At 40.4% G+C, this 72,089-nt stretch overlaps 2 protein-coding genes across 4 annotated transcripts in view; one reads left to right on the top strand and one right to left on the bottom strand.

Annotated features, from left to right (window-relative positions):
• The first annotated feature begins 14,109 nt into the window (after nucleotides 1-14,109).
• ndfip2 (Nedd4 family interacting protein 2) lies at nucleotides 14,110-29,363 on the top strand. Its single transcript, XM_084921130.1, has 8 exons — nucleotides 14,110-14,370; nucleotides 18,902-19,136; nucleotides 19,331-19,461; nucleotides 20,913-21,000; nucleotides 21,315-21,439; nucleotides 23,441-23,507; nucleotides 23,591-23,696; nucleotides 26,064-29,363. The coding sequence occupies exons 1-7, from the start codon at nucleotides 14,344-14,346 to the stop codon at nucleotides 23,692-23,694; spliced, it is 777 nt and encodes a 258-aa protein (XP_084777256.1). The 5' UTR covers nucleotides 14,110-14,343; the 3' UTR covers nucleotides 23,695-23,696; nucleotides 26,064-29,363.
• Nucleotides 29,364-72,041: 42,678 nt separating this feature from the next.
• The window catches only part of spry2 (sprouty RTK signaling antagonist 2), a 5,987-nt gene continuing 5,939 nt past the window's right edge, over nucleotides 72,042-72,089 (bottom strand). For all 3 annotated transcript variants that reach the window (XM_084922225.1, XM_084922226.1, XM_084922228.1), the window contains exon 2: nucleotides 72,042-72,089. This exon is cut by the window's right edge and continues 2,351 nt beyond it. The gene's annotated coding sequence lies outside the window, so the exon portion shown is untranslated.

The raw sequence follows: 72,089 nt of genomic DNA, 5'->3' as shown, positions 1-72,089 counted from the left end.
AAAACAACGGAATTAGAATGAACAGAACAGAATTTGAATCAAAACCAGGAGCGGAGCGTGGGGGTGGCTTACTGGGCTTAAGCCCGGGTTGTTTTGTCAGAAGCCCGGGGTCTTTTGGAGTGTAATTTTTTCATAGTTAGATGCCTGGCTGACAACTGTATAAAACAAAAAGTACACACAATATTCGAAGCACATAGTGCACACTGTGGGAATTTACGACTGTGCGTGAATCCCCCCTGATATTGGTATGATCTGAGCTCAGGCACTAAGCGACTGAGCGAGAGGGCAGGGGCAGCTGCTGCCTGTGAGTGCGCTGTTGGAGAAACGGAGCCAGCCATACTAAGGAGAGCTTAAAACATGTAGAAGTTATTTTATTCAGACTTTGAGCACGCTGTTTGGGAAGCTACCATTACCTAATTTTCACTATTCAAAAATGTAATGAATTATGTTACACCCCAGCCCAGGGAAAACCGGCGTGCAACATAAGGAAAATAAAAATAAGGAGAAATGCCCCCACACAGTTCGTTGGGAACAGGAAGTAGGCGGGAGGCGGGGGGGGGGGGGTGTTGGTTGAGAAGGGTCCTCATTTATAGCCGGCCTCTCCCAGTCCTCCACCAATGGTCAGCCTCCACCTGGAACTCACATAGCAGCAATAACACAGGACACAAACTATGGCACCCTCTGGTGTGGCAGACAAAAAACACAGTACAAAAAAAATATCCATGACACTGAATCATAACATACCCCCCAAACCAAGAACAAACTTTTCGTCCTGAACAGAAAGTTTGATTCATGATCTAGACAGCGCGTCAGCCATGACATTATCTAAGCCCTTCTTGTAACGGATTTCAACGTTAAAGTCTTGGAGGAGTAAAGACCAGCGCATGAGGCGTTGGTTGCTGTTCTGCATCCGAGATAAGAACACAAGGGGGTTGTGGTCAGAAAACACCATTGTGGGAAGAGGATTGGACCCAAGGTACACTTCGAAATGCTGCAAGGCGAGCAGCAAGGCTAAAGCCTCCTTTTCAATCATGCTGTAATGTAGCTGGTGTTTTATGAATTTTTTTCAAAAGAAACAGACGGGATGGTCAAGGCCATGTTCATCCTCCTGCAGGAGCACTGCACCAGCCCCCATATTAACACACACCCTCCCACACAAGAAAAAACTGCCAACCAGAAAAGTAGAGCCAACCAAGAACACAGGTAACCTACCTGCGACAACAGCAATGAACAAAGAACAAAAGAGCCCACTCACCAAAAGAACCAAAGAAAGGACGAGCCCCCAATTATGTTACACCCCAGCCCAGGGAAAACCGGCGTGCAACATAAGGAAAATAAAAATAAGGAGAAATGCCCCCACATTCCCTGCTCTCAAGGAAGACGAACCAACAAAAAACAGCTACCACGGATTTCACAACAGCCAGTCAGTTTATTAAGTCCCAAAAGGTAGCAGGCGTCAGGGTGAGCATGGCCAAAACAACAAACCAAAAACTCTAGAAATGAAATGCAGCTGGCTTACTTTCACAGAAAACCCCAAAAGAAAATTACAGGTGTTTTACCTGCCTCCCTAACCAAAAACAGGAGAAAAGGTTCCCAAAGAAAAATGGCTTCTCACCCCTACAGCTACCGAGTAAAAAAAAGTATCGACAACTATTTACATCTATATGCAACAAACTATTTACAACACGGCAAAAGCTCCCAGAATACAAATTCACACGCAGCCACATGCACAGTTCGTTGGGAACAGGAAGTAGGCGGGGGGGGGGGGGGGGGGGGGGGGGGTCGGTTGAGAAGGGTCCTCATTTATAGCCGGCCTTTCCCAGTCCTCCACCAATGGTCAGCTTCCACCTGGAACTCACATAGCAGCAATAACACAGGACACAAACTATGGCACCCTCTGGTGTGGCAGACAAAAAACACAGTACAAAAAAAGTATCCATGACACTGAATCATAACAATTCTTTAAACCTGGTATTTTAATAAGAGCTTGCTGTGCTGTTGCACTCACAAAGACATTTCAACGTTTAGGTTAGCAATGCTGCATTGTACTCTTGTACAGGCCTCCAGCAGTCACATAGCAACAGCTAGACCTTTCCGCTTCCAGTAGATGCGTTTTGAGCTGCTTGCTAAAAACGAGCCAGCCCATGAACAGAGGCCAAGTTGTTCCGATGTAAAAATGAAATATCCTGATACATTTGTGTCAGCCCAAACGGAAAGTGTACAGATTCAGGTGAGTTCTAAGCCCTGACAGCTGACCCAAATAACTCCCTTCAGACCTTAAAAACTTGTGAGGCACTGAGCAGTCAGACCCTGTGTTTATGTTGGAAAAACTCAATGAATGAATTCTTTCTGATGTCTTCTTTCTCGTCTCCCCTCCCTGCCTGCCAACTGACATACTTTCTTTTAATTCATCAGCAGCATGGTGAGCGATGGAGGGAGCGTGGGAGAGAGTAGGAGGGAGAAAGGATGGATGGAGAGAGAAAGAAAGTCTGTTTTAGCATCAAAAGACTTTCTTGGAGACTAGGGGGAATACATTGACTCTTCTATGTGCTTTTTGATGATGCCTTTCTGTTTTATGAGCTCAATGATACACAACAGCAGCAGAAACGTATTAGCCTACTTCTCTGTCTCCCGTTCTTGCCCTCTGTCTCGCTCGCTTCTTTCAGTCGTCTTAATTCTCTTCTGTTGCTCATTATATCTTCTCTTCCATGCATCTTACCTTCTCTTTTATGTCTCGTCAGGACAAACCGGCAAGGATGTACTATGCAATACAGTATTTTAATGGCTCATCCTTCCTATGTTCTATTTGATAAAAAAAAAAAAAAAAAACCTTTTCTTAAAGCGCGTAATACATATCTCCAGATCATTAAACATTTAAAGGGTTGTTCCCTAAACATTCAATACTACAAAGAAGAACATCCTAATATATATGACCCAGAAAAAACCTCAGTCATATCTCCAATCACATCTGCTCACTGCAAAAAAATATTACGAAAAAAAAAAAGTCTCTTTAGAGACAGATTAAAGAGAATACTGACTTGTTATGATTATGACGATCATAATGCTGGTTTGGCTTTGTGAAAAAAGAGAGAGCAGGGTTTTGCACAGCATAGCTTTGCATCAGTGAAAATGATATAATTCTGATTAATGCTAGATTTAATTCAACATGACTGCAGCTGTGCATCAGAACTTGTTCTGCTAATTAAATCAAACATAATATGTTAGAAAATAAGACATACAAGCACTGCAGCAGCTGTCTTTGAGGAATGATTTACATAAATGTGATGTAACTGGGAAAGAGCTATTGTCACAAAGCTAAATGTTTATCATGTTATCTGTCTTTTTTAAACTGTATGAGCACAGACTGATCATGTTTGTAATTTGATTTGAAGTCATTCGATTGTTTCCAGTTGTTAAACTGCTACAATCAACATTTTTATATCATCCATCGAATAACTACTTCATGTATAATGTGAAAAGGAAATAAATTTTAACCTGACTTTACCAAAATTATCAAAAGAATTGGAGGAATTAACCTCTTAACATCCACCAAGTCACAGGCTCAGGGGGTTGGGAAGCGTATCTGTAACCGGAAGGTCGCCGGTTCGATCCCCGGGCTCTCTGTCCTGGTCGTTGTGTCCTTGGGCAAGACACTTCACCTACCGCCTACTGGTGTTGGCCAGAGGGGTCGATGGCGCGATATGGCAGCCTCGCTTCTGTCAGTCTGCCCCAGGGCAGCTGTGGCTACAACCGTAGCTTGCCTCCGCCAGTGTGTGAATGCGAGAGTGAATGAATAGTGGCATTGTAAAGCGCTTTGGGTGCCTTGAAAAGCGCTATATAAATCCAATCCATTATTATTATTATTAAATCACTTAGGCTACATCTACACTAATCCGGATACATTTGAAAATGGCGTTTTCGTCTAAAAACGCTCCGCGTCCACACTATCGTTTTCAAGCATTTCCGAACAGTTTTTCATCCACACTGAAATGATCAAAACGCTTACGTTCCTGTATTTCACATGGGTGAAACGTAAGACGATTTGACCTGCCTCATTATTTACTTTCCGGCTCTTTGGAACGTCGCGGAAAAATGTCGAGGAAAAGCACCGAGTTTTTCAAATGGACTAACAATGAGGTGGAGTTGTTGCTGCGAGTAACACAAAAGTACAAAATTGCAAAAGCAAGTGAGAGTTAAAGAATTTGAAGAAAAGCTATCTGGAGCATGTACAAACTGATATTAATCTTCAATAGGGCTGCTAAAATTGAGAGGAAAAAAAACAACAGCTGTATAATGCCCTCCTCTATCTTAGTTTAATTGGTCACATGACTGCAACACATGACTAAAATATGTCATCGTTTTCGAAAAGGCTCCGGGTTCGCTGTCCACACTGCGACGTGAAAACGCCGTTTTCAAATGTATCTGCTTTGGAGAGCGTTTTCAAAAAGCTCAGTTTTCCTTGACCAAAAACACCGTCTGAGTGTGGACGGAAGGCCAAAACGGAGAAAAAAAATATGCGTTTTCAAACGAAAACGTATTAGTGTGGACATGGCCTTAGGGGCAGGGTTAGATTGCATTTTAGCAATATGCTAAGCAAGCATGGTTTCATGAACTACAATTTATCTTTCAAAATGTGTATATGTATTTTGTAGTTACTTAATCTGAGATTTCCTTTTAGATATGCCAAGTAGATGAAAACTGCATCGCTGTGTGAACTCATAAAGGTTGCTGGTACTAACTTCTAAGCTAACAGCTAAGACGTTTTACCAAAGTCATCTTCTCTTGTGTGTTGAGGTGAAAATATCTGCTGAAGTTACAGGGAGTCCAGTTACCTGACATTCACTCAGGCTGGCACTGAGGTGAGGGTAGAACGGAGAGCAGACGAAGCTTTGGGTCAAGTGCAGTCCCAGCATTGTTGCAAAGCTCTAATGAGGTCCATGATAGCTTTTCCAGCTCAGCTCTGAATTCCCTATGGACCAGGTGTGTTGTAAGGGGTTGCTGGATTGCTATGTGCAAACTGAACAGTTGGCAACGTGGTAATCAGAGATGGATATTAAAGTAACAAAAAAGCTGTATCCATCTACACTAAGTTGATCATCCACTCTGTACATAATGTTCCTCCTAGTCTACGTACTCTAATCTCTTCTATTGAGACAAGACCAAGCAAAATGCCATTTCTGCTAAGAAAGAGGAAAACTGGAGCACATCCTAGCAGCTATTCAAAAGCAGTGAGGGAAGGCTATTTTTGTTGCTGCAGCAGCCATGTGCTAAAGGTAATATCCATCAAGAGTCCACCAGCCACACCATTGTCAAGTACCTTCAACCACCAAAACAGACAATTAGATTTGTCAGAACACCCAAATCCTCAAGAAAAGGCCCAAGCCTTAGAATATGTGTGTGGACCTGATTCCTTGAAGACTCATTATTATCGCTTAAATGTCTAAGCAAGTAGTTGTGATGGAGCTGACAGTGCCCTGAGAGAAGCAGATGGAGGAAGCCAGAAAAAGGAAAAAAGGGTGATGGAGGAGTGCTGCTGATGGAGGTGGCAGTGCAAACCTATAGCCTGTTACTGGGGCATGTGAAAGAACAGGCCTCCTCAGCTGGTCAAAGGCTGCTAAACAGAGCACTTGCAGTTGAAAGACCTAAAACACCTAATGACTCCAGGTACTGAATTTGTGTCCACGTTCATCACTACATATATATATAATAGCCAAGTTAGCACACTACCCAGGTAGGTCATTGTCTCACCATACAATATATGTTCAAGGTGGGGTGATGGGTCAGTGTAGTATTAAGTTTGTTGAAGACCAATAAGTCAGCAGAGCTCTCCTTCCAAACGTATATTTTCTTGCAAATGGCTTAAAATGTCCACCAGCATTTTGTAAAAAGACAAAAGTAGTTTCAGTAGTTTCTCCAGTGGTTGGCTGGTGGATCATTTCTAGGACAGTCTCAATAGAAATGCTCCATCACTCAATCAGTTAGCCATGCTACAGTAACTGAATCTAAGGACTTTTAAGTAAAGTTTAGCAAAGGCCAACAAACCTCTGCCAATTACTCCAGTTCTACCAGCAATAGCAAGAAATACGCTACTCACTTCTACTACACTTTCAGAAAGAGGGCTTGTGAGTTAACCCTATCAGCAGAGAGCATTAAAGATGATACCTTGTATAGTTTAGTTTCATGAGGATTTGAACACAGACATAAAATATGGTTTGGGCAATAATTTATTCAAAAACAACCCAGAGGCAGATAGACAAAACCAGAAGCGGCCAAAGTAACCTCTAGATAAGCCTGAAAGAGAACATGTAAATGGCTATTCCAAAGAGTTTGTGCTACACAGCATATAAAAATAGGACTGTCTAGTCTTTCTGGATACAGCCTGATGCTAAGACCCATTCATGTAAAATAGTCTGTGAAGACAGAGTTTTTTCTTACTGAGAGGCTAACTTGTCATTAACAGATTTGACCTTTTAGTATAAAACATATGTAAATAAATCTGAATTTAATTTAATTACTGTGGTAAGGATGACTTCACAACGACTAGGTCTATACATTATATTCATTTTAATGTGTTTAAGAGATTTCAATTTAAACACGCTGCAGCAGAACTGTGACGTTAAAGCCCTGCAGTTTGGATACTTTCTGCTTAGCTATAAAAAAAACTTGATCTATTGGTTCAGACAGCTTCATTTATTCAAAATATTCAAGTCTAAGTGAAGTTTTCTCACAGCAAGCCTAATTAGTGCAGTCAGTTTCAACCATTATAGGAAGTTCTCACACTGCCAAAAATGACCAGCCCACATTCATCTCTGCCAGATGCAGTGGAATAATTTAAATCTTCCTACAGCACTCTCTCTCTCTTTCAATTCATCCCCCCAGTGATAAGAGTACTTCTATTCCTCGGAGTCATTATGATCAGGACAAAGTGAGCGGTGGCTGCCAGGGAGAAGATGAGCGTAGACTGAAAAGTATCTTTTAAATGTCACCATACATCTCTGAAAGGTTAAAAAAGTCCTTGTTATCGTCCTGGTTTGGTTGCAGTCTCTCTGCATGAGGAAACGACAACCGACTGAATTTATTAAAGTTTGTTCCACTCAGTGATTCACTCAGCACGCTCTTTTCTGTGAACAATTTCCAAAGACAAAGCAAAACTCTGCAAAAACGCTGCAGTGTATACATTTCTGGACAAAGCCTTGTATTTTGAGACAACTATAATGCTATTTTTGACTCTTTCTAAACCGTCAAAACATGTTTTTATTCATCTTAACAAAAACCACATTTGGATTACAAAATAAAGTCGACTTATATTAACAAAAGACTGAGACATGGCATGTTTTAAAATAATGGTGACGTTGAACCTGGCGCCTCGAACGATAACTTTGTCTCTTCTGCACTCTGCTGGCCACTTTAAGTACCTGCAGTGCACACACTGTATTTACTCCACCACCCCTCTCTTTGTCAAACACACATTTATACGCCCACACGCTCATCTGCAGACACAGGGAGAGGCGTGCACATGTGATTAATGCTCTCTCTTTTCACATTTTGCACTAATTAGCTGCTTGTAGCTCCCAGTTACTATTATTGAAAATACATTTTATTCTGCCTGTGTTGACTGTGGCATACATACTAAAATTACTGTTGGTTTATATTTAAAGATATGTCTTTTTAGCATTTAATTTTTTCATGTTCAATAAATCTACATAGTGTGTATCAGATAAATACATGCCTTGTGAACTCTTTTTCTGAACATTATACATCACTAATTCATTATACAATGAGAAAAACATTTTCTATTTATTGTGTTTACTAAACACTTAATATCCTGTTGTTGTTGTTGTTGTGGTAGTCAGAATCATTTTCCTAATCGTTTCCTGCAAGCTTCCCAGAGAGAACTGTGTAATTTTGGTACTATTTATGGAGAAAAATGAGATGCGTTCAATAGCACGTCAAGTAAATGGCTAGCATTTCCATGAGGGTCTTTCAGTCAGTGCACAGCAGGTGAGCTGAACATGCGAAAAAGCAACAATGTAGCTACAGGCACACTGGAAGAAATGTGTCTGTTGCAGTAGAAACACAAACAACCTCCATCCATCCATTTTTCTAAATGCTTTCCAGTTCAGGGTTGCAGGGCCTATCTCAGCTGGAAGGGTACACCCTGTACAAGGTTTCCTGTCAATTACGGTGTCCTTACCTAAATGATGCTAGTGTTTTTGTCTGAATTTACAGTAGTGTAAGTTTACTTAATTACATGGATATTTGTTGCAATCAATAGTGTCTCAAGAACTCTTCTGCCATGTCAAGTGCAAATGCTGTTAGTGTTTACCTTCATATCCTCCTTTATTATTGTTTTGTCCATTGTCTCGGCTGTTTTGTATTTAGATTTTGAATTTAGTTGAAATGTAAATCAGTCATGATGATTTGTGACGGAAATGGAAGGTTTACAAGATGTTAGTTGGACCTGCTATGGTTTAGACATGGTGGCGCTAATAAAAGAGACCTGTCCAGTCAGCTTATTCATAGTGACATTGCCTAAATTTAATATAAAATTTGCAAAACTAACATACTGTAAGGTTCACATTCTTTGTATGTACCGCACACTCAAAATAAAAAAACTTAGCATAACTTTTCCATTGAGGTTGCAGTGACTTTAGTTGAGTTTACAGTTTTTTAAGTGAAGCTACATTATAACATTTTACAGTGTTTATTAGCCACCATTAAATAGCTATTTTGCAGAGTTGAAGTATATTTTACAGTATAATACTGTTAAAGTTTTGATTACATTTCTACTAAAATTAAAATATTATCATTCTAATATTATAATATTACTCTGATCTCTAAATGAATAAACAAATAAACAAATACCTACAGTAAATAGCTTATTACTGTGTAAATGCTGCTTAAATGTATCTATATATAAACATATATATATATATATATATATATATATATGTTTAGCTAATAAAAGGTCACCGTCTTTCAGACTCCATACAACAATCAATCTACTTTGTTCTAAATTCCCTGGTCATACATAAGTTTGCTGCTGTATTCAACAACTAAAGCGCCCTGTTGATAAATGATTATCACTACAGGAGCTTCAGTCACTGCGGTCCACCCTTATCAAAGCCTCGACAATGTTCTTGGCCATTATGAAACTTCTAAATAAATGATTTTAAATAAAATATTTACATTCCTTCGGATCTTGAAAGAAACAAAGATATAGTGTATTAGACCAAAAATAATAATAATACATTGTTCCCAAAAGGAAGATTTTGTATTTTTAAAACCTGAGCTCCAGCCTGAAGCGGCATCAAGCTGTGTCCAAGTTTTTGCAGGGCCAGTTGGCAAAGTCCAACTAGACAGCACCCAGGGCACCGGCAGCTAGAGGGGTGCCAAGAAGTGTGTGTGTGTGTGTGTGGGGGGGGCATGGGGCTCTCTCTCATATAACCTGAGTATGCTTTTAAAGCTCTGATCATGTAATTCACTTTCCCACACTGCTGAGTAAGAATCACATTTCAGTAACCAGGTTACTGATGCAAACATTATAAATGTGATACATTATGTAAGTAAGGTATGAAGTTGGATTACATGGAAGTCAGAGAATCAGTGGTTCAATAGGAAAAAACTGTAATGCGTGTACATAATACAGGCTAGTTTGTACTTTGCGCGCGCACACACACACACACAGAGCTGTATTCAAATGTTATTAAAAGAGACACATGTGGGTGTGCAATGTGGTTTTGACAAAAGAAGAGGAGCTGATGAGCTGTTTGCTTACAGCTGTTTGTAGGAGTCTTTCCTCTAAGGATCTCCCACAGCAAAAGAGTTGTGCGCGTTTATACATGTGGCACAACAGCAGGAAGCGTATGAATTATTGTTAATTACGATTCATTGTCTGAAGTAAGGAGACAATAATAAACAATGTTGGTCATTGCCACAGTCAGCACCAAAGAAATGCATGTTTCTTTTAGACTGGTGAGTTCATGCAAATACCAGGTAGGAGCAATGGCTTCTCAGCTGTCATCAAGCTTAGGGGGACAGGTCGCCAGTCCTTCCCTGTTATCCTCAATTAACTTACTCATGTCTCTGCAGGAAGCATGTAAAAGAAAAATTAGGGCCACTAAAAGAAAATAACAGGGTGACTGGAACTGTTTTTTTTTTTTTTTTCATAGTTCTTAGATCGAACCATTTTCTTCTGCTTCTTACAGTCAAAATTCTCTACAAACTCAGGTGCCAGCCCACTAGGAGGTTGAAATTCAGTACTTTCAGTCAGTGAAGCAACACTGAGCCAAGAGCACTAACCACTGCACCGTCATCCCCCTTACTCTCACGCCAAACACTGCCTTTTGTGTCTTACAACCAGAATGGGCAAAAAATACTAGAAATTTCTGGTCAAACACTGCCCCCAGGTGGTGAAATTTTAAAACAGCATTACCTACAATACCTTTAAAGTAAGTCAAATAAGTCAAACACCAGCCTGGGCTCACTTTCTAGAGCCGATCATCCACTAATCCGAAGGTTGGTGGTTCAACCCCTGCCTGGGCCAGTCTGGATACCAAGATACTGAATCCCAAGTTGCTCCTAGTAAGCATCAGAGTGTGATTATTAGACAGATGGAACTTAGGTGCAGAAAATGGTGCTTGGGTGAATGAGGGAAGTTGTATACAGCTCTCTGAGTATTCAGGTAAAAAAGCTTTATATCAAAACCAAAACTGTACTGTCATTATTCTCAGTACTTTTACCAAAGTTAGCGCCACATGTCAGAGTAGTGAATTGCCAAAGTGTGGAGCGGTGCAAAGGTACTGCACACAATACTAGAAGAGCTACAGTATTAACAGAAGTTCACACTGAAATTACTTACAAGTGTCTGCAGTTACATATTTATATAAATGTATTTATTTCTATAAAAATGAATTCAGTCTAGTAATAAGAGGTGGTTAGTTTGTGATATTACTCATTACTGTGACCCAAATTTACTCCTATTGTATTGAACTTTATTTACAAGTGCAGGTGGGTCACACATCAGTCTTTACAATTTAAGGTCTATAATTTGGCCTTAGCAAGTTACAGTCAACAGCCTGTGTTATTCATATTTTTTGAATCACATTTTCAAGGAAATACATCACTCTCTCTTGTTTGTTGGTTAAATTGAAGATTTATGATTGGGTGGGCCCTAAAGATGGGCAAATCAATCCAAATGGTATCAATACCAACATTGGTATTGGTATCGGAATGATAGTAGCACGATAGGACTGATACTTTGTTTCTATCCTCTGAGTTTAGTAAGTAGCCCACCAAAATGTCTGAATCTCTTTGTGTTCACTGTCATGTCTATTTTATTAATAACCTATTGCACATTTTAAAACAGAAGTTTAATGGAGAGTCCTTGCTTAAATGCACCTCGGGAGTTTTAGCTATGGCTTTAACAGTGGTTTTACACCTACAGGAACTTCTCTCCTACTTGGCAAGTTTAGATAACACAATTTTAAATTGTTGTTTGAGTCGCCTTTTAGATTCCCTCCCACACAAACACACCCCACAACCCTGTAAATAACTTTCATTGCGTTCCTCAGATGAAATATGCTCAAGAATTATGAACAATTCTTCTCACAGTGCATACATCGTATTTGGAAGTATATTAAAACCTTCCTGTATTGCCACTTCTCCGCACATAAAATGCAAATTCAGCCCCAAATGCACGGCAGCTTGGCAATTAAATTGCTGCTTGTATCCTCGCGAAACTAAACAGATGTCTTCCCCTTGTGATGCACGATTCCATCAGCATCTAACAAAGTGCTCACCTCCAGTGAAACAGCAAAGCTTTCAGGGGCATGAGAGGGACTCTGCCACGCTGAAAAGCTGCAGTATCTGACAGAGATGCCCACCGTTTCTTTATATAACACCTTTTTATAGCACCTATTTACCTTGAAATGATGTTGCCAAGTAACAACATCCCAACTGTGCAGCGGCGGTGGGGATGGTGGTGTGTGTGTGTGTGTGGGTAGGTGTGGGTGTGTGTCAGTGATGGATGTCCTGAAGGGCTGTTATTGACTCTAAAAGTGGGGTTCTAACAGCGAGCTGGGCAAATGAATTCCAGTGTTTTTCACTCTCATGCAGGTCTGCTGCTGCAGTAAAGGTGTAGACAAGAACTCATCCATCACTGCTGCAAGTTCAATCCTTAACGCTGCTAATCGCCTTGCACAGGGCCCAAACCTCTATGATGCTTCTACACCCCCCCCCCTTTTTTTCCTTTTTCACAAGTTTCTCCAACCTCTCCCACTCCCTCCATCCCCTTTCTCTCTCAGCATGAGTCGCTTAACTGATACATGTACTACAATAATCCCTCTTCTTAGTGAATGGGATTAATATTTAATTCAAGAAGAGCCTTTCATCAATACCCCTCCGTGCCTTCTTTGCTCGCTCTGTTTAACCTTTTTTTGCTTTTTTTTTTGGCAAATCCAGCAATGATGTAATAATGCAACAGATCAGGGCAGATGTAGTGATGTGGAGTTAAGTGCAGCAGAGCCAGTCACTTTGGTTAAAAATGATACGTGTGGAGGGAAAATGCACGTATAGCAGTTTGGAGAGGGGAAAAAAATCTATCAACAATGTATCAAAAGAGGATTTGGACTCAAATTGTCCTCAGTGCTCTGTTTTAATGATGCCTTCTGGTCTGCTAGGCTTCTACGAGAGACCAAGCTACTGCTTTTAAGTCACCCTGCAACAGTATCTGAAGCTGTTTGTGCTTTATCCTTGAAACTCCAGCACTTGCATTGATAGAGGTATCAACCAGAGCCTGTTATGCACTGATCCAATCCAATGCTGATCCAGGATTATCTGGGGAGGCGAGACCACATGACGGAGTAAACTTGAGAATGGAGGTAAAGAGTTTACCCCGCCTCCCCTCTGCTCATATCCACACACATATATTTTAACATGATTTTTGATGGTGGGGATAGTGGAATGTTTCTGTTAAACAGTGAGCTGTCTAAAATGCACTCCCAGCCTGGAGCAAAGAGGGTGAAATCTATCTAAGGTTGCTCTCTGCATGTGTTTGATAGTGTTTTGCAGTACTGCAAATTTTGGTATCGATCCAATACCAAGTAAGTACAGAGTCAGTAATGCCAATACCAATACCGATATTTATGTAGTCTATGTAAGGAAGACCAGTGTGTCATGATTGATGAGATGACTCACCAACAATTTATTTAACACAATTCAGTGTATTAAACGTAGAGGATTGAAACAAAGTATCGCTCCTATTGCTCCAGTATCGATGCAATACCAATACCAGAGATGATATCTATATTATTGATAGGGGTGTTTGATAGCTCAGGGCCTGCTTATTTGTGTTAAACAAGGAGGGATCTCACTTCTTAAACTGCAGCAATAACGTTTCCAGGGTTTTTGGTGAAAATGAATAACGATCTTATTTTATGTTCACCTTGTTTTTAGTCATGCAACAGGATGGTGTTAAAATTTTGGTGTTTTTTATGGATGGAAATGGGTCGTTGTGGTTCAGAGATAAAAGAGGAATTTGGCTCCACCTAGTGGTTTCTCTCGTCAAATTTATTTATTTATTTTTGTATTTGCGTCATCACCCTTTCTCAATCCTTGGAAATCTGAGATCAACCCACCGAGGAAGGAGTCAATTGGTCGAAGGACAATTGGAACAAGAGGAAGTCGCCTTCAAAATAAAGCGTCTAGCGAGCGTTGACGGTCATCTGAAATGGTACAGAAAAAGTAAAACAGACAGTAGAACAGCCATATTAAAACGTTATGAACTGAATAATATTAAAAGACAGTAACACATCACATTCCCAAGAATTTCTAACAGATTAACTGCCTAACAATTCAGCTAAAAGCAAGCGCGGATAGAAACCAAGTGCATTAGATATTAATATTATATTAATTGTACCTTTTTTATACTTACACTGAAAATATAATGCTAATATATGGTTGTTAGCTTAGGTGTAAACGTAAGGTAAATTAGATAAATAGAAGATCATATATGCATTGATGAATACAACAACGATAATAGTAATAATAACATTAATGCGCAATACCGATTATATACATTTTAGTTTGAAATATTTAACCGGAAGTGTGACATCTTTAGACTAGCTTGAAAGTGGGTGAAGGTTTTTACACAGAACGGTATTTTTCTGTGAATACATTGTAGGTTGTAGCCATTTCTTTCGTCGCTCAGAATCCGGTTCTTCAGCGTTGTTTCTGGAATCAACATTTCTTGCCCGTGACTCACACATCGGAGTAAACCCAAGTCTTATTTTTTTTGATAGTTCTCATCGCCTGGCTCGTTTAGCCAGCTGAACCTTGTCGAAGATGGACCCAGCGAGCCGATACCAAGTGGTGAGTGGAAGCTGATCAAAACACCGTTTGATAGCTCGGCCTGCCACCCGTCACAGGCACCAGGCCCTTGCCAAAAAAATGAATGCTTATTGTTTGTATTGACTATTTAAAATGCGTTATGTGGGACAGACAAAAAGCCGTAAAAAAAAGAAGCAAACTTTCACAAGTGTTGTGTTTTTCCCCTAAATTGGTTTTGCTATGGTACCCAGCCTTTGATTAGCCACTTCCGCTGGCTGGCCAGCCAAGAGTAGTCACGAAGGCCGTTTAAGTGAAAATGCTTTTAACAGCGTTACACACATAAAATACACTCTCTAACTTGTAGTTACATGTGTACATTAAAACAGAGGTGTAGTTACACGGTTTTTGGCAGCGTAAATTCTGAGAAGCTTAGCTGTAAGTTAAGTGGTTAGCATAGGGATTTAGTAGCTGGCTCATATTAAATGTGGTAAGAGGGCCTTTTTTTCCCTCTGGTTGTATTTTTTTTAAGCTGAATTTCCGGCTTAAACCGCAGCTTAAAGGGCTGGTACGAATCAAGAGAAAGGAATGACGGTGACAAATAAGTGTTAACGAACTAATTTTTTAGAAATATGACTTATATTATGTCTTCGCAGAATCATAAAATTCTATAGTAATGCAGGGAAAAACTAATGCTACTACTGTTAGTCAAAGACATTAATGGATGCCAGCCTCAGAGTATGGCTTCTTTGGTTGAACTGGCCTAAGCATGTGGAGTTTGTTCCTTAATGTATTGTTCCTGTTAATGTATTGTAACAGCAGTGTTGGTAAAACTTTGGAGTCAGCTATGAACCTTGGGAGATAAAGTATGCTTTGTGCCTTGTATTCTGGTATTATGGTTGATAATCCCACAGCATTCGGTATGAGCCAAGGCAAATCAGCAATGTCCTTTTTAACTTTTCAGCCCTGAACAAAGCAGCGATTCACACCAAGTTCCTTTTTTTTTTTTTTTTTGAAACTCTAGCACAATACAGTGGATTCTCAAGGATGGCTTGGATGTGGCCAAACGGATAAGTTATCTGATATTGTGGTTTGTGAAAACAAACAAAAAATATACTAATAGAAAACCCAGTGTTCATCACAGTATGCCTACACTGTCATCTCTTGCTCTGTTTCCTTTCTAAATAATACTACAGGTATGGGGCACTGCTGCTGTGATGTTCGGGTGTATTTGGACACATGAGGAGGCTTGTGGCTATGTTGTTAAGATCTTATGTAATCCCCTGTGCTTGCGTGGGGGTGCAGTTATGCTTTGTCCTTGATTCTGAGCCAGTCGTCAGCCGCTCATTCACTTCCCTGCCTTGTTTGCTGACCCAGCGCTGGTGGAGGTTCAAAAGTCGGTTGGGACGGCCAAGATCTTAGTTTTTCAGAAGTCTATCGGTGTGGTAAACCAACAGATTTCACTGTGACTGTGCTTATTAAAGAAGCTATTTAGGTTTGTTAGTCACCTCTGGCTTTTCAACTTGCGTGATATCATTACTTATCACAAAGGGTGTTTCCCCTGTTTGTCGCGGTGTTTTACCACTGTTCGAAAACCACCATTACTTCATGGAAAAGGTTTCAAATGGTAGAATCACCTTTCAAAAACATCATTTTAAGCAGATTATCAGAATTGTGGAATTCAGTCCTGCTGACGCAGAGTCAAAATGAGTTTCAAATGAAAACTTGCATAGCTTCAAGCGTCACAAGGCAACTAAAGTTTGCCGCCTTTTTTTTCTTTTTACATATAAAGCAATCATTTTGTTAATCAGGATTTTTTTTCAGTACAATAATCATGAAGTGAAAATCATGACATGCTGCGTTTGTAATTTTTTTTTTTTTTTTTTAAACCTTTACAATCCTAAAGTAAAAATCTGATATCGGCACATGCTTAGTCAATATTTCTAATTGATAAATCTGACATGTAATGAAGCTGAATGTCAAACCCAAACTGCCTCAAGCTTTGCAGTGACATCAAATCAATCTGCTCTTGCTAACTGTAAACTTGGTGACTGTATCTGGCTCAGACATTAGAGGCAAGCATGTTGTATTGCCTATTAGATCAACACAAGTCAGCAGAACAGCATACCAGTTCACCCAACTAAAGGTATCACTGTAACTGTTTACTGACGATTGTGATCATTTAAAATTAAATTCAAGATTGTGTCAATCACACAGATCATAATCTCATCAATAATTGTACTTTTTGTAAGCTTAGTCTTCAACATCATACTTTTGTATGTTGAGTTCAATTTAAGTTGCTGAAAAGACAGCACGCAGTATACTAGGTTTGTGTTTGGGGTTTTTTTTTTCTTTGTTTTTTGCATGGCTGTCCCACCTAATATGCATATGTGACAAATGAGGTTCCAACTGACTTTTGGCAAATTGCAGTTCCATTTACACCTTATGAAGGTTCAACAAGGGGATTGGACCTAAACATTCGTGGGCCATGGGAGTTTTGGGCTCTCACCTTAGTGAATGGCACCATGCAACAAAACTATCATTAAATCTGCTGGTGCAAGGTGTCGTTTCAGGCGGGTGATGTGCTTCTTGAGTTTGTTTGCAGGTTGAAGACACGAGTTGACCATTGTGGTGATTTTTACCACCATTTCAATGATCTATCAGTACAGAAGCATATACGGAGAAATGTTGCAAGTTTGTCTTTCTGAGGAAAATCTTTTAAAAAAAAGCCTGCAATTTCTTCACTTCTTGGTTTTCACTTCTCTTATATTATCGCTGGTATAAAAGATACAGAACTGTGGTGACGTCACCACTGACGTGCAAAGTGACCAGTGGAAATATATAGGACCTTTCGATTGCTCTGCTGTTTTTAATATAAACACGGTCCTGTAGAACAGCGGTATAGTGATCCACCCAAACTATTGCTATTACAATAATTATATTGATGATGAAAATCAAGAACTGAGGATTATTGTGAAAGTTGTCAGCTCAACTTAGATCAGTGTTTTTCCTGTGGTTCTGCCTCTTTGATTACAGGCACTTTACTGTGCTCTTAGGGAATTTGTTCTTAGACTTTAAACAAGCTAAACTTGCTTAACCACCTTGAGACAGCTTTTGTTATTCTTTGGGTTATCAGCATTCTGACGCACAATGAGTCTGTCAGGTTATCCTGCCAATCCTGGGTCACGTAGCACTGTCCTTAAAGTTACATGTAGTTTAGTTAATTCTAAAACTACAATCTTATGCCTTTGGCCAGGAGCTGACTAGATTGAACTTTCTCATGGATGCCCTTTTGGAACAGAGGGGCGGAGGTGATTCCCTCTCGGTTATACTGTAACCATCATCTGTAATTTCAGAAGGTGTTTGGCTCTAAGACCTGACAAAAAAAATCTGCTTAGGCTTGTAGATGACCCTCTCAGATGTCGCATGGTCTGTCATTAACTTATTACATGTAGATCACTTTTCCAGAGACCTTCCTCTGTTGACATATTGATGTGGCTTTATGTATCTGTGCTTGCTGTGTCAAACATTCTGCTTAGGGCAAATCGTGCTGCTCTTACTGATTTTACTCCTCCTTACATGCAGGCTAAGGATATCACTGTAATTGAACATTTCTTAAGCCTCTACATACTGTAGCAGTTCTTTCTTTAGGGTTCAGATTGTGTTAGCTTTCATTGAGTACAGCTCTGACAGATGCCAAAGGGTAAAGACCAAGGATTAATCTGTAATGCTTAGCTAAGGAATTAGAACTAAGCAAGAATAATGGAACCTGCCACCACTAAGAAAGTCTCCTATATAGTGGTAATCACATTTCACTGGGGTAATACAGTATTTAACTTTATCTGTGTTTTTGAAAGGGCTAAAGGCATAACTAATTATTAATGTCAGCACCCATCATGTTCCGAAGCAGTGGTGTGGGTGCCCTGGCAATGCTTCCCAGTGCTAACAGACATAAATGTGAAGTGGTAAGCAAGATGGAACATACAGTTAGCATAGTGTAGCTGTTTTTGGATTGTTTGTATGTATGCAGTGTCAGAACTAACTCACATGTGCCCAATATTAAATTTGTAGTGCTATCAGAGCTAATGTTAGCCACACACTCTGGGTGTTATCTTACTTTTACACTAGTTGATTACTCTAAATTTTCATTTTAGTTAGAAAACTAGTAGCTATGCACGGATTTAACATCCTGACTCCATACATTTTCTCTGGAGGACTGGCATTTGCTGCTTTTTTGAGGTCACCAAAAAGTAAAAAAAATCCACTTTGAAGTGTTGCCCCCTTTAGCCACAACTTTCCAGCAAATAGTCCATACCACAGCAAGCACTACAAATGTCCGACTCTTTAATATTGAAAATATTGAAATCTTTTGCTTTCTGGTTTGTTATTTCAGTTGACTGGCAGCTGTTTTCATGCAGTCAGAAGAATTGGAGTTTTCAGACTTTGAAACTGCCAACACTCTGGTGCTTTCTTCTCAAGTCTTTCAGAGATGTAGGACGAGAGTGTGTGCATGTGTGCATTCCCCTCGAGCAGCAGCATTGGTTTTGGCTGATGATCTGCTTCTTGTTATATTCAGTTGCACAATGAGGACGACTCTTCGGAGGCCGGCGCCAGCGAGCCACAGCCGTGCACTTCTGCCACAGCCCAGCCCGGCACATCCGGCCAGGACCAGAGTCAGACTCAGGTGAGCCCGACCCCAGTCCCCGCGGCAGGGGAAGCGTCGGGCGTGAGGACTCAGGGGGAGGCAGTGGACACGGCACCACCTCCATACGCTTCCATCGACTTGGGAGCAAATGCTGCAGCACCACCTGGTACTAATTTGACTTTAATTGCACACAGAGTTTGGTCTGATTGCAGCTCTGTGGTGACTGTTTGGAGTGTTTGTAGCTTTGAGTCACTTTAGTTTCCAGGACGGTCTCAGAGCGTTATAGGAAGTGCACAGCTTCGCTTTGATCCTGCGTGCTTTCTGTCTTTTTCTTACTCTTTTCCTCCTCTCTCTCAACAGAGACGAGTTTCCGAGGTGACTTCCCTGTGCCTCCACCCTACAGCGTTGCCACCTCATTGCCCACATACGATGAAGCAGAGAAGGCCAAAGCAGCTGCCATGGCTGCCTCAGCAGTGGAGGTGATGCCACGGGTAAGGAGCCCTGCTCACACACGGTCGCCCCTCTCAGATCCCCTCTTATTATTCTTGGGTTAAAGTCCTTCCACTGAAACATTCTTGTGGTTACTGGTCTTTGGTCTGGGTGTGGTTCACCTCAAAGTAGGGCTGGGCGATATAGCCTAAAATTCATATCGCGATATAATCTGAAGCACGTGCAGTAACGATATATATCGCGATATATATTCTTTTCTTCTGTATAACGTATTTTCCACACTATAAGCCACACTTAAAATCCTTTAATTTTCTCAAAAATCGAGAGTGTGCCTTATGTATGAATTCTGGTTGTGCTTACTGACCTCGAACCGATTTTGGCGAGCAGAAATCTGTTAAAAAATGTTTTAGTACAACTTTGGTAAGCCGCACTGCTTGATGGATTGTCAGAGCATTACAGCTGCCGTAGTGAGGAGCTTCGCGGAGTAATCTGGGTCCAAAACTCAGTCTCCTTCAGGTCCCAAAGTCAAACGAACACTGAGAGTTAAAGAGTTAAAAACATGACATACCATGTTCTGACTGAGAGATTTTTGAAACTAATTAAAACGTACAGCTCTGCTACCACTTCCGACATAAATGAAGACAGAAAACTAAACAGCAGTGGCGTTTGCAGGGTTACTGAAGTTGGACTACCTGGTATATAATGTTGTACCATGTATGTTAGCATAACATTAGCACAGTGAAGCTGGAGGATGAACCCCAACTTTTCTTCCACTCAATAAAAGTTAACGTGAGGGATTCTGGTGGTCAGGGACAAATGCAATCGTATAGCAGGATGCTATACACGGGCCAAACTTCAGTCAGGAGAACAACTGAGATTATTCATCAACAATACAATGTTAGTTATTAATATACTGCAACAACATGGGAATAGAGCAGCTGCGAGAGAATTCAACATTAATGTATCAATGTTACGGAAGTGGAGGAAGCGCAGTTTTTGGCTTTCCCCATATTTCACAAGTGCTTCATCTCTTTGCTATGACTGTCGGCATAATTTGCAGATGATAATGGTTGTAGCCACTGCGATGCTTTCGACCAAAACAGGCGCAGCTTGATGACATCATTAACATGCGCTATCGCGATAGAGCGGTATAGTCAAAATCTCTATCGTTGGCCAAATTTATATCGTTTCTATCGTATATCGTTTATATCGCCCACCCCTACCTCAAAGCATACCAGAAAATGTTTGTCTTGACTACCCCACGCTTGTGACACTCGGGACCAAAATAAATGCTGAAAGGCTTTATTTCTACCAGCTCTGAGTCTTCCCATTCAGAACAAGTAAAACTGCATTTCAGTTAACTTGAATTTATGCTCTGGGCACGTTATATCAGCACTTTAAAGGTTATTGTTAAGGTGACTTACTAATTCCAAAATACATTATGACTTTTAAAATAATATAACATTTGTACGTCTGTGTGTGTCCGTGTAAGGATGATGACTTCCCTCCCAGAGACGACTTCAGTGACGCCGATCAGCTCCGAGTGGGTAACGACGGGATCTTCATGTTGGCCTTTTTTAGTGAGTCTCGTGTTTTCTTTTGTTTACTTATTTATGTGCAAAGTAAAGAGACCTGGTAGCAGCGCTGTTTGCTTTGCCCAGATTGCAACACACTCGTAAAACAGCACGTGACTCGCTGATAACAGATGAATTAACCCTCGAGTCTCACTCATAATTCAGTGGATAAACATTTAGAGAGACGCTCAAATCCACTGAGACTGTTGTTACTTTTAGATTTTTAACATATAATTAAAAAAAAAAAATCCACTGCTGATTTCAAAATAAAAGTCACTTAGATGCCCAAATAAAAACAAGTCTTCCTGATGTTCCTTCAGTGGCCTTCCTGTTCAACTGGATCGGGTTCTGCCTGTCGTTCTGTCTGACCAACACCATTGCGGGGCGCTATGGGGCCATCTGCGGCTTCGGCCTTTCCCTCATCAAGTGGATTCTCATTGTGAGGGTATGTTTTTCCACTGTTTGTTTGTTGTGTTTGAACGATGGAGGTCAGTGTTACACACGAGGATCAGGGTTTAACGAAAAGTTGGGCAACTCAGCAGCAATCTTGGAAAGAATCTGTGCAGTTTGTTTGTTTTTTTTAAACTTATATCTAAGTGAATGAGAATGGAGCCATTACTGAACATTTGAATATTATTCTCCTACAGCTACACCATGTTGTGGATGTTTTCCATTAAATAAAGCCTGCAGACAAGCGGTGAGCGGTAGCTAACATTCTTTAATCACAAACAAAGAACAGAAAACCAAGCTTGGTGGAGAGCCTGCATGATCGTGGGGCAGACGGTCAGCAGAGTCTCACTGAGTCTAACATGGCTCTCAGTTAAATACCTTCTCCAGGAACAAAAGGCAGTACACAGCTGTTTCACACCTTAAGGTTCACACTCCCTTGCTACCTCCCAGAGTCCTCAAAGAGAGAAAAGATTCTTCCTGTGGAGTTGTCTGCTTCATCCAACTTCCTTACCAGACCCCCACCATCTGTCTAACTGTATGAGTGTGAGACATGTTAAAATCTAGTGGCACTAAGGCATTATACAATAAAATAATGTGATCAATACATAAATAAAAGAAATTCCTATACAACCACGTGAACCTCTGAGCAGTGCTACAGGATTAGCTTTTTGGGGACGAGTCTCAGTGTCGTAGACCCAAAGACTTTGACCTTGAGGGCTTTGGACCGTACTGCTGCCAAGCCGTGAACTAAATGAGGTTTCTCTGTCAGACACTCTGAGTCCTTTACGCACTCTCTCCAAATCACCATTCCTGCATAGTTTGTCTAAGGGTGTTCATAGCCCTTTGATGTTAAACACAGGGTTAGTAGGTAATGGGGGGAAAATGGCAATGTCATACGCTCTGCTCCTCTGTGCACAACTACTACTACTACTACTACTGCAGAGGCACATACAGTGTTCATACCATTACCAGCCTCTGGCAAACAATCAGCTCGTGCTACTGAGCAGACGACCTGCTGATCTGCATCCTCAGTCATTCTGATGTACTGGCTTTGAAACGCGAAAGTTTGACATAAATCTGTAATAGTCTTTGTTGTTTGGAAGTTTCATCAGTTGGGTTGACAAAGACTAAGTCTAATGTGGTCTACAGGCGAGAGTTTAATTGTGCTCGCAGTAGAAGGAGCATTATTATATCAGTTGGGAGCTGCAGCTGAAAAGCTCTTAAGTTGGTGGCGGTATTTGTGATGTTTCATTTCCTTTGCACATGTCTTTGAAGTTTGCAGAGTGTTGTTGTTATTATCATATCTTTTCATTTGTGAAGGTCAAAAGTCTCACTGGGATTAAAAAACCTCCCCCAGGAATGACGTGGCCAAGAGGCCAGCAGAGCCCTGAGAGCTGTTCAGAGTAAGCTCAGGACCTGTGACGCCCGTGCTTCCTGTCTCATTGTTGTAGGTTGAGATGTCGAGAGCAAGTCTGATTTGGGCGTCTGATAGAACTGCAGCTGCTGCTGCGGAAGAACTCACAGGGGGACATTAAACACACTTAAAAACAATGCTAACTGCATCCTGTGTTAATGTCTGCACACTCATGCTGTTACCTGTGTGTGTGTGTGTGTGTGTGTGTGTGTGTGTGTGTGTGTGTGTGTGTGTGTGTCTTTTTTTTTTTTTTTTTTTTTTTTTTAATGTCATATTTCTGTTTTCAGAGATTGCCCTGTTTATACACAGCTGTCATTTTCCACACAACACATTTAGCAATATTTTCATTTAAACTAGTCAAAGTAAGCCGATTTCATACCATCCCCAGTCCTCATATAACTGTTTTTTTTATCTATAGTGTGAGAGCACATGACTGCTGGTCAGGCTTCATCGATGTGGGATTCGTATTTTTTAATGGACTTTATGAGAGAGCGTCACTTTGTATAAAGAGCAAATTAGACACAGCAATTGTTTCCTTCTGATAACACTAAAGCCAAACTCTCTCTTCCTGTGTGTGTCCAGTTCTCAGACTACTTCACTGGCTACTTCAACGGTCAGTACTGGCTGTGGTGGATCTTCCTGCTGCTCGGTGAGTGCGCTGCAGTCAGTAATCGTCCCTAAAAGCCAAAAAGCCTCCGTGTCAGAGTGACTTCATGCTTTTCTCTCCCACAGGTCTCCTGCTGTTCTTCAGAGGTTTTGTGAACTATCTAAAAGTTCGCAATATGTCAGAGAACATGGCCACATCTCATAGAACACGCCTCTTCTTCCTCTACTAAAGGTATCAAAATCTTTGTATTGAGCTGGCTCTGTTCAACTGGATCAGAGTTTTTCAGTATGTGAAGTATTCAGATCTGCATTTGTTTTCTAGGTGTTTGGTTTACAGCTCCAGCTTAAACTGGGGAGGTTTGATGAGATGAAGTCAGGACTAGAGTCTTTCAGGGTCTCGTTCGTGAATGTGGTAGGCGCAGAGCTGACAGGTGGCTGTGGTAAAGACATGGCATGTCAGCGGAACTGTTGGTCGACCTACATGCAGAGTTTTTTTCCCCTGTGGCTGTGAGCTGTGGGAACTGAGTGAACGAATAACCCAGCCAAGACTCGTGACATGTGTCTCAGCACCTCGCTGCTACTGATAGACCCTGTGCATGAGAAAATGCTAATTTCCTGGTTTGAGACCGGATGTAGGGTTGTACATTTCCGGTAGCTTTACTTTGCGGTCAATCGCTACTGCGAAGATATACTCCAAAATCATGTCCAAAACTCGAAAACGGAAAGATCGCGTTAAGTTACAAAGAGCAGAAGGTGGGAACACTCACCACTGTTGTGTCATAAAAAATCTAATGATCAATTTTGACGTTTAAAGAGTTTAGATCGATCAGTTGTTTACATCACTCAACACAAGCAGAACTGCATTACTGCAGCAGAAGACACATCGTCCACATTCAGAAGCACATCTCTGTATAGTGACAGTTATTATGATTTAAACAGGCAAATGTTCAACATTCAAACTACAGGTGAAGAATAGTCAAACCAGATGTTTCCCCGTTATGTCGATATCAGCTAGTCAAGTACACACCTACACAGCATGTTAACAAACCGTGAAAAAAGCCACACAAAAAATGAATGATTGCTGGTAACGGTTTCTATACATTAGTATTTACGAAGGGTATGTTGTGACTTACCTTCAAAATTACAGTGGTCCCTCGCTATAACGCGGTTCACCTTTCACCTCGCTGTTTCGCAGATTTTTTTAGTGCAAGTTTGCATGCTTTTTTTTTTTTTTACATCACATTGTGTCCTGCATCCTGATCGCTGCAGACGATCTCCTCCGTGATGTCTCTCCTGTACAGTACAGAATCGCTGCATCGATCGCTAGCAGTGTGACTCTGAAGTGCAGTACTGTATGTCAACGATGTCCACGAAACGTTTTGCACCGTCAAAAAATAAAATTGGCTACTTGATTTCACCTATCGCAGGTTATTTTTTAGAACATAACACCCGCGATAAACGAGGGACAGCTGAGAAATATAACATTTGAATCCATTTTCTCTTTTGCTCTGAGGCGCGGGGGAAAAATATCGACAAGTCGATGAACATCATTTACAGATATATTGGGTAAATGCCCAAGACATCTATAGAAATGTAAATCGCCGCTTGATTCATTCATTTGCGTAACTTGTTTTGGACCGTAAACAAGGCGCGAATAGGACACCGGAAACAAAGCTCCCCACAGGAGTTTCCGCACCGGAAGTAGCATATGCTAACGTGCACATAGTCTATTGGCCACTTTGCAGAATTAAAGCCTGGTGAGCAGCTGCACCCGTACAGAGGATCTGTACCTGGAAGAGAACGAGACAGGAGAGTTGCTTTCCAAGTTAAACGCAGCTTAAAGCAGCACATAGCTATTATCTTCAGCTCAGGTGATCTTTGTCAGTTCTAAAATTAGACACAGCCCCATTCATGGTAATCCTTTCGTGATGTAATTACAGATGATCGTCATTTAAAAACAGAAAAACGCACCATTCTCCAAAAACCCAGCAGCACGCAGCTACTGCTGATAGATTGAAAAGTGTGCTGAACAGTGGACACTTCTGTGTGTTCCTGGGTTCACTTCAGCCGGTTATGTTAGAACCTCTGTCTGCTCTGTGGCTGGTTCAAGGGCCAACAACAACACAAGTAAGAGTAGCCCACAAACTGGTTGGTCCATATATTTTTGGCACCGCCTAAACAGTAAACAGCTGCAGCGTGTAGGCAACTCGGAGTAAAGCACAGGCTCTACACGGGACCAGTACAGAGTTACTGCACCACGCCACAGTGAGTTTCAGTGATCATTTTACACCATGTGCTGAAATCTAGAGCCAACGTCACAACATCTCTTATCTTTGGAAGTGTCACAATTTAGTCAGCGGAAGTCATAGTCACACGAGCCCTGAGGTTCTTTGTTCAAGGTCGTGAATGCTGAAGCTTCACAGTGCCAGTTTGTACAGTGTGGGAGAAACATGGTGTCCAGATAAAGGTCATCAGGACAGATGTGCAGTTTAAAGGTGGTACTGATGCACTTATCTGATCTGCAACTTCCTGTCTATATGTTCTCATGTTAAATAACTGTCACTGTTCGCCCCTAATGACTGGAATTCATTCCCTCCAGGTTCTCCGTGCCATCACCGCTCCATTCCAATGTGAACGTCCTTCCCTCCCCCTTGAATGACCTGACTAAAGAGCCTTGCAGTGAAGAGAGGAGATGGGGAAGGAATGGAGGAAAAGATGTAGGGAGAAAGAGTTACCAGTTTCATTAAAAGTAAAACACGACTCACTCTGAAGCAGCTGCTTCAGAGCTGAGCTGAAAAATCCGACTTTGATGATCACGTCTCATCCCTGGCCCAACTTCATTTTCCTTTGATTCAAAGCTTTTCACACTGTGTTCTCTTGGATCATGTGACGGAAACACCAGACCAGCTCATGTGTCACACAAACCTGGCCTGAGGCGAATTTAAGAGTTAACATTTATTCACAAAGCACAACAAAACAGTGTAGGATGTACATAAAAATAGCTTTGGCAGTTCTAAGCTAGCTTATGTCATGCCATGCGGTGACAGCAGTGTTAACAGCTTAAAGCTGAATCACAAAACCTTCATGACTATAAAGTAACATTTGGAATTTTAAAATAGAAAACGTGTAGGAGGTGAAAACCCATTATGAGACTTTGATATTCAGATTTCCCCTCCAACAGCCTTGTTTGTCTCACTTGAAACAAACAGGAATTAAGGATTCAAACTGACAGACTTTTTAGTTACTCATGGAATTTTAAAACACACCACTGTTTACTTTATATGGTTTTATTATAAAATGAATAGAATTCATGGCACATTAATGTTAAAATAATGTAGTTAAAAGTAGCATGAAATACATTAATTATTTAACAAAAACATTAAAATAATACTAGCGGTGTGTTTAAAAATTCCCTGATTGTTTCATGAACTTCTCTTGAGCTTGAACTAAGCACTAGTTTTGCCATTCCATATTATTTAAGCTTAGGGTGTTATAATGAAGTCTTAATTTAACGCTGATATAGCAGTTTGACAGTGCCAGTCCTTTTTCGTCATCTCAGATTTTCTTTAAATCAAATTTATGCAACAGTTTCCATTATAAGGGCACTCAGAACCGAACACCGAAGCTCTGCTTAGCTAGAATTGGCTCAAAATATAATAAATAATATAACTTTTTTTTCCTTTTTTTCAGTCAGTTAAGTTGGGGCTCTGAGCCAATGGAAGGTGTTTGAAATTGCAAACTGGAATCTTCTATTGTAATAATTTAAGATAATACAGGTGCCAAAAATTAGCATCAGCAATAACGGCACTCTGGACTGATATCAGTCACTGGCAAATATTTACTGATGATGTCACATTGCATGTGTGATGAAGAGCTTGAAACCTTTAATGACAAACCAGAAGCTTTTATTAAAACGATATCAGATAACAGATGTGCTGGCAGAAACTTAGCATTGGCTAATATTGGCTCTATTGACTGATATCGGGAATGACAGCCACCGATATTTATGCATTATCCACCAATTAATTACAGTATGAAAACCTAAATAAATTGATGAGTCATACTGATGCTGTTTTTACTTTTACTGTGTTCTGTGTCATAAACAGAGCTTCCCTGTTTAAAAAAACAAAAACAGAAAAACTTTGAAGTTTTCCATGGTTGAGTCATGTGACCGACTAAATATCTGCTGATATTCCTGGTATCAGTCAGTAAAGCCAATATCAGCGGATACGGGTTACCTGCTGATATCGGTGCATCTGATATTACTCGAATAAAAGCTTCTTGTTTGTCTTGTTTTTCATTGCAGCGACTTTCCCTTAGAAACGATGGAAACATTTGCACCAGCAGATTTCCTGAATTGATTTTTTTTTTTTTTTAAATCTCCTTTCCCTTCAATAACAATCATTACTCGGCCTTTTTTTTTTTTTGTAACATTTTTGAATCAAAGAAAAATGAAAAGCTTTCATTAATTAATTAATTAATTAATTAATTTTTTCTGGGTTAAACAAAAAAAATAACAAAAAAACCCAACCCTCACTATTTCACAGCACAAGTTCACCTCGTCTCGGTCGGCAGTGAAACGGCTGCCTTTTCATCTTCAAAACAGTGTCTGTTTCCTACAGAGGCACTAACCAGCGAGAGCTCGGTGGGAAAAGTTTGTTTTCAGGCTGCTACGGTCAGATCAGTAGAAAGTGACCCTAAAGCGGGCCTCGTATGCATCTCCTGCTTCGGTGCTGTTGAAGTTTAAAACGATAATAAGCATTTTTACATAGAGGGCAGCGACATGCCAGGCTCGAGGAGAAACTCCTTGAAATACACGAGTCTTATGCAATTTACTCAATTGTAACGACCTACGATTATTGTGGCTGTAAGGTCCTGTGATAATGAAGTAGACATAGTTGAGTAGTTTAATCATCAGAGACTGAGATCCAGTTGTGACATCAGGGAGTGAAATGGCTGTTATTGGACAAGCTGGTTCTGCATGACCTGCATGACTCGGACAAAAGCCAACACACGGATCTCTCTGAGGTTTCAGCTTTTCTGATTACATTTAGGATTTCTTCCTCTTTCTTTTCATGGCGTGAGAAGCTTTCAGTCTTGACTCTTTTCTTTTTCTTTTTTTTTTTCTTTTTTTAATAAATCAATGTTAGCTGACGTTGTGACTTCCAGTGAGTGCGATGACAGCGATGAAGTCTGGGGACACGCTGTTGCGTCTTGAATATGGAGCCTGACTGGACAAAGAAAAATAAACTTTTTTTTTTGTTTAATTATTATTTTTGTCATTAAGAAAAAAGAAGTGTATATACCAGATTATGCCAATTCAGAATATTTGCACTTTGAATAACTTCTGTACAGTATGATTTATGAATCTGCAAAACTGGATCTGGGTTTAGAAAAAGGTTTTCTTCAGCCATCATTGAATTCTTAAATCATCCCAAGTGGAGAATTTGCCTTTTGCACTTTTTATTTTTGAAAATAATGTGTGTGTGCGTGTGTGTGTGTGTGTGTGTGTGTGTCATCGCTTTTAGCCTAAACTGTGACAGCTTGAGAATTGCCAAACTTTTTTTTTATTATCTTTTCGACTCTCATCATATCCCACTAAAGCCTCTTTCAGCAATATTCTGATCTTTTGGTGAATTGATGCTCTGCTGCATGATTTTCCCTCCCAAATGAGTGGGTAATGTTAGGATTAATCTAGTGCAAAATATTTCTCTTTGTATATAAATGAGGAGGGGAAAAACGAGGCGGCAGCCACACTGTTTCTCTTGTCCAAAATATGTCCAAGTAACATGTTCTGAAGCGGTTGTTATGCATTTATTATAACTGGAATAATGATGACAAATAAATAATGTGTTGCAAAAATGAGAATAAAGTTCAAAAGTCTGCCACTTACATTTTATGTTGGCGTCTGCTTGAACTCATTTGGCAGTATTACTTACACTGTTCCACTTACAGGTTACGGGGTTAACATGCTACTGTCCTGTCAGATACTTGAGTTTCTGTGATCTCGACATCATCAGTGTCATTTTGTTTTTCTCCCTCTGACTTTTTTGGTATAATTTCCTGGTTCTGGCTTCACAGGGATAAAGCTTTCCCAAGCAAGTTATAAAAATCTGAGCGCTAATCTGCCAGGTAAAGCCTGTGTATCATCTTTATTGCTTATCACCACACAAAGCTTTACCCAGAATGAAAGCTGACACAGGATATCTGCTCAAGATGAGTCGCACACAGAAAGTGAGAACACCCACAGGTGCTGATTCAGCTTTCAAAATCAAAAAGGCCGCTTGAAGATCATTTGAGGTCACCAGTCCAAAGGTGAAGCACGATTCGCACCTTTCATCAGGATAATGATTGCAAGCTACCGAGCAACGTCTCACAATAAAGGGCGATGCAAATCTAAAGTTAAAGCCAATGAAGGGATCATGAATAGATGCCTAAAGTTGTAACACAATCTAAAATATATTTAAAAGCAATCCTGAAATGACACAAATTAATATTAGGAAGTAAAAAGTGCCAGAAAAACTGAGGTATTAAACCTGGAGGGGATTTTAATCCTCTCTAACGCTGAATGGGATTGCAGGTTGCAGTCTTTCTTCAAATAATGACATTCAAACAGTTGTTATATAATACACCTACATATATCTATTAATACATGTCATTATATCAATAAAATATTAAGTAGAAGATTAAAAAGTAGGTTTACTTTTTAAGTAATATCAATATGGAGTCCCCGCTCTTCTAAATGGTAAGTCTTTAATCTTATGACAAATGGTATTTCAATAAGTTTGTTCATTTTCATGTAGCTTGGAATACCAATTTTAAGTTACAGATGTATTCAATTTTTCATTATCTCTAAAGCTGAAAGCAAAGGCTAAAAATGAATGAATGTTTTCACCAACTCCACTAGATGGAGCCAAAGATTTATAGTTTATGTAGGTCAACATGTCCCATCAGGAGAGAACCTCAAACTGCCTTTTTTATGTCTGCAGCTAAGTTCCTATTAACATAATTTAAACCTAATGCCCATAAAAATGAAAAATAAAAAAACCCTTCATATATCACTGCCTCTGAATTTTTTATTTTTTTAGCTCTTGTCATCAAAATGCAACAAGTTAGAAATTGAATTTTACAATGATGTTTCTTAGAAGGAAACATGGGTTTTTCCCCCCCTATTTTTATTTTAGTTGTGAATCTAGTCAGATTTAAATTTGTTTTATAGTCAGACATGGGCTTCGACCTTTATTTCCTGTGGTTGAATAAAAACGCTGAAGTGGTGACAGCAGCTGTGGATGAGCGGAGGATCATTTCCACAGTGAAGGAAAAACTCATTCATCCATCCAAGTGCAGAACACTCCAGGTGTAGTGGGAGTTTTTGAAGGTAAAGAAGTGAAATTTTCTGCAATTTGGTGGACATCAGTGCAACTGAGGATGTATTTTGCTTAAGGCATAAAGATCCACGGCAGGATCACAATAAATCCATAATATAATGTGTCGGTGGCCATAATGATATGAGCCTAACTGGAGCGGGTTGTTTGCTAATCGGAAGGTCAGTGGCTTGTCGAAGTATCCTTGGGTAAGATACTGAAATCTCAATTTCCCCTGATTAGTCCACTGGAGTTTGAATGCTGTACTACATATTGACCCTTTCATGCATTGAATTATGACAACATGCATGAAAGGCATGAATGACAACCTCAATCACGATTTTTTCTCAAGTATTTTATTCATCTTTAGGCATGAAAAAAAGATTTGAGAATTTCATTTTTTTAAACATGTACTTTTCAAATAGTTTTTACATGTCCACTTAGGTGGACAGCATCACCTTTGGAGTGGGTGGATGGTATGGAGTGACACATCAGTGTCCAATGTAGTGGTTTATATGCAAGTATACCATCAACACTGACACAAATACAAGAAAATAGCCTGTAGTGACCACCATGTGTGAAAGGGTTAAACAGAGCAGAAAAGTACTACGTAAGTACCATGCTGTATCTTATCTGGCTTCGTAATGCAGTATTGCTGTTCTTTTCATCTGAGAACCTCCTTAAACTCAGTTTTGGTCGACTTCCATGACATCCTGGATAAATGTTGTCAAATGCTAAATACTCAAACCTTTCAAAGAATTTGGGACTTGCTGTCTGTATGTCTTCTTCTGGGTAAACTTCCCCATTTTAACCTTCAGCCAAAACTTCAGCCATCTCATCTAGCAGCGCACACCGATGCCAAAAAAAGAAAGACCAATTGAAGTTGACATGAAATGTAAATATATCCCTTTTACCACACAAAATGTAATCAGTTCAGCTGCATGGGGGAAAAGGGATGCTGTATAGGTGTGCAGTACCAGAGTGTGACCAATAAAGATGAAGAGCTTGTGTGTTTTTATTAGCCCTCAAATCATGAAGCTGATCTAAAACAATGATTTCCTTGTTTATGAGATGCTCACTGATGTTCTGATCTCTTGTTTTTATGTTCTACATTCTGTGAAAGTCAGCTATGCTACAGCGGGGATCTGGAACCCATTTTAGTCTCGCAGCTTTATTGAAGTTTTAATGGTGGTGTAACTTAACCACTGATCCGAGTTCAGCGGTCCCTGTCGAAGGGACTTGATAAATATAAGCCAGAGGCTCTTTAGGACTGCTCTGGGGGTACGTTGTGCTCTGTGCTAGATCAATGTGTTCTCACACACCAGCGCCTCAGGCTATTAACTACGCTCTCTGTCCTTACACAGCTGTCTGCGTTATCATCTAAAAGCCTAGTTTCATGTGAGAAGGCACCACGAGTCTGAAGCAGAAAAATGTGTTGGTCATTAATTATCATCGTGATAATAAAGATAAGTGGCTCGCTGTCAGTTCACAGAAGAAGGGACAAACTGTATTAACACACAGTTTAAGTTAAAGCCACAAAAAAAGTCCCAAGGCTTGAATAAGGTTTCAGTCTAAGAAGCAGGAGGTTGTGGTACGGTGATTATTTTCCAATTGCTTGATATTTGTGATGCTAGCAGTTTTGTACTGTATTATATATACTGAACGCTAAAGTCAGGACATTACCAAATTTGCAATGTGAATGCTAATATGTCAGACAGATATGTTGATCAGGTGCATCTTTTTTCTTCTGCTTAAGCTTGACAACAGTTGCTATTAGCAGCAATCTCAGGGAAAGTTTGACTGCTGTTTACAACTGGCTAATAGTTTAGCATTCTTGATGACTCATAGCTCCGAAACAAATTAAAATGGTGCGAGCAAATGCAAATGTTGAGGCTTCAAAATGCGAGTCCAAAAAAGGAAGAAAGAAAAAAGTGACATCACAGTGGCTACTTCCATCTTTTGGATACAGTCCATGCCATGAACACATTTTTTTTATAACATATATAAATTGCAGTAAAACTTTTGCTTTTTGTTGAAATACCATTTAGAAAATGACAAAAAAGTTATTAAAAATAATTGGGCAACATGAATACCTGCACTAAATTTCAAGGCAATCCGTCATAAATACTTATATAGACGTGAAACTACCTAGGATTGTTCCTCTGGGGAATACATGTACATACAATGGAAACAGATCAATTTAGTATTTATTAATATATTTCAGTATGGATTTACAGGATAGCCAAATCTTGAGATCCCAAGAGCCACAGCACTATGATCATTTCTGTCACCACACAGATCCATTGGGATTTTTTATACAGGGAGTGCAGAATTATTAGGCAAATGAGTATTTTGTCCACATCATCCTCTTCATGCATGTTGTCTTACTCCAAGCTGTATAGGCTCGAAAGCCTACTACCAATTAAGCATATTAGGTGATGTGCATCTCTGTAATGAGAAGGGGTGTGGTCTAATGACATCAACACCCTATATCAGGTGTGCATAATTATTAGGCAACGTCCTTTCCTTTGGCAAAATGAGTCAAAAGAAGGACTTGACAGGCTCAGAAAAGTCAAAAATAGTGAGATATCTTTCAGAGGGATGCAGCAGTCTCAAAATTGCAAAGCTTCTGAAGCGTGATCATCGAACAATCAAGCGTTTCATTCAAAATAGTCAACAGGGTTGCAAGAAGCGTGTGGAAAAACCAAGGCGCAAAATAACTGCCCATGAACTGAGAAAAGTCAAGCGTGCAGTTGCCAAGATGCCACTTGCCACCAGTTTGGCCATATTTCAGAGCTGCAACATCACTGGAGTGCCCAAAAGCACAAGGTGTGCAATACTCAGAGACATGGCCAAGGTAAGAAAGGCTGAAAGACGACCACCACTGAACAAGACACACAAGCTGAAACATCAAGACTGGGCCAAGAAATATCTCAAGACTGATTTTTCTAAGGTTTTATGGACTGATGAAATGAGAGTGAGTCTTGATGGGCCAGATGGATGGGCCCGTGGCTGGATTGGTAAAGGGCAGAGAGCTCCAGTCCGACTCAGACGCCAGCAAGGTGGAGGTGGAGTACTGGTTTGGGCTGGTATCATCAAAGATGAGCTTGTGGGACCTTTTCGGGTTGAGGATGGAGACAAGCTCAACTCCCAGTCCTACTGCCAGTTTCTGGAAGACACCTTCTTCAAGCAGTGGTACAGGAAGAAGTCTGCATCCTTCAAGAAAAACATGATTTTCATGCAGGACAATGCTCCATCACACGCGTCCAAGTACTCCACAGCGTGGCTGGCAAGAAAGGGTATAAAAGAAGAAAAACTAATGACATGGTCTCCTTGTTCACCTGATCTGAACCCCATTGAGAACCTGTGGTCCATCATCAAATGTGAGATTTACAAGGAGGGAAAACAGTACACCTCTCTGAACAGTGTCTGGGAGGCTGTGGTTGCTGCTGCACGCAATGTTGATGGTGAACAGATCAAAACACTGACAGAATCCATGGATGGCAGGCTTTTGAGTGTCCTTGCAAAGAAAGGTGGCTATATTGGTCGCTGATTTGTTTTTGTTTTGTTTTTGAATGTCAGAAATGTATAGGCCTATTTGTGAATGTGGAAATGTTATATTTGTTTCATAGGTAAAAATAAATGATTGAAATGGGTATATATTTGTTTTTTGTTAAGTTGCCTAATAATTATGCACAGTAATAGTCACCTGCACACACAGATATCCCCCTAAAATAGCTAAAACTAAAAACAAACTAAAAACTACTTCCAAAAACATTCAGCTTTGATATTAATGAGTTTTGTGGGTTCATTGAGAACATGGTTGTTGTTCAATAATAAAATTATTCCTCAAAAATACAACTTGCCTAATAATTCTGCACTCCCTGTATATGTGACGTGTCAGCTTAAATACACATTAAATAAACAAACTAACACACAGATCTCATCATCACACAACCCTCATTCTCAGAATGCTCCAAATTGACTCGTGGATCATAGTGGGTGGTTATGTTCACAGCATTCATGGTGGGAATAATTTCATATGTTTTTTTTACCACAAGGAGGCGCTGTCTACATATGTTCTCATCGCCTGTGGAAACTAGGAAGTAAAAGCACTTCATGGTGAGGTTTGACTTCAGTAAAGCAGTTACAGGTCCTTGTGAACTACTGCTTCTGCATACTTTATGTATGAAAAATAAATCCTGGGTACAATTGGTGTTCGCTGTCACTTGGTGTTCGCTCGCTCTGCGGTAGAGTATCACTTCCTGTTCCTGCTCAAACACAGTGGTGTTTCTGAGTAGCTTATTTGCTTAGCAATTTAATTAACAACTTTTAAATACATTCTTCTTTCATAGTATAATCTTCACGTGCTTCATCCGAAGCACACTCTCTGTGTACTCACTACCTAATTTATAGCCAAAGTATTCACTCACTGTCTCTGTACTGTTTCGCTAGCTTAGCTTAGCTCGTAGCCGACTCGTTAGCACCATGGCTACTTCACCTGTCCCTCCTGCACTTTCTTGCTCATTGTGTCAGATGTTTAGTTACTCCTCGGCCTCCTTTAGCAGTAATGATATCTGTAACAAATGTAGCATATTTGCAGCTCTGGAGGCCAGGATTACTGAATTGGAGACTCGGCTTCGCACCCTTCATTCACCCGTAGCTAGCCAGGCCCCTGTAGCTGGTGCAGCCGAAGATAGCGTAGGCCCCGCTAGCTGTTCCCCGGCAGACCCCAAGCAGCTGGGGAAAGAGGGCGGCTGGGTCACGGTGAGGAGGAAGCATAGTCCTAAACAGAAGCCCCAGGTACACCACCAACCCGTTCATGTGTCTAACCGTTTTTTCCCACTCGGTGACACACCCGCCGGGGGTCAAACTCTGGTAATTGGTGATTCTGTTCTCAGACATGTGAAGCTAGAGACACCGGCAACCATAGTCAATTGTCTTCCAGGGGCCAGAGCAGGCGACATTGAAGGAAATTTAAAACTGCTGGCTAAGGGTAAACGTAAATTCAGTAAAATCATAATTCACGTCGGCAGTAATGACACCCGGTTACGCCAATCGGAGGTCACTAAAATCAATATTGAATCGATGTGCAACTTTGCTAAAACAATGTCGGACTCTAGTTTTCTCTGGTCCCCTCCCCAATCAGACCAGGAGTGACATGTTTAGCCGCATGTTCTCCTTAAATTGCTGGCTGTCTGAGTGGTGTCCCAGAAACGATGTGGGCTTCATAGATAATTGGCAAACCTTCTGGAGGAAACCTGGTCTTGTTAGGAGAGACGGCATCCATCCCACTTTGGATGGAGCAGCTCTCATTTCTAGAAATATGGACAAATTTATTAAACCCCCCAAAATATGACTATCCAGAGTTGGGACCAGGAAGCAGAGTTGCAGTATTACACGCCTCTCTGCAGCTTCTCTCCTCCTGCTACCCCCCCAAAAACCCATCTCCATAGAGACTGTGTCAGCTTCCAAAAAGACAAAAAACAAACTAAAAACCAGCAACAAACAACTTAAACATAAACAATTACAAAGAAAGAACAGTACAGTATCCACATCTGAACCAAAGAGTAAAACAGTGAAATGTGGATTATTAAATATTAGGTCTCTCTCCTCCAAGTCTCTGTTAGTACATGACTTAATAATTGATCAACAAATTGATTTACTCTGCCTTACAGAAACCTGGTTGCAGCAGGATGATTATGTTAGTTTAAATGAATCAACACCCCCGAGTCATTCTAACTACCAGAAACCTCGAAGCACAGGCCGAGGGGGCGGTGTGGCAGCAATTTTTCACACCAGCCTATTAATTAATGAAAGACCAAGACAGACTTTTAATTCATTTGAAAGCCTGATGCTTAACATTGTCCACCCCAGCTGTGAAACTCAGAAACCAGTCTTACTTGTTATCATCTATCGTCCACCTGGGCCTTACACAGAGTTTCTGTCTGATTTCTCAGACTTTATATCTAATTTAGTTCTGAGCTCAAATAAAATAATTATTGTGGGTGATTTTAACATCCATGTAGATGCTAAAAATGACAGCCTCAACATGGCATTTAGTCTGTTATTAGACTCAATTGGCTTCTCTCAAAATGTAAAAGAACCCACCCACCACTTTAATCACACTCTAGATCTTGTTTTAACATATGGCATAGAAACTGAACATTTAACAGTGTTTCCTGAAAACCCTCTCCTGTCTGATCATTTCCTGATAACATTTACATTTACAATAATTGATTACACAGCGGTGGAGAGTAGATTTTATCAAAGTAGATGTCTTTCTGAAAGCGCTGTAACTAAGTTTAAGAATATAATCCACCCACTGTTATCATCTTCAATGCCCTGTACCAACACAGAGCAGAGCAGCTATCTGAATGCTACCCCAACAGAGGTCGATTATCTTGTTAATAATTTCACCTCCTCACTACGTACGACTCTGGATACTGTAGCTCCAGTGAAAACTAAGGTCTCTAATCAGAAGTACCTGACTCCGTGGTATAATTCTCAAATACGTACCCTAAAGCAGATGACTCGTAATCTGGAGAGGAAATGGCGTGTCACAAATTTAGAGGATCATCATTTAGCCTGGAGAAATAGTTTGCTGCTTTATAAGAAAGCCCTCCGCAAAGCCAGAACATCTTACTATTCATCACTGATTGAAGAAAATAAGAACAACCCCAGGTTTCTCTTCAGCACTGTAGCCAGGCTGACAAAAAGTCAGAGCTCTGTTGAGCCAACCATCCCTTTAACGTTAACTAGTAATGACTTCATGAACTTCTTCACAAATAAAATTTTTATCATTAGAGAAAAAATTACCAGTAATCATCCCACAGATGTAATATTATCTACAGCTACTCTTAGTACCATTGATGTTAAGTTAGACTCTTTTTTTCCAATTGATCTTTCTGAGTTAACTTCAATAATTACTTCCTCCAAACCATCAACGTGTCTTTTAGACCCCATTCCTACAAAACTGCTCAAAGAAGTCCTGCCATTGATTAATTCTTCGATCTTAAATATGATCAACCTATCTCTAATGGTCGGCTATGTACCACAGGCCTTCAAGCTGGCTGTAGTTAAACCTTTACTCAAAAAGCCATCTCTAGACCCAGCAGTCTTAGCTAATTATAGGCCAATCTCCAACCTTCCTTTCATATCAAAAATCCTTGAAAGAGTAGTTGTCAAACAGCTAACAGATCATCTGCAGAGGAATGGTTTATTTGAAGAGTTTCAGTCAGGTTTCAGAGCTCATCACAGCACAGAAACAGCTTTAGTGAAGGTTACAAATGATCTTCTTATGGCCTCTGACAGTGGACTCATCTCTGTGCTTGTCCTGCTAGACCTCAGTGCAGCGTTCGATACTGTTGACCATAATATCCTATTAGAGCGATTAGAACATGCTGTAGGTATTACAGGTACTGCACTGCAGTGGTTTGTATCATATCTATCTAATAGACTCCAATTTGTGCATGTAAATGGAGAGTCCTCTTCACACACTGAGGTTAATTATGGAGTTCCACAGGGTTCAGTGCTAGGACCAATTCTGTTTACATTATACATGCTTCCCTTAGGCAGCATCATTAGAAGACATAGCATACATTTTCACTGCTATGCCGATGACACCCAGCTCTATCTGTCCATGAAGCCAGATAACACACACCAATTAGTTAAACTGCAGGAATGTCTTAAAGACATAAAGACCTGGATGGCCGCTAACTTTCTGCTTCTTAATTCAGATAAAACTGAGGTTATTGTACTCGGCCCTGAAAATCTTAGAAATATGGTATCTAACCAGATTCATACTCTGGATGGCATTACCTTGGCCTCCAGTAACGCTGTGAGGAACCTTGGAGTCATTTTTGACCAGGACATGTCCTTCAACGCACATATTAAACAAATATGTAAGACTGCTTTCTTCCATTTGCGCAACATCTCTAAAATTAGAAATATCCTGTCTCAGAGTGACGCTGAAAAACTAGTTCATGCATTTATTACTTCCAGGCTGGACTACTGTAATTCATTATTATCAGGATGTCCAAAAAACTCACTGAAAAGCCTTCAGCTAATCCAAAATGCTGCAGCAAGAGTACTGACAGGGACTAGAAGGAGAGAGCATATTTCTCCTGTTTTGGCTTCCCTTCATTGGCTTCCTGTTAAGTCCAGAATTGAATTCAAAATCCTGCTCCTCACATACAAGGTCTTAAATAATCAGGCCCCATCTTATCTTAATGACCTTGTAGTACCATATCACCCTATTAGAGCACTTCGCTCTCGCTCTGCAGGCCTACTTGTTGTTCCTAGAGTATTTAAAAGTAGAATGGGAGGCAGAGCCTTCAGTTTTCAGGCCCCTCTTCTGTGGAACCAGCTTCCAGTTTGGATTCGGGAGACAGAAACTATCTCTACTTTTAAGATTAGGCTTAAAACTTTCCTTTTTGCTAAAGCATATAGTTAGGGCTGGACCAGGTGACCCTGAATCCTCCCTTAGTTATGCTGCAATAGACGTAGGCTGCCGGGGGATTCCCATGATGCATTGAGTTTTTCCTTTCCAGTCACCTTTCTCACTCACTATGTATTAATAGACCTCTCTGCATTGAATCATATCTGTTATTAACCTCTGTCTCTCTTCCACAGCATGTCTTTTATCCTGTCTTCCTTCTCTCACCCCAACCGGTCGCAGCAGATGGCCGCCCCTCCCTGAGCCTGGTTCTGCCGGAGGTTTCTTCCTGTTAAAAGGGAGTTTTTCCTTCCCACTGTCGCCAAAGTGCTTGCTCATAGGGGGTCATATGATTGTTGGGTTTTTCTCTGTATCTATGAAGCGCCTTGAGGAGACTTTTGTTGTGATTTGGCGCTATATAAATAAAATTGAATTGAATTGAATTGAATTAATATTATTTGGCTCTGAGTCTGACCATGTTGGACTACAGTGACATATTGTGGAAATTTAATTACAGTGGAAACTAGTACTGTAGTATTAATCATACTTCATCACTTTTCTTGTATCATTCAGGGGAGAAAAAGGTATTTTAAAAAATGACCTCATAGTGGGCGATGACTAAGACGTTGGTAGTACCCTTGTATGTGTGTGCGTGTGTGTCACCACGCTTATCTGTGAACTTTGAACTGCTTGGAGCTACAAGCTGTTTCTTGCCTCCTGACAGACAGGGCTCAGGTGTTGCTCTTCCTTCCTGTGTAAATTATACACTGAGTTTTGATGGGTGTCACATTAGACACAGCACATTGTTCCCCCTCGGTCTCTCTCTACCGCTGCCTTTTTCATGTCGCTGACAACAGCTATGTGTGCCAGAACCGGTTTTCACAAAGCAGCATTCTGTTTTTTTAAAACACTGCTTTGTATTACCATTTCTTCCTTTTCATATTCAATTAAATTACCTTCCTGTTTTAAAGAAGCGAGTACTTCAACAAACTCACTTTTAGAAAATACCTGTATCTACCTCATTGTATACTGAATAGGCATATTCGATATACAGTGTGGTCACCAGTGAACACACACAAACGTGTCCGAAAAGTCTTTTCAGAATTCTTTGGATGAAGTGTCCCCTTCTTTGTGTGTTAGTAATACAGTAAAAAATAGTGGCTATTTAAGACCTAGAACTCCAGTACTGGGATCTTCTTGAGGCCCTACTTGTGGGTAGGCACTCAACAGAAAAGGAGATCTTTATGTGAGGTCTAGAGATGGAGATCTGAAATGCAGTGTTTATTAGGCCTTTCACTGTGTTGGACAAAGTAGAGCAATATCTAACAGTATGACAACCTCAATCAGGATTTTTTTTTCTTAAGTATTTTTATTCATCTTTAGGCATGAAAAAAATATTTTTGAACTTCATTTTTATAAACATGTACTTTTCAAAGAGTTTGTTACATGTCCACTTAGGTGGACAGCATACGTTGTGACTTATGGATTTGGTATGGAGTGACACATCAGTGTCCAGTGTAGTGGTTTATGTGCAAGTATACCATCAACAAAGACACAAATACAAGAAAACAGCCTGTGAACAGCTGTCCAGTGTAGTGACCACTATGCATGAAAGGGTTAAATTGGAGCTGTCCTCTCTCAGTGTAATTGCCAGCCAGCTGAACAACTTTTTGTGGCTAAAATTCTGCTTTACCAACTCTGATGTCATTATGAACCCCGCGACACACAACTACCACATCCTCTGTCCTGTCACAATGGTTGTTGCTGTTGTTACATCCACAGTGTCAACATGGCTCTTACATGGCATCTTGATGTAGCCGCTGGAGAACACAGAAAGTCTATGATATTTTGCAATTTCAAGCAACAACCAGCAAAATAAGAGCAGGTCAAGAATTAAATAGTTGTGACTACGATTGGGAGTGGAGATGCTAATAACTGATACATGAGAAGGGTGATAAATACATTAAAGAGCTACCAAGGCAACCTGAGCTTATATCATAGTTTGTAGAGATTTAGGACCCAAAGGCAATATATAAGCTGACTACAGGTGAGAAAATTTATTAAGCCTGATAATTAACTCCAAACATTAACAAGGCCTAGAAGGCAAAAACAGAACCAAAAACTAAATAGATGCAAAGGGGGAACAGAGATGGAACACAAGTGGGAAGTACAACAGATGATCTGAAGAGGACAAAGGGGAAGCTAGGACAATTTATACACCGAGGGCTGAATAATAATCAGACATAAAGACAATCAGGACAATCAGACAGACAAGAAGCAAAACTAACACAGGACATGAAAGAAAAGCAAAAAGACTGATACAGACATGATTGCTTATCAATTTTGAAACACACTGAACATAGAAATAAGAAGACACGCTAAATATGAAGACAGAGACAAAGACACACTGGAAGGAAAAAGACAGAAAGATGAGTCACAGGGAGGGACCGATACAGTGGAATTCATGGTTCAGCAAGAGTAGCACATTGGCAGTCTGGTGATGGCCCATCCGTCTGCAGACAGCACTGCTGTCAATGGAGCCAGTGTACAAAGTATGCGGTACAACCGGTCTGTTGGCCACTCTTGATTGGGCTTGTTGGTGCATCAGCCAGCAATGGAGAAAAGCAAAGATCTGATACAAAGATCTGAAGAGAGTGTTAAAAACAATGAAAAGTGTCTACCCCAGCCACTGCCTGTGCTTTTCACGCTGTATTCTTTTATCTTTGATGTTTTTTTTAACCGATCCTGTGTGAACTGGTTGGCATTTGGCAGTCAGCTGCTGCCAGTGATGGCCAGTTGGGATTTTGGAGAGCTGCGCGTGAGTGTATCTGGTGTGGGTGAAAACTCCCTCTTAGCTCACTATAGGAACAGAAACGTGTACGGATTTGCGGGATTATAAATTACACTTAATGACACACCTAGGGAACTAAAATTCTACTATTAGAACTCAAGATATGTACTATAACACAGGAGACAATGCTGGAACTTATCACTAGAATGACAGTGAGGTAAAAAGGCAAAGTTAAGGCACTCCATAATAGGGCCAGTGCCTTGAAAAGTACAGCGTACTTACAATGTAAAATGGGGACATACCGTCTGTTTTTCCACTAAATTGTCAAGAAATTCCTTAGTATTCCTGTAAAACGAAGGTGTACCTACATTTAAGTACTTTAAGTATTTGGACTGAAATATAAAAATATTGTAATTTCAAATAAAATACATTGAAATTCCATTTAATTACAGGGGAATTGTGCCCTTAGTGGTGGATCATATTGTAAAGTGTTGCTATTTAAAGAGTTACTCTGCATGGGTTTTAGCCCTGTGCATTTATTTTGAAAGCCTACAGTGTTAATGTAACACAGAATTACACTGAGAATAGCAATCATTGTCTACCAGGGGAAGCTCCACTGAAAGGATGAGTCAAATAAAAGCCTCACTGCTACATGAAATAATGACTGCTTGAAGCTTTGGTCGATATTCTGGGTATTCTTAAATTAATATTTTAGTAAAGACTATAACCTGAAAACAAAATCTAATCTTTAAAAGAAAGTGGGGCTTACTCTTAACAGAGAGGCCTATTCATATAATGGGTTTATGCTCCCTAGTTGCCTACCCGCCTGCCTCTGGCCCCAATCTGGCCTCCTCTTTTTTAGAGGCTTTAATGACTAACCCATTTACATAACTCCCTTTCGGTTTGCAAATGTTTCCCTTTACGAGGCCCTTGCCTCCCCTTGAAAAGCATTCTCTTCCTCCCTCCCTTCTTCCCTCCGTTGCTCTATCTGAACGTCTCTTGCCTTCGGTCTGACCAGGTGAAGCCTGGCCTGGCCCTGATCCCAAAGTAAACCTCTCACATGCAGAGAGAAAAAGGCAGACGGAGAACTGTGCCGACAAACCCTGTCAGCATCTGAGGGCCTTGATGCCCACCTACTGCCAAGCGTGTGTGTATTTGGCGCGCAAGCTTTCCGGTGTGTGGGTGTCCCTACTGATAGATAGCAAAAAGCTTGCCTTAGCCAAAAAGAATTTGCTAATATTTTTCCTAACATGGTGTAAAATGCACTAATTTTACAGCAACCAGTCTCACTAATTGACTTAGAACATGACATTTCGGCAGTCAATATGACAAATTAAGTTATATTATTACAGTCTGTGCAAGTGTCTTGAGCTACCACTGATTTCTTTATATTTTGCTAGGAAAACAGGTAGATACAGTTGATTGAAATATGTGCATACATGCATCATCATATAGTATATAGGGCAAAAACACAGTTTTACATTTTTAATGGGCTTGAAAGTCAATATTTGGTATGACCACCTTCAACTTTCTTGTCATTTCTTAAAGTAGTTTGCAAGAAGAGATCTCCAGGCTTCTTGAACAGCTCTTTAAAACTCTTCTCTAGATGTCGGATGCCTTTTTTTCTGTTCTCTGTTAAGATGATCCCACTCTGCTTCAGAAATGAGGCCTTGGGAGGTCAACCCGTGACTGATAGTGTTGCATTGTGTGTTTTTCTATCTAGGCATATCTCAGTCTTTGCTTCCAATTTCCCTTCCTTATGGAAGGCTTCTTGACAGCCACCCTTCCACTGAGACCGTTTCAAACCACATCAGATCAGGTTTTCAACAAACAGTAGACGGATAAACTGAAGACCAGATTCATCTCAGGTCCTGCATCAGTTTTTTGCTGGATATTTTTAAGAGCGTGACTTTCATCCACTGAACATTTGGGTTCTTGCACTGTAAGTCTAAAGCATGAAGATAAAAATACTCAAACTACACTTGTTCAAATTCTTACTATGAACTGGACAAGAAGATTGAGATCACTTTCTTATCTTTTCCCAAAGTACTGAGCTAGCACCAAAGCTTCAACATGTTATTTACTGTTATATTTTATTTTTATTCTTATCTTTATATTGTTTTAGTGTACACTAAGGGCCACGTGTATATGATTTTTGACAGTAAAGCTGTCTTTGACTTTCACTTATATAGCAGTGTCTTGTGGAAACATTTCTGAGTGACTTGGAAAAAAAAGTTTGTACTGTGGTAGCGATCTGATCACACTGACGATACGTTCATGAAGGAAATAAACCACATATAATTTTAGACAACCTAAATGTAGAACTTCATCTGGTGTCAGCGCTTTGATCTTATCAAACCACAAACACAAAACTTTCTTCTTTTATTTGCTGTTGTTTGTTTGTTTTTAAATTGCATGACTTAAATTTAAAATGCATTTTCTTGCAGAGAGGTGGACGCGAAGACTAAACTAATTTCGTATCTGTGAGATAGCTTAGCCTAGCAACAAGATGGGAAACAGCTATCAGAAATCAGATATTTCTTACTTGTTTATGTACTATGTTTATCATGGTGTGAAAATAAGAAGTCATGTTTTTCACATCAAGACATGTGCTGGAAGCATTTAGTGGTGACTTTCAGAAAATAACTTGTGGCTTAATAACAGTCAAATCATGTTTGCGATAAGCTCAAACTGGAAATAAGCCGAGTGTAAATATAGAAGACCACTGCAGAGACTCTGGGGATGTTTCACAAGTGTTGATTCACCAGCCTTATCGGACCGCAGATTTGGCTGCTATTTTCCATTAGGTGGTAAATTATGTGTTTGAGCTGAAAATGATTTGAACAGTGGGGTTGAAGATTTCTTCTGGAAATGACTGTCAGTGTGATATAATGGAATGCCTATTTTTTAAATCTCTGTACCTTATTTTGCAGTTATTATTACTATTATTATGCAACCTGTTAAAATTTAGAACATCCCATCTCAGAGTAATGCTGAAAAACCAGCCCAAGCATGTCTTACTTCTGGACCAGACTACTGTAATTCCTTACACTAACCTTCCCTGAAAAGCATTCAGCTTTTCTAAAATGCTGTGGTGAAAGTACCACCATGGCTCAAGAGTTGGGAGTTCGCCTTGTAATCGGAAGGTTGCCGGTTCGAACCCCAGCTCGGACAGTCTCGGTCGTTGTGTCCTTGGGCAAGACACTTCACCTACCTCCTACTGGTGTTAGCCAGAAGGGCCGATGGCGCGATATGGCAGCCTCGCTTCTGTCAGTCTGCCCCAGGGCAGCTGTGGCTACAACTGTAGCTTGCCTCCACCAGTGTGTGAATGGGTGGATGACTGGGTGTGTAAAGCGCTTTGGGGTCCCTAGGCGGGACTAGTAGAAGTGCTATACAAATACAGGCCATTCACCACATATGAAAAATATAAATCCTATTTCTTCCATATTAGCTTGTCTTTATAGGCTCCCTGTTAAATTCTGAATTTAATCTAAATTGTAATCCTTCTCCCCACAAATAAATAATCTCACGAAAGGAAGGTTTGTTTGAATGATACAATGGGTTTATAGCCAGAACTTAAACCACCAACGCTTGCATGTGTGAGTTAATATGTTTACAGTACCAAAACCACTATTAAAATACAACACAAGTCACCCACACAAAGTTATTTAACCCTGTAGCTGTGAGGAAACACGCAATCTCGTTGGCACAAGGCAGCACGGCTTTCAAGTGGGCATGAAACACGGTGTTGCGGGATTACAAAATAGCTGCGTGTTCCGCTTTCGGCGCTCGCATGTACACACATGTCTCCTTTATTCAGGAGTCAAGACAAACAGCAGGGCCTCGAGGCATCTTTCACTGGAAGAATGGGTTTGGAATGGCTTCCAGGACACATGCCTGTCTGTTGTCGAATGTCAAACACAGGGCTGTGACATTTCGCAAGACGGCACGTACACACAACATGCAGAGAGAGGTTTTCAGGGCATTTTCACAGCTCTAATGTGGCTCCAAAGGTTATTCCTTTAGGAGAACAAAGAATTTATCGATGAGATGTGAAGATCTCTTCCAAGTCTTTGGCCAGACTTTGTGTCATGAATGTGTCCTGTCGTGGGACAATTGTGGGGAAAAGAAAGTTTACTTTAATCCTTTCCTGGAATTTTCTAAATTGTTTTTGTATTGTCCCGCGCTGCAACTGACGCCCAAGATAGTTGCAAAAAAAAAATGACTGAATAAGGATGTGACCTTTGTCATTTAGGAAACAGTTGCAGTTCTAATGCCATTTCCCTATGTTTGTGATGACTTAAATTTGCGACTTATATGCATTTGCCAAAAACTATTCAAGGCAACTAGAGTGAGAGCAGAGCAGAAGGCCTGTCAGAACATCTGTAGTTGAGCAGCTAATGTAGCCAGACAGAAATCTTACACCAATTTTGCAAGCTAAGGTCATGCGTCGTTGCTTCAAGACTGAGGTTAATGCTGGATATTTACTTTTAAAAATGCTTTTGTTTGCATCGTTTCTCTCCACGCGTTATTCCGGACCGCCACTTGAACTTATTGACATTTTAATGTGCCTGAGGGGTGTACAGTAACATGAAATAAGATTAATGGGTCAACGAGGTATTTTGAGCCTAAAGCCACATGAAACGGTTCCCTTTTAACCGTGGTGACACATGCTGAACCATCTGGGCTGAAAAACAAACCCAACTTCCTCTAAGTTGAGGCTGGCCCTGATATGTGGACTCAGGGGTCCACATATCAGGGGGTAGGGTGACCATATTTTGATTTCCAAGAAAAAGGACACTTGGCCCAGTCATGTAGAACTTTAATAATACTGTTTGCTTAAAGAAACCTTTAACATATGTAAATGTGGACATATTAACTCTTCTAAGCTGTAATAAAAGTGTGATGAAAGTAAGATTTTTTTCTTTTTGTGGTTAAGACAGTCCACCACCCACTTCTGTAGATAGATATTAATGGATAGGTGGGTGCTTTTCCCCAAGCACCCACACTGTTGATTTCTGAAGACATAAACATAAACAATATCAGTATGTTCATGGATTAATTGGGTAGAGAAACAGGAACTGAAAGGCTGTAGCCTATGTGCTTGAAAACATGCTAACACGAGCGCCTCCTAAAACCATAGGTGGCTTGGTGTGTTGACATAAATCAGTCTTCCATTTAGTGTCTGTAGAGCAGCTCACTTTATACCTGATGACATTTCAAGTCTTTAGCGTGAGTTCTCTGGTTTCCGGAGGGCCTCCGTTCACTTTAACTCCTTCATGTGTGGAAAGCCTTGACACGTGGAACTCCTGGAGAGTGACCTCTTCATATTTTCACAGTAAACAGCCCCTCCAAAGGCACTCGCTCCTTCTCCTCCATCTCTGAACAGTGGCCTCCTTTCAGGGCCATCACTTAAGGGCCCTATTAATAATTTGACAAGTTTTCTCAAAGATTAATTACAGCCAGCTTCCAGGCTGCAATTATGCAGGGTGGAGAGACTCTGTAAACCTTCTTCAACGCCATTTCCAGGCCCAATTTTCCACTTATCAAGATGTCAACGCAGAGGAGAGCAGTCTTCTGATGCATTGATCCCAGTTAGGTGGAAGGAATGAACAGCTCTCACTGGCAAATGCTCTCTGATTCCCTGGCAGATGGCTAAAATTGAATGCCAGATTGAAGTCATTAAGAGCAATCTTTTAAGGCCAAGAACAAATAAATCTGCACCCATCAGAATCAGGGAGTTGTAAATCTGAAGTTCTCTGAATGCTTAGGTGGGTATTTCCTCTTGACTGGACTGCAATGCAGGTTAAGTCCAAGGGGGTTATCACTGAAAAAAAGGCTCTCCCTTGTCTGAAGAAAACTTGTCCATTAAATGCCAGCAGTGCACACAACCAACAAATTTTTGTGTAACAATCAAGAGAAATAAAATAACTTGTTAAAAAATTTGTCAGGTAAAGTATATTCATTCAATTTAAGTTGCAATTTTGTGTTTTTGAAAAAGTTTGATACAAGTATTTATTTCTAGCATTATTATGGTCATTTAAACGGCCTCTCGCAGTACTTTCACAGCTCCTCAGGGGACAGTGGTCCACAGTTCAATACTTCATTAATCCCTTATCCCCAGTTGGATTGGACATGGATCGGCTTTTGCAGTTTGTGCAAAATTCATGTACACAGAAATTTGATGTAAAATCCGACTTACAGCGATGCTAGTGACTCTTCAGGCTATAATAAATGCTAATGCTAGCATGGCAACACTGTTTATATTTCAAGTTGTTTGTTGAGCCATGAATATTTGGCTAATATTAATATTGTGCCAGTGGACACCCTGTCAGATTTAATGAAAATAACTTACCCAACTAAGCAGCGTGTCTATAGGCTGTGAAAATCAATCCCCATTCAGGGGGCACGTCACTGACGGCCAATCAGTGGCTCTAATGTGGACCTAGAGGTCCAAGTGATTAAGGCCTGGAGAGACTATAAGTAGCACAAGAAGAAAGGAGCACAGAGGTCACCAGAAGTGATGCTAGAGTGTGACACTAGTGGAGGAACTGTGCCACTATGGCTCCATCACTGCTACTACTTCTGGACACCAAAAGGAGACCCTGTACTCTTTTCAGAGTCAAACCCACCACCCTAAATCCATCAGTACAGATGCGGCAGAGTAACATCTTCTGTTTCTTCTTCTTGTGCAATAACTAGTATCATAGTGTCATGTGGCAGCTTTAGAGTTTTGTAGCCATACTGGCTTTGTAAAGAAGTAATGCTCAGGAAGAAGTATCCTGAGAGAGCTGCTGCATTGAAGAAGGATCGCTCAGATGCAGATTCAATGCTAGACTTTAAGTCAAGCTGTGGGACAAACAGTGATCTCTCTGCATTGAATCATACTTGTTTTTAATCAGGACAACATGCTGTGTCCTGTCTTCTTCCTCGCATCCCAACCCGTTGCGGTAGATGGCTGCCCCTCCATGAGCCTGGTTCTGGTGAAGGTTTCTTCCTGTTAAAAGGGAGTTTTTCCTTTTAACCAGCTGAGAGTCTCTTTGCTGTGGATTTCAATCCACTCAGAATTCAGAGGAGTTGCGCCCTGCTGAAAATGACAAAGAATGCAAAGGTATAGCACTTCAGTATTGCTGCCATTGCTGCCATCCACAGACTCAGACTGCTGCAAATTTAAATCAAGAGACAAAACAAAGTAGATGACTTTTTTTTTTTTAAAGACAAAACATTTTTCCATTTTCCATTTCAAATACTCATTTTCAGTTCAGTATCAACAAGCCAGGAATGTCGTACAACAAAGCACTCAAAGCAATTAGCGCTCGAGTGTGACCGACTTCCACCTCTATATGATGAAGTGCTTGAACTTGTGACTGCAGGGTGAGGTGGCAAGTAGCAGCCAGACTCCATACATCACCTCTGAAGAGTGGAAGGCTCCTGTCGTCCAAAGCAGATGGTTCGTCCTGAGCCAGCCAGCCGGCCTCTGGATGAATGTGTTCAAGAGTGTGTGTGTGTGTGTGTGAGAGAGAGAGAGAGAGAAGTGGCGAATACAATGCAGTGAGTGTCCCCATGCTGTTGTCTGTCAGAGATAAGAGCCACCTGCCTATCCCATTCAACCAGAGCCCTCAGTGTCACTATAACCCATATACATCAGTTTAAAACTACAACGTGTATGTTTTATTGTGTAGTAGCAGTGCAATTCATTTGGGGTGTACATAGTAATACAGTTGAAGTGTGTAAATGGTGCTTTTTAAGTGAAAAATTAAACAAATATAGCTTTCATTCATTAAGCCCCGCTGGAATAAATAATGGCCAACTGCTGCTTCCTGCTCTGACTACTATCTCATTTGCCTCATGTGAAAAGTGTGTTTGGGTTTTTGTTTGTCATTCCAAGCTAATGCATTACCATCTATCTGTGCACCCGGAAAGAAAATGAGAAAGAAAGTGGGGACGGAGAGGTGAACTTGGAGCACAAAGCTCAGATTGTTCCTCCTCGCTGTCTGTCCATGATAACAATGAGCCATTCATTTGCGCTGCCATGGGCCCTAATTAATTCCAACTTTACATTCTGACCTACAATCTCCCTTTGCTCATCCCGTTTTCCTCCAGATCCATCAGTTATTCCACACGCCCAGATGACTTCACCCTGTGTCTTTATCTCCTTCACTTCCCTCCTTTTTTTGACCAAAACATGTTAGCCTCATTGGGCAAATCTGAATTCCCATATAAAGCTATTTTCTTTTGCACAACTACACATAAAACTTTAGTACTGAATATATCTGCATTTTAGAGGGTTTTCCTTGTTTTTATGCATGGACTAGTGCCTTCCCCATGCTGAAAGTTGAACGTAGTGGAGGCCTTTTGATTTTGAACAGTATTTTTAAGCCTAAATGTTAGCATTTCGGCTGATGCCAATTCAGATTTTTATTGCCAGAATTGACCATATTTGGACAATAGGTTAGAGTGTGACAATATCTGCTAAATATACAATAAGACTACAGATATGCTAAAATTTCACTCATTCAAAACTGAAGCACAAACTTGTTGGATTGTCTGTACCACAGACTCTATTCCTAGAGACCAAAACTGTATCTTGAACCAGGCACTGAACATGTTTTTTAATACTGGAGGTCTGGGGATTTCATCATGAAAGTCTGAGGGGATTGACTGCCCTTTGGAGTTAAGTGGCTAACAGAGAAAAGGCTTTTTTTTGGGATATTTTTGCATTAGCCTAATTTTTCAGACTGGGAGGTTGCGATGTACCTCCACAACCACCCCTGAGAAAGATATTTGACTCTTGAGCGGCTAAATGATACTTCGCTAGCTAGCGAAGTATCATGTTATTTAAGAGTCTAATGGTTTTCTGTTATGTAACTAAAAGTAAAGGTAGCTAGATAGCCTGTGAGTATAGCGGAACATCTAGCCACTAACTGGAGATTTAAGCTTCAGCGGGAAATCTGCACCATAACTAGATTGTAACCGCAAACTCCTCTGAAACCCTATGGCATAACCTAACATGCAGCTTCCCAGAAATTTAACTGCACATTGGTCAACACATCCCCCAACTATTGTGATTGGTCTGTTCAGTACTGCTAATTTCCGAATGGTTTGTGGCAGCAGTTTTTGAACTGAAAGACATCAACAAAACAAGCTTTAGGCTTGAAAAACCAAAACAACAAACTAAAAGAACCTAAAATATTCCATTGGACTACAAAGATCCCTTTCACATTCCCAACAACTGTGCACTAACATACTGAGTAGTAGATTTAATTTTAAAAGAAAAATACACAGCCCACCTTCCACCAACCTGCTAAGCCTTTAGTAGGTCACCTCCACCTCCTACATTATCCTTTAGAGAGTTACAGTCAGTTGTGGTCAGTAAATGTAGGTGGACAGCTTATTATTTCAGTCTCGCAGAGAACGCTGCTATTGATGTCAATCAGTTATGCCACTGAAAGCACATTGTAATTGCAGTATTCCTCTGCTTCTGATTTGAGGTGAATTTACAATTGACCTCCTTTTTTTTCTTCTGCAGTTGTCTTTTCCACGATGGATGAATGCTGCTGTAGAAACAAGTCTGCTTCTTAGAAACTGGCATCAAAGGCTGACATTTACCATTTCATGTTTCACATCACATACAGAAGTAGAGGTTTGCAGCGTTATTTCTTTAACACTCTCACCACAGAATTTCAAAATAATAGATATGTTGAATGCAACAACTCAGATCTTTTAATAGAAGCGTCCGTGCATACATGAATCAAACCCGGACACGAAGCTTTTCAGCCATCATTGCTTCTCCTTTTATCTGCCTTTTTCTCATTCATAATTTTTATTAAAATACCCTGCCAGCATCTTTGCCCACAATTTACATCCTGCATCAGCCCACACAAGCTGTGTAAGCAGAATTTCCTTCTTTTTGACCCTCCGTCTTCTGCTTCCCCTCCCTTCTCACTCAGCTCCTTCCTCTACTAACCAGGCACTGAACACCCCCCCCCCCCCCCCCCCCCCACACACACACACACACACACACACAAACCCTTCAAAAATAATCCCTTTGCTTCAGTCCCTGCTCTCCCCGTGTCAAACAGAGCTTGGCGCTGTTTCCTTTTTCCTGCCCTACATCCGAAATGTGAGGAGAGAAGAATTAAGAGAACGGGGTTGGGGGCGTGGCGGGGTGATGACAAAGAATAAGAGACAGAAAATAGGTGGGATATAGAAGGGAGAAGCCATGAAATATCCAAGAGAGAAAAGTGGGAGGGTAGGAAGGAGGGGGTGGTTATGTTAGGGGCACAACATGAAGAACAGAGGCTGCTTTGTCGATAGCAACAGCAAACTTTTACAGCGATCGCTTGGTGCTCTCACTGCGTGTGCTCAAAGTGAAGCAACCCGTGTGTGTCTAAATATGTGGGGCAACATGTGAGTCTAAACACGAAGGATTCTCCTTCCAAGAAGGATGTAACGTATGGAAAACACACAGAGTCACACAGGGTACTGGGTTGGTTAAAGCAGCAGTAACATGACACTTAGCTTGGACCACGATGACCAGATCCTTGATTGTATCCTCTTTAGCATAGGGGCGAGTATTCGGAGCCCAGCAAAACCAAGCTTACAGATAGTATTTCTCTTGCTGTGAAGCAATGGCCAGAAACCAATTCTTTGACTAAAAGCTACTATGAATAGATAACGTTTGGACAACACAGACGTGTGTTAAGTGGATGATATTTATGCATTTTGCTGTGTTCATTTATGTGAATATCTCATTTAGAATGAGACAGGTACTTAGTTTACACACACTTTGACGATATATCAGCCCATTCTCTTTCCAGGGACAGAAATTGCTGATCTTTGTCAAGTTTGGCAATATATGAACCACTCCAATGGCTTTGACAAAAGTCATTTTTTGTGCCTAAACCTGACCGAGTTATTTCTGGTGTCTAAAAATGAACAAATAACCAACTAGCTTTTAGTTCTTAAATTATAGCCAGGCATTGTATTGGTGATTGATGCTTCTAAACTTTCCCAGGCCAATTTATATGTCTAGTTTCAAAATTACTTAAAATACAATTTCTCTATTTTAACATCAATATATAATTGATTAATTATTAAATTAGGGCTAACTATATTCTCTACTAATACTGATCCTCCATAAAGTTCAATTTATGAGAGGCAAATCCAAAAAAACAATGATCAAATCAGAGCAAGAAATGATGTGTGTCATTTATTAGCCAAGCCTAAATTAAGCACAAATTAATTAGGCCTTCGGGTACTTGTTAAATGGCCCCAAGTTTCAGTTTCCTGCCTATTGTCTGTTATTAGGTTTTGTTCAAAATTTGATGTGTCATACCCAATTATCTGTGGCGAAGAGCCCACAGATAATTGGGTAGTCTATTGTAACTTTCAGAATCCTGACACTGAATATTATTAGTCAAACTCTGCTGCCCTGTGGAAAAAAAAAAGAAGATTTAATGGCTTTTCTTGTAGAAAAGTACCTTGCAGTCTGCAATGGTTGTTTGTTTTTAAGAACAAAAAAAAAAGGATTGTCCTTGTCTTTCTGACAAGAAAAAATGATACTACTACTACTTTCCCAAAGAGAGTGAAAAATAAATAAAGATTAATTTATTTGTCAGTGGTAGGAGTTTAATTTTCTGCTGCTGTTTTCAAAATCAAGGTAAGAGCCCTGGGCTTCAAAGGATGTTCCCAAATCTTTCAAAAGGATGACTTTGTGGAAAAAGCTATATTGGAATGTCCTTATGTTCTTGTAATAATCTTTATTGTGATTGTAGTTGTTTGAGGTTGATGCCAATGCTGGAGGGTTAGCAACCTCATTTTAACATAATTGGGCAACACTTTTCACAAAGTGCTTAGTTCCAAATACTGTCCAGTCATTAGTGTCCACACTCACCACTGCCAAGGGGCCGATGGTGCAATATGGCAGCCTCGCTTCTGTCAGTCTGCCCCAGGGCAGCTGTGGCTACAACTGTAGCTTACCTTCACCAGTGTATGAATGTGAGAGTGAATGAATAGTGGTATTGTAAAGCGCTTTGAGGGGTCCCAAAAAGCGCTATATAAATGCAATCCATTATTATTATTATTAAAAATCACACGCTGTAACCACATATTGATTGAGATGCTACAATGACAAGTCTACATGGCAAGTGCTTGACCTATTCTTGGCTGTATCCCCCCTTGTACCCCAGAACAGCGTGTGATAACCAAACTGCTGCTGAAGCCGTTCTTTAAAAAAAAAAAGATAACATAACTTGGAAACAATTTGATGGCAAAACATCTTTTTAGCTTACATTGGTGTGATAAAGCATGTACCCCCTACCTGATTCCCTGTTTTTTTTTGTATATTTGTCACACACATTTAAACACATTTAAATATAAGAAGAAGATAACACAAGTCAACACAAAATGCAGTTTCTAAATGAAGGTGTTTATTATTAAGCCCCCCCCCCCCCCCAAAAAAAAGAAACTTGAGCAACTGGGGTAGAAGGACCTTAGTCAGGGAGGTGACCACCAGAGATGGGCATTACTTTTTTCGAGTAACGAGTAAAGTAAGGGATTACTATTGCAAAAAAGGTAATTAGATTATTGTTACTTTCCCGTAAGCACGCTGCGTTTCTGCTTTACTAAAACTGTGATTTTTTTGCGAGAGTGTCTCATGACAATGACGTAAGTGAGTGCGACGTTCGTGGCAACAGCTGTGTGCAGATCAAAAATGGATAATATAACGAGTGCGGGAGAGAGTATGACCGTGCAGCGTTTAAAGCGTGGAAGTACTGACCTTACTTTGAGTTTGATTCCGTAAAAAGGGACAAAAACATTAGCGTCTGCTGCTCACTGCGTGGGAAGAAAACTTCTTTTTACAGCGAAAAAAACCCTAAACGTCCGAGCAAGCACCAAATACGCTGCTGCTGGAATGTGACATTCACAGAGAAACTGCCGGATCCTTCCACTGACCGCTGCGGCACACCTGCACCAGGGCAAACCTCCGCCTGCCCCACACTCTTGCTATACAGGTGAAAATAGAGCAACAGGACCGCTGAGTCTTTCATTTTATTTATTTTCTGCTGTGTTTTACGTGCATCTATTTGAAAGAGTGAGTGTAAACACAAAAAACAATTTTATTTTATATGCTGGAATGTGCAGAAAATAGGTTTAAATGTTAAACAAATTTCTTCCAATCAGAGAATCCATCCATCCATCCATCTTCATCCGCTTTATCCGAGGCCGGGTCGCGGGGGCAGCAGCCTAAGCAAAGAGGCCCAGACCTCCCTCTCCCCAGCCACCTCCTCCAGCTTATCCGGGGGAACACCAAGGCGTTCCCAGGCCAGCCGAGAGATATAATCCCTCCAGCGTGTCCTGGGTCTGCCCCGGGGCCTCCTCCCGGTGGGACATGCCCGGAACACCTCACCCAGGAGGCGCCCAGGGGGCATCCTTGTCAGATGCCCGAACCACCTCAGCTGGCTCCTTTTGATGTGGAGCAGCAGCGGCTCTACTCTGAGCCCCTCCCGGATGGCCGAACTTCTCACCCTATCTCTAAGGGAGAGGCCAGCCACCCTTCGGAGGAAGCTCATTTCTGCCGCTTGTATCCGCGATCTCGTTCTTTCGGTCACTACCCACAGCTCGTGGCCATAGGTGAGGGTAGGGACGTAGATCGACCGGTAAATTGAGAGCTTCGCTTTTACACTCAGCTCCCTCTTCACTACGACGGACCGGTGCAGCGTCCGCATTACTGCAGCTGCAGCCCCAATCCGTCTGTCGATCTCCGGCTCCCTTCTCCCATCACTCGCGAACAAGACCCCGAGATACTTGAACTCCTCCACTTGGGGCAGGAACTCATCCCCGACCCGGAGTGGGCACTCCACCCTTTTCCGGCTGAGAACCATGGCCTCAGATTTGGAGGTGCTGATCCTCATTCCCACTGCTTCACACTCGGCTGCGAACCGTTCCAATCAGAGAATGTTGCATATAATTTAATGTTTGCTTGATGCATAAAGTTAAAAGATTAAAACTAATAAAACTAGTTTTAAAAAGAGACTTTTTCATTTGATTACATTTTATATGATGGATTATGCAGAAAAAGTAGAATTGGGCTAAAAGATCTATTGCTTTATTACCTATTTAGGGGATAAATCATGTTTTAAAAAGTCATTAAGTAACTAATTACTTTTGAAAATAAGTAATCAGTAAAGTAACAGGACAACCATTTCTGCACTGTGCCACCAGTCTGCACTTTATGGTAGAGTGGCGAGATGGAAGTCACTCCTTATTTGCCTGAAGTTTGGAAAATGCACCTAAAGGCCTCTCAGGCCATGAAAAACAAAAGTGTGATGAAACAAAGGCTGAACTCTTTGGCCTGAATGCTTAATATCAGGATTAGAGGAATCACCAAGCCAAAACCATCCCCACTGTGAAGCATGGTGGAGGCAGCATCATGCTGTTGGGATGTTTTATTTGGCAGCAGGAGCTGTGAGACTATTCGGGGTTGAGTGAATGCAAAAATGTACAGAGACATCCTTCATGATAACCTGCTCCAGGGCACTCTGGACCTCGGACTGGGGCGAAGGTTCATTTTCCAAGAGGAAAATGACCCTAAGGACACAGCCAAGATAACAAAGGAGTGGCTTTGGGACCACTGTGTGAATGTCCAGATACCAGAATGTCAGAGACTCGATTGAACATCACTGGAGAGATCTGACAATGGCTGTGCACTAACACTCCCCATATCAGGTTGGATAAGCATACATTTTTTAAATACATTCAATGTTTCTGAAGGCTCTGTTCATCCACCAAAGCCTGTATGCCACAGCTGAAGAGTGGCTATAACCAAGTGGACAGTTTGGGTAGTACAGGCCCTTATGAGAGAGAGAGACAGTGAAATTTGGTCTGTAAGGGTCTCTTTCTTCAGGGTTATTGAGCACGGATGACCACAGGAAGCCGTTTCCAGAGCTTTTCCACTGGTGTGTGTGTGTTCAGCTTAGGACCGTCTCACCACAGGAACTTCCTCTTTGGGTAAACACACATATACACACAAACACAAGATTCCCACATACATGCATCACCTGTATACACACTAAATTCCAAAAGGACAAGCACACCCGTGTGTCCAGTGATGGTGTCAGCTTGCACAGAGGGAAACTGCTGTTTATACAAGTGCTTTAATGAAAACTGACTTTTGATTTTTCCTTTGATTAACAAATGACAAAAAGCCGATAAAAGCTTGGCTTCTTATTTCAGAGTTTGGTGCCAAAACATTTATAGATGTTAAAATAAAGCCAAAACTAAAAGCTGATTATACTGATTCAGTCGACTTGGCAGACATGCCTTGTTATTTTGGTAGGCAACTTAACTAGCAAGAAAAGTGACACAATTCTGCACCAAAATGAGCTCAAGCCAGACTTTGTTTTCTATATTAATCAAGCAGGCATTCCAGGCTGAAGGAATTCTGTTGCTTTTGGCGACAGTTCAACTGCAGTGCTGCTTCTTAAGATGCCTCGCTGTGAAATGACATGTTAAGTGTGCGTCTTGTTTTCTCTAACTTCAGGGTCCCGGCAATGAGGCAATCTCTGTCTAGTGGTCTACAGCGGCCCTACAGACATTGAACGTATACAGAAAGTTTTAGCCACTTTTTAAACTGTAAGACATGCGGGGCTATCAGAGACAAACACATGTGCAGTAAATCAGAACAGAGCATTTTGTTTTCATATTTAGTGTCACTCCTATTTATTCATTTATTTATTTAATGGCAACAATTTTCTAAAAACTCATGATGTACACAACAGCCCATGGACTGACGGTATCCTGGACACCAAATATCTGATTTTTGTCAAGGTTTTATTGTGAACATTTAGCTTAGACTTAGCAAGTACTCTAAACCATGAAGCAACATAATAATAATGATAATCTCAGAGACTCTCTTGCCTGAAGTTTAGTCCCCTTTCTGCATCTTTTTCCTGTCATAGGAGGGTAGTTGTCTCTGCTTATCACAAATGCTCAACATGAACTTTTATTGAGAAGAATCTTTGTCCTATAGTGTTTAACCTCCTAGGACCTGGTGTCCACATATGTGGACATCATATTTTGGGATGTCTAGACGAAAATACTTAATTTTTCTCAACAAGGGCCTGATATCCACTTACGAGGACATTATACTGCCACTGTTCTATCAAAATTTAAAACCAATGTCCTCATATGTGGATCTCATTTGTCTCAGAAACAAAAATTAGGTAAAAAAAAAAAATCTGGTAATTCTTTGGTTTTACATTCCTCAGGTCCCAATCAACCCAAATAGCAAAGAAACATTTAAAATGCATGCCATGAAAGAGTTCGGGTGTTAGGAGGTTAAATTAGCCTAAACATAGATTCTTAGCTAGCCACCACATCATTATGAGCCCAAATACTATTGGATACACAACTGGTGATTTAGCATGTTAATCTCTTTTTTTTCTTTTTCTTTTTAACCTCAGATCTGTGAATATTTAAGGACATTTCTATTCTGTCATAACACCCAGCAGTTCTTTCTTGTCTTCTGTGATGGAAATGAATCTGAGACATCTACATCAAGAAAAAATGAATTTAATCTGTATGATTATTGCTGTACTGTAAAGAGGGCATCCTGAGCTTTATACTGATACCACATTTGTGGGGGTTTGACAAACAACATGGACTTTCTTCTCAAGAAGATAAGCATTGCAGCTTCTTCGTTTTATGGCAAATTAAAGGCACAGTCTGTAAAATATCACCACTACATGTCAGTAGATTGCACATCGCAGTGAACTGAATTATCTTATCTTACAGCTCTGCATTTAAGCAGCTAAATTGGCTGCTGAAAACACACACCCGTAAATGTAGAGTGCAAAATCAGCCAAAAGTTTGGTTTTTTTAAACTATTTACTCTGTTGATTTATATAATGAATATTTTCTAAAAGTATAATAAACTGTAACTCTCTTTTATCAATTCAAAATTTCAGCACTACTGAAATTGGGTTAAAAGAGTTTTTAACATTAAACATGAAAACCCAATTCCCACAAAAACCATTGCATTAAAACAGTAATTAGGCAACCGTATTTTTAAAAATGTCAAAGCACACAAACCAGACCAAGGTCCGCAACTCTGAAGGTACCCTTAAACGATTCTTCAGCATATCTGTGTACGTTGTATGACTCATATCCTAGAATCTAGATATATAAATCAAAAGAGCAATGAGTATAACTAATAAAATATTACCAAAAGTAAATTAAACTGTACCTCTTCTTTATCAGTTTAGTTTTAACCCCAATGAAATCGGGTTAAAATTGTTTTTAATGTGAAACATGAGAACAAGACAATGCTGCCCACAACCACCAAAACTGGTGATTGCATTAAATAGTAATTAGACAACCTGGTTTTTAAAAATGTCAGAGAACACAAACCAGAGGGAGTTGCTCATCTGTAAAGGCAACGTTAAAGCTGAAAACTTTCTTCAGCATGTCTATATTCATGGCTGTGGCTGTAGAGCAGGTTGCCTACTAATCGTAAAGTTGGTGGTTTGATCCCTGTCTGCTCTAGTTTACATGCCAAATGTCCTTGGGGAAGATGCATCAGAAAGCAAGTTGGCTCTCTGATGCATCCATCGGTGTGTGGATGTTAGATAGGAAGCACTTCCATGGGAAAAGCATATAAAAAAGTGCACTGAATGCTAAGTCAGGGTGGAAAAGTACTGTATAACAACCAGTCCATTTACCATATCGATATGGTAATATATCGTCATATCGATGGCATGATGACCAGAACACCATCAATAAAACTATATTGTAGTGTTCAAATGTGTTTCCTTCATCTGGATTAGTTTTTACCGGATTTCCACATTAAAGTCCCGTATTTAGCAAGTGAAAATAAAATAAAATAAACAATAAAAGGTAAATCAAATAGACCATTACGGCAAGGCTGGGATGGTCCATTTGGTAAAGTAAATCCGTTGGGCATCTTTCTTTGCCTTTAGACAATAATTCTGATGGCAAAAGAGCCAAACGGGACAGGCAAAAAAAAACAAACAAACAAAAAAAAAGATTTCCACATTAAAATGAAAAGATTATTATTACATCACATTACATGTTTCGGTTTTCAAGCAAGACCCAATGTCCGCAACAAGGGGCTAAAGATAAAAAATAAGTAAATAACAGTTTTGACAAGAAGTTTTGTTGTAACGTTTCTTTGAACCACAACACATAAAAATATCCTGCTAACTTCGAACTTTATTAGATGTTGGAAATGTTTTTTATGGATATCTGGATGTGAAACTTTATTTTAACGTCTTTTAGAACAACCACACTGATCATTTTATTAGATCTAGAAGAACTTGGACTTTCAGTAGTACCTCAGTGTTTGATTTTTGGAACCAAAAGACCATTCATACTGAAAAATGGCTAATGACATCAGACTTAACAAGGAAACTTTCCAAACTTATCCCAAAACTGTCTGAAATTCATTTCTGAAAATGCCTCCTATCGACTCCTCTGGAACTAAGTGGATCACATGTTATTTGCTTTTCCAAAAAGCCCCAACAGTAGTGGAGAGTTGAGCACACCCATCCCTTTTTACCTTAAATATCTGGGAATATTCAGGGAGATTTGTCATAGGGCAGCATGGTGACGCAGGGTTAAGACTATTGACTCACAGCAAGACTGTCTATTGTACATTTATTCAAATTGTTATGCATTTAAAATTGTTGTAATGTGTTACTGTAATGTACATAACAAAGTCATAAAATGAAATCAACTACACTCAAAGACTATCCCATGCCAAATGTCTGTCTCAAAACGTAAAAATAACCTAATTGGCAGAGGTTAAAAAAAAAGTCCAGAAACAAACAAACATACAAAACGCAAGATAAGCTGAGTATAGCTAAAGGAAAGTACAGGGTGGGCCATTTATATGGATACACCGTAATAAAATGGGAATGGTTGGTGATATTAAAGTCCTGTTTGTGGCACATTAGTATATGTGAGGGGGCAAACTCCTCAAGATGGGTGGTGACCATGGTGGCCATTTAGAAGTTGGCCATCTTGGATACAACTTTTGTTTTTTCAATAGGAAGAGGGCCATGTGACACATCAAACTTATTGGTAATGTCACAAGAAAAACAATGGTGTGCTTGGTTTCAATGTAACTTTATTCTTTCATGAGTTATTTACACGTTTCTGACCACTTATAAAATGTGTTCAATGTGCTGCCCATTGTGTTGGATTGTCAATGCAACCCTCTTCTCCCACTCTTCACACACTGATAGCAACACCGCAGGAGAAATGCCAGCACAGGCATCCAGTATCCGTAGTTTCAGGTGCTGCCCATCTCATATCTTCACACCATAGACAATTGCCTTCAGATGACCCCAAAGATAAAAGTCTAAGGGGGTCAGATGGGGAGACCTTGGGGGCCATTCAACTGGCCCACGACAACCAATCCACTTTCCAGGAAACTGTTCATCTAGGAATGCTCGGACCTGGCACCCATAATGTGGTGGCGCACCATCTTGCTGGAAAAACTCAGGGAACGTGCCAGCTTCAGTGCATAAAGAGGGAAACACATCATCATGTAGCAATTTCAAATATCCAGTGGCCTTGAGGTTTCCATTGATGAAGAATGGACCCACTATCGTTGTACCCCATATACCACACCAAACCATCACTTTTGTTGTTCCAACAGTCTTGGAGGGATCCATCCAATGTGGGTTAGTGTCAGACCAATAGCGGTGGTTTTGTTTGTTAACTTCACCATTCACATAAAAGTTTGCCTCATCACTGAACAAAATCTTCTGCGTGAACTGAGGGTCCTGTTCCAATTTTTGTTTTGCCCATTCTGCAAATTCTGTGCGTCGATCTGGGTCATCCTCGTTGAGATGCTGCAGTAGCTGGTGTTTGTAAGGGTGCCATTTGTGAGTAGCTAATATCTGCCGAAGGGATGTTCGACTAATGCCACTCTCCAGTGACATGCGGCGAGTGCTACGCTGTGGGCTCTTGCTACGCTGTGGGCTCTTGCTACGCTGTGGGCTCTTGCTGAATGAAGCTAGGACAGCCACTGATGTTTCTTCATTAGTGACAGTTTTCTTGCGTCCACATTTTGGCAAATCCAACACTGAACCAGTTTCACGAAACTTAGCAAGCAGTTTGCTAACTGTAGCATGGGAGATGGGTGGTCTCGTAGGGTGTCTTGCATTGAAATCTGCTGCAATGACCCGGTTACTGCGTTCACCAGATATCAACACACTTTCGATCCGCTCCTCACGTGTTAACCTCTTCGACATGTCAATGGCTGTGAACAAAGAGAAACTTGTAAATAACTCATGAAAGAATAAAGTTACATTGAAACCAAGAACACCATTGTTTTTCTTGTGACATTACCAATAAGTTTGATGTGTCACATGGCCCTCTTCCTATTGAAAAAACAAAAGTTGTATCCAAGATGGCCGACTTCTAAATGGCCACCATGGTCACCACCCATCTTGAGGAGTTTGCCCCCTCACATATACTAATGTGCCACAAACAGGACTTTAATATCACCAACCATTCCCATTTTATTATGGTGTATCTATATAAATGGTCCACCCTGTATACGCCAGTTAGCCTAATTTAAAACTATTAGCACTGCTTTCTAAAATATGCAAAAAGTGGCAAACTTGTTTGTTTATGGATACTGGGGATACTGGACACCACCAACACGTGGAAGTGCTGGAACAATTGCAGACATGAAAACCAACAGGTCTGCTGTTTGTTCCACCAAAACGTGTTAGGTTTTGGGAAAGATTGTGGTGTAGATGAAAATATACGTTTCAGCAATGCTAAACATGTGTTAGAAAGCTCAGTTTTCTATCTGGAATTTCAATGGCAATGGTAAAGGTGTTGTCTACCAGACATTTTTATTCCCCTAAGTAACAATGTCAGCCTTGTAGCTGGCTAACAGCTTTTGCAGCTGCCTGAACTGAAATTATTTAAACAAAGTTTGGTTTAATATTTGCAACGCTTGAAAACTCAGTCACATTGCCAGCATTAGCACATATTATGTCACATTACAGCTTGAGAACTGAACTGAATCCTATCTTCTCATTATACACATTCTTTACATTATTTGTGATAGTGCTTCTTAAATAAACCACATAATGCGCCTTATGACAAATGGACCAGACATCTTTCTTAGAGCTATTTCAAGCAATTGAACTTAAATGTGATCATGAAGTAAGTTTTGCTATATTTTTGTTCTTTTGCCCATTAGCATTCCAAAGGTGTACTCTACCCCTCTCTCTAAAGGACTCCATATGTCACGGCTATAAAGCAATGTGTTCCTCTAAACAGAGGAGGCTTTATCTTGTGAAATATTGCACCTGCACTCACTGCAGAGTGGATGCTTTTGGCACAAAGCCTCTCTCTTTGTCTTATATACCTCCTGTCTTGTTGTTGGGAATCTAGAGGAATCTCAGGTATGTCGACAATCTCTGCAGTCATTGACAAATCTCTGTCTGCAGGCCGGGGAAACACGCATACATATACACGTTTTCATGTGCACACAATAAAAACGCAAAGTTTGGCCGGGATTGGCTGTCATCATCAGCTTGTCAGCGTGCTGCACCTGTGAATGGTAACAAGACCCTGTGGCTTGCAGTGTTCTCATAGCTGCCTGACAGACACAAGAGATCAATTTCCTCCAGCGCAGAGCGTGTTAGAGGAGGAGGACGTTTCCTTCAGACTTTAAGAATTTAGCAATCAGCTTAGATGTGTTTTTTTTTTTTTAATAAAAAAATACATTAGTGTAAAATGTGATAAACATCCACTGTGCTGTTAGCTAGAGTGCTTAAAATAGGACAGAGGTTGCCTGTATGTTAAGCACTAGCCCATTTCCTTTGCAGCATGTACATGCATGCATTCTGTGGTTAAGATTCGAAAATACTGAGTCAGTCAGACTTGTCTAAAGAAAGAGTATAAAGCCGCAGGACACTTTAAGGCAGTGAAATCGGGTTGCAGCTCTTATGTAGCATCAGAGACGCTCTGATTTAACACACTGTTTCTATATATGATTAATAGCTCCTGGTTTAGCATCATTCTGGCCTTAATAAATGACTATCTCTACAAATAACTAACCCTAAAATGATCTTCTCTATCAACAATTTATCCAATTGTATTTTCAGTTTTTTTTTTTTTTTTGGAATCAGTAAAGAGCTTCCATGAAATGTTATTCATTAGAAGTTCTGCTAAACTTACTATGCACAAGTAGTGCTTTGAGCTAAATGCCAATTCTAGGATGCTAACACGTGACACTAATAAAAAGTAGACAAACAATGCATTGGATGCATGACCGTAGAAAACAAGAAACCTCAGATAAGTAGAGATAACATTTCACTGACACAAGAGAGCTTTTAGGCCTACAGCTAAAACTTGTTTTTTTGGACTGGAAAGATAAACTGTTTCCCCAAAATCTGGCATGCTAGCATTTGACAAAAACCATAGACAGTATAGCTGTGGATGTGATTGTATAATAATAATAATAATAAAAACATGTTTTTAAAACTTTAAATTTAAGCACTTATTTCTTAATTCCAGCTTCACAGACTGCGTTACATCGATGTCAGAGCAGGGCCTTTGTATGTGTAGCATTTCATGTCCCCTTTAATCTTTGAATTCGGGTGTTTTCAGTCCTATTGCTGCAGGTGTATAACAAGCCTCTGCAAATGTTTGTGAAGGAAGTAATCATAATAAAGAGATCACTGAATTCAAATGTGGTACAGTAACAGGTTGCCACCACTGCAACATTATGAAGTTGGGTCATTTCTAAATATTTCTAAATATAAGGTGTATTAATATGTCAGTATTTAGGAAAAACACAGTGAGCCATAGACTCCATAAGACCTCATGCCAGTCCAGCCATAGATTAAAAAAAAAACATAATTCAAAACTAAATGACCAAAGAATAATACAGTTAACAGAAACGTGATGACAGAGGTTAGTTTGGACTAAAGTGGTGGAACAGCTCATTTTCATGCGGAGCTTTTTCTGATTCAAAGCTTTGTTTTCGCTGACTCAAAACATCTTCATGTTATCCAAATCTAACCAGGCCACATCAGACGATGTGCTGCTGTAGTTATTAAAACAAGATTTTACTGTTTATTTCTGTACATAGTGACATAATCTCTCTTTTTTATTACGCCACAAAGATGTAGCATAAAATTAAGTCAGATTAGGTCTGAAAATACCAAAAAACAAGCAACGTAAGATTTTTAAGGTAGCATTCACAACTCTCCAGTTTAGAAGGCAAAGTACAATTAAGTGCAAACACATGCCCATAAGCCTCAAGTGTATTTCTCACACAATAGCACATTTTTTAGTGCAGTGGGGCCTGTTTTAGTTTCAGTCTTTTAACCTCCAAGACATCCTAAGCGCATCATTGAGTTTGAGGCATAGGAAAGGAAAATCTGTTTTTAATGGAGCTGAATGACACACAGGTTGATAATATCTTTTCCTTTCACAGCTTTGTTCCACATGGTTTCACCCTCTGTTTTCCCCAATCTCTCGCTTAAATCAGAAGGATGACAGTGGAGACATATACAGTAATATAACCGTAGAATTACTTTGAACTCTTCACTGACACGATGGTCCGCTCCAGATAGGAGGAAGGACGTTAGCTCTTACATCTATCTCGTTCACAGCTGAGCAGATTTCAGAGCGATAGCATGCATGTGCCTGTGTCCTGTAGTGTGCACGCACGCACTTATATAAATATATGTTTCCATGACAGTTACATATTTGACTTGCAGATGCCCTCACCTTCCTTCCTTGTGCTGTAATTTGAATAACTAGGGCCTGGTATCCATGTGAATGCTCAGGTTACATGATGTCACCTGAAAAAGGAGAAGTTTTCTTGCAAATTGTGACCAGAGAAAGCAGAAGCCACAATACAATGATAAGATATTTGCCTAGAACCTACACATGAGAGCCAGGCTTCTACGGTAAACAATGATGTTGCTTCCTGTATGAAGAAAACCAACCCTTGAAGCTTGCATAATAAAACACCTTACTCAACGATTTGTCACACTGGTATAGAGCAATGTTCCAGCGATGGACTGTTTTAGTTCAGTTTTTAATTTGTATTGTTTCAAATCTGGATTAGATAACTATGTACAGTACTGTACAGAAGTCTTGACCCGACTATCGTTCGTTCTCATTTTCCTAGTAAAATATGAGTTGCTGTAAAATATGAAAAGGCAAAAACTGAGATTTACAGTTCCAACAAACTTCAAAGTCAGTATTTCTTCAATAGTTTGAACATTTCTTTACGTAGTCTTTAGGAATAATTCTCGAGGCTTCTGAAGGACATTCAGAGTACTTCTTGGGATGTCGGCTGCCTTTTGTTTTGTTCTCTGTGTATCTTCCCTCAAGTTAGGTGACTTTAATACTTTAATAGGCTAGTGTTAAGTGGACTAGACTAAATATAAATAGAGAAAACCTTTAAAAGATCTTCAGAAAGCCTGGAAAACTACTGATAAAAGTCAAAAATGAACTCACTAACAATGTTAATTATGTTTATTTCTGCGTTCCTGGACTTTGAAGGGGAACGTCACTCAAGTTTTCATTGAGTGACGGCAGTTTTCAAGCATGACAATTGGCTTCATTCATTAATTCTTTCACTCTGCCACGTCTGTTTGTACTTTTACAGCATTACCAAATTCATACTACGACAGCTTTATAAATGATTTTAGCTCAAAACAATTTGGTTTTTAGTTTTAACCATACGGGCTACATGGAACAAACAGAGCTCAAAATCTGTGGCAGTTACCACAGATTCGCTGAATTAGCAGCTGTGATGCAGCAGCTCTCGTTACTGAAGATATTTCATCATATCAGTCTGTCATTAAAGATATACAGAGGAAACAACTTTTTTTAAACAGCATTTTAAGAGACTTGACGCAATTTATTTTCCTCTCGAGTTTTTCTTCAGTTCTTGGAGAAAGTTGCTATCAGAGTGGTAACAACTTGGTGTCCAACTGATGCAGCTGACCTACTTATTTTCTTCTGTGTGTGCAAACAGTGTTTGGCTAAAGCTGTATGAGCACTAAATGTCTGCTATTCTCCTCACAGAATGTAAACTGTTACTGTATAATTCTAAGTCTGTTAGCGGTTACACGCATGCACCCACAAGCCCACGCACCTTCCCAAAACACACACATAATTGCCACCATTGCGCACATCCACACACTAAATGTGATGTGGTATAGTGAGCTGTCAGACCGCACTAATTCCTCTTTTTATGTGTGTCTGTCCTACTGTGTAGCAGAGGGATCAGGATTGCCTTTCAGGATAACAACTGAAGCTCTAAGCTCTTTGTGTGTGTGTGTGTGCGTGTGTGTATCTGGGTGAACAACAATTGGCCGCTAAGCTGCAAAGAACCTTGCAGCCATGGTGTCGCCAACAAATATCCACTGGCTGTCAGCAACGGACCAACTCTGAGTGTGTGTGTGTGTATAGCCAACTTCCTGTGGTGGATTGAAGTTAAGTGCCGCTATTAGACTTAGGCCTCCAGTTGGGGCTTCATTATCTGGGTGAAAGACTTGATTATGCTGACAGATACACACACGTGTGCAAGAATACACATGCATACATGAACTCTAGCACACACGCACGCCTGCAGGTCCGGCTTTTACCATTTCCAACATATGCAAAGACTTGTCTGCAGCTTTTTCTGCACAAAGACACACACGCACACTCACACGCCCTTCATCTCCTTCACACCCACTAAACTGTTATGACAGATGCATTCTCCAGTGTCTCCTTTGCTCCCTCTATTTGCCTTCCTGGCTTCTATAATCTCTCTCCTTAAGGCATAACAGTAGTTCAGCTGTCACCGGGATGGAAATGAGTTACATAAGATTTCGTTTTTTAACCACAGGCACGCCCCGTAATTCACCTTGTAAAGTATCCATGTATCCTAGTTAGTGAATATGAGAATGCAACACCAAACAAACAAAAAAACAGGCCAAAGTTCTCGTACAATAGGAGATCATTTTGGAAATATTCACACTAGTGATGAGTAACATAGGAGAGGGCGATGAAGCGGCCTCCTAAGGCATCACATAATCCATATTCATACCAAAAATGCCACTAGTTACTTCCTGTACCTCGAACTGCACAAAGTGACGTATCACAGTAGCAAGAGGACAAACTCAGTGGAAAGTAAAACCACAGTCAGGTGGGGGGATGCGCTTCAGCTCTGAGCTCTAGATGTGCCTCTGCCGCCCACATCGGAAAACAATTAAGAAAAGTTCAGCTTCTGAGAAAACATTTTCACTGGTAGAGAAAAGAAAGGTGTGGTGATTTTTTTCTTCTTTTACACCTACATTCTGTGGGGTTGAAGCCTCACAGCCTCTCTTTAACACCACCAGTTGAATTTATTCAACTGACTTTTCTCCCTTAGCAAAGTGAGCACATTATAGGTGTATATACGTCGTATTACAACAGATAACATTTTATTTTAAATCTAAAATGGATGGTTTTGGATTTAAAAGTATTGTGTTGTGTGTGTGTGTGTGTGTGTGTGGTTTTTTTTTAATTCAAATGATTTTTATTTATATAGCGCTAAACCACAATAACAGTTGCCTCAAGGCCCTTTATATTATGAGGTAAAGACCCTACAATAACACAAAGAAAACAGAGAGAACCCCAACAATCATGCCCCCCTCTGAGCAAGTGCTTTGGTAACAGTGGGAAGGAAAAACTCCTTTTAAACAGGAAAAAATATATCCAAGGGATTTTAAAAGAAATTCACTGTACTTTTCTGCTGGGACAAAGAATATGTAAATACATTGTCCAGTCCAATACATCCACATAATCCCATGTTTAAAAAAACAGAGATTTCAAGTGATGGAAAAATGTGAAATCTACAGAGCCCCTGAAGTCTCTTCATGTGCATTTGTAAAAACTGTCAAGTTTTAAGTTTGATCAATTTTAATTAAAACTTAAGCACACATTACATTTTTTGTCAAGCCTCAACTTCTGTGGTTCTTTATGTTATTCTAAGGATAGTACTTTGTACCTTAACACAAGGGAAGAGCTAAAACTTGTTGGAAACATAAGGGCAATTTACACTTACTGGACAATTTGTTAGGTACAGGTCTTCAGCTGCTTGCTAACACGAGTATCTAATCAGCAGTTCAATTCATTTATTTCATTGACAAAGATGAAGCCTGCCCTGTATCGAATGTTCATGTTGGTGGAGATGTAATGGTAGGGGATACTTTCCTGGCAAACTTTGGGCCTCCTTAGTACCAGCTCAGCACTCAAGAATTGTTGCTTCCAGCAAAAAAACACATCACGAAGATTCCATTTAAATATCTATGTACACATCAACACGTGAATTGAAACTGAAAATACAACTTATCACTAGGATTAACAACCCCTCTTTTTAACAGATTTTTCCCCCCCATTGAACCAAACCAAATGCTCTCCCCTGACCCCCAACATAAAGTTATAGTCAAATCCAATACAAGCAAGCTGTACTTCATAGTGTCCAGCGAATGCATGTGTGTCATTAACATTAACCTTTTCTCAGAACCCATCCTGTTAAAACTGTAGTGGAAGTGGAGAGCAGGAAACCTCCGTTTTCATTAGTGATAGCATTTATGCAAGCTACAACATTTTCTTTAAACTGTGAAAATGTAATTTCCTGGAGTGCAACTAACCGTGTTAGATTTCAGAGAAACAATATCTTGTCCTGTATCTTTTTTTAAAATTAGTGCAGATAGTGTGCTACATAAAAGTGTACCAATACAAAAATCCAAATGGAGACATACTAATCACCAGGGTGAAAAATTCACAGGCTTTTGACAGCCAAATTACACTTACATTACTCTTACATAAGCCTTGTAAAGCCTTAAGCATGACATAATTGCCAAAAAATGTTTTGTTTTTTTTGAATGTCGAGTGCTTTTTTCAACCTTCTGACAAATTCAAAAAAGAGAAATTAAATATCACTTTGTATATATGAGTTTTAACTAGTGTTATACTTGCCATCTGGCATCTTTGTGCCAATCGACAAATTGCACAATACATAAAAATGTGTTGTGTAATTTGTTTAGGTTTTCAGGGGTGGGCAGAATAGTATAGCAAAGTGCAAGTAATCATTATTTACATATGGCCCTGCAACAATTCTGGGGCCAGGGCCATATGTCTTTGTGATCTTAATATGTTTGACAGTTTTCACAGGGTGGTGCCCGTCTCCCTCAATTTCCTCTTCTGCTCGTTCTCGTTCTCTCACAGTGGTGTTTGATTGCTTATGCCTGGCCGACCTTCAGACAGACAGACAATGCATCCATGAAGAATAGCCTCGCTTCCTTCCTGTCTTCCTGTGCTGCGTTCTGCCTTGGTGAGCAGGGTGAATAGGCTGCTCTGCCCCACAGCCGCCATGAACCGCAGGGGCCACTGCGGCTAAAACCAACAAAGAGAGCCATTCTGGGACCTTTTTTTTTTCTCCCTCTCTGCCTCCGACCCCCCCTCAGTCCTCTCCGCTGCCAAATCACTGCGACAAGCTTTCCCTTTCTCCTGCATTTATTCTTTTGTGCACCAACTTTTACTCTTTTTTTTGTTTTGTTTTTGGTCCTCCTGGTCACATACATCAGTAAAGCACACCAGTGGCTTACCTTCCCTCTCAAGTAATGTGAAACCCTTAAAAACCCAAAGAAATGACTGAGTGAGACAAATGAGATACATCTTCCGAAGATGCCTTTAATCTAAACGTGACTTCTGCTAATGCAGAGCGAACATGCAATAAAAGGGATTTAAAAAAAAGTATGTATTAAAAAGAAAGACCTGGTGAATTTGAGCTGAAAATAATACTTCTCAGTAGCATTAACAAACATACTCTTCTTTTTAACTGACCCCCCCTCCCTTATTGAACCCAACCAACTGCTCTCCCCCTACCCCCAACAAGAAAGCCATCTCCCTATGGGAATACAAAGTAGGAGCAGGTAGCAGAGAAGAGCGCTGGGGAGCCAAAATAACCCCCCCTCTCCCTTCAACTATTGAAAACAGGATGAATGCATGCCGGGCTGAATACAGGGGTAAACTGTTAGGTCTTTGTCATTCAAAGTGATGGTTTTAACCCTTTGCAGTCCCCTCTTCCTAACAACCCACTCCTTCTGCCTCACGAGATCAACTCTCTTTTCTGTCTCTAATGGGATTCTACCCGTTATGTTTCCATCTCCTCTGCCACCGCTGTAAAATAGGTGAAAGTTGATAATTATGTAAAACACCCCCCCCTTTCCCCAATCAGTCAAAGGCTTTGGATGAATAACAAACAAGTGAGTGCAGGTTGGGCCTCGGCATGTCAATCACTTCCCTGAATGCATACCACACTGCAAACACGTCCGTATGCTGTCAACAAGTGTCAGGGGCTTTATGTTTCAGGCTTATGTTTCCCCTGCAGGGACACTCAAAACCAAGGAATTCCTGAACAAACCTTTGATTAAAGGAAAAAAAAATAAAAATAGGGGACTGAGTATCTGCAGGCTCCTGTGGATCTTGCATGAAACAAACCTGAAGCCCGGCCAGAACGTAATAGCAGGCTTACATGAACGCATATTTGCAAAAACACAGGTGGAGCGTTCGACTTTAGAAGATGAAAAAGAGGCGACGATCGCATTCCTGCACACACAGGCTTTACCGGAGGCTTTGTCTAATGAGGTGAACATTAATGTGTTCCCGTTTCCGGTTTTGATCTCTCTAAACAATTTAAGCGATTGCGTTGTGGGGAAAATTCCAAAGCACCGGTTAATGACCGCCCTGCTTCGGATTTCGTGCCGAGGCTCAGTTAAAAATGTTGAGAATGTGCACCTTAAATTATATGAAGGAAAGTGTAAATCTAGATGAAACGGAGCTGCTCTTATGCCACAGCAAAGAGAGGCATATTCAGACAGTGAGAAACACACCAACAAACAGGAACAATACACAAAAAAACAGGAACAACTACCGTCAGACTTCAGGGTTGTTTAATGTCAAACGTTAATATATTTGTCTCCT

This window comes from Perissodus microlepis, chromosome 23, assembly GCF_051167445.1.
Source record: "Perissodus microlepis isolate ML-2025 ecotype Zambia chromosome 23, ASM5116744v1, whole genome shotgun sequence".
Classification (NCBI taxonomy): domain Eukaryota; kingdom Metazoa; phylum Chordata; class Actinopteri; order Cichliformes; family Cichlidae; genus Perissodus; species Perissodus microlepis.
The sequence above is the reverse complement of the archived record's forward strand: the minus strand, read 5'-3'. Positions and strand labels throughout refer to the sequence as shown.

Bases quoted from the DNA above. Each gene is read 5' to 3' on its own strand.
- ndfip2 (XM_084921130.1), top strand. From the start codon at position 14,344: ATGGACCCAGCGAGCCGATACCAAGTG. The intron at 14,371-18,901 runs GTGAGTGGAAGC...TGTTATATTCAG, and splicing joins CAGCGAGCCGATACCAAGTG to TTGCACAATGAGGACGACTC. The intron at 21,001-21,314 runs GTGAGTCTCGTG...ATGTTCCTTCAG, and splicing joins CTTCATGTTGGCCTTTTTTA to TGGCCTTCCTGTTCAACTGG.